At 48.4% G+C, this 72,089-nt stretch overlaps 1 long non-coding RNA gene across 1 annotated transcript; it reads right to left on the bottom strand.

Annotated features, from left to right (window-relative positions):
* Positions 1 to 20,369: 20,369 nt before the first annotated feature.
* Positions 20,370 to 59,881, bottom strand: LOC144172524 (uncharacterized). Its single transcript, XR_013323031.1, has 4 exons — positions 59,627 to 59,881; positions 56,825 to 57,027; positions 30,698 to 30,783; positions 20,370 to 20,466 (listed from the first exon to the last, which is right to left on the bottom strand). It is a non-coding gene; the product is annotated as an uncharacterized LOC144172524 (long non-coding RNA).
* Positions 59,882 to 72,089: the final 12,208 nt, after the last annotated feature.

The following is a 72,089-nucleotide window of genomic DNA, read 5'->3' as shown; positions in this document are numbered from 1 at the left end:
AACAGACGAGAGTAAGGCATCTTCAGTTTGAAAATCAAGCGCAGCCAATGAGGGAGTCGCATTCTCCTGTTCTGCTTGCGGTACGAAATCTGATGGCAGTGATGTTGCTGTCAAGACAGTTTCTTCATCCGAAGTTTCGAGATCACGTGGGTCGTAGCATTCCTCTGTAGACGTAAAAAACTCTCCGAAACTTTTAGATGAATTCAATTTCTCGAGGATCTTGCAATGTCCTGTGGTGTCGTAGTTTTGGGTTTTCAATCGATAGTATATGCGGATCATACCGTGAGTAACATCGTCATCGTACTCTGCGTTGGTTGCGAATTCCTCATCCAAGTGGTCGATGTCAATAAGCGGTTCAATGTCCTCATTCAACCGTCTAAGTTCAACTTCAATTTTCCGAAGCTGGCGCAGAAAGCTCGTCAACAGCTCGCAAACATCGCTCGTCATTAGAGTCAGCCCTAATGCGGCTTCTGCGTTTCTGCGTAGTTCAAGGGCAATTGACCGCGTTTTTTCTCTGGTCATCTTCAGTTCGTGCGGGTGCATCTTATATTGAGGAACACCCTGTTCGTGCATCAGAGGTACTAGTCTGTTTTTCATTGCGCGATTAGCTGCGGCACTCCCCTCACCTTTTGCGGAATCGCTTTCTAGACCCACCGAAGAAAATCCTCGGAGGGGAGGATGCCTCGTCGTCTTGCCTGCCCATCGCGTCGGTCAGCCATGGGTAGCACCATCGTCGATATGTCCATCAAATGGTCCGTCGTCGGCGTCGAGGGGTCCTCCTTCTCGTAGGCCAAAGTTCGGATGACTCCGAATCGCGCTGGGCCTTCTTCCCGGGTTTATCGGCACCAAAATGTGGAATAAGAGGACCAAGGTCCGAGACGTCCCGGTGATTCGATGGTGCTTCTATTTACAAGATGGCAGACTGATGAAGACGAAGCAGCTCGAGCGAGAGCTGCTCACGCGACTATGGGCACCGATGATGGTGATCACATCGGTGCAGCAATGAAGACACCTATAAAGTTTCTACAAAGTACCCTATATACTGGGTTTCATTTCGCAATAGGCGACATTCAAGTTCACTTCTGCTGATCATCTATGCCTTCCTAGAGTTTTAGGACACTGGCGATTATCTTCTGCTCCTGATTTTGTTGCTCGACCCAAGGCTTGTTTTACCATTAGTTACGATCGTAGAGCTGCTTTGGTGTGATCGCGTCAGTTTCAGGGACTGCTTGCGACAGTCTGCCCAGTCGTCTACCATAAGGAGAGCCCAGAATGAACTTCCCTTCGTGGGTGCTGCGCCTGTTGAATTCCCGTGTTATTTTTTTGTATTAGACATGCTGTCGGTGTTCTTCTCTCTGCATTTCAGTTGCTGCGCGTATAGCCAACTCAGGTGAGCCTTTGCATCTGCCTGCTACAGTCGGCGCTGCCGGTTGCGGCGATGACGCATTTTCGCCAAAGCTCAATGAGCGCGGGTGATACCGGACGTTTATTAGCCACGGGAAGTCGAGAACTGGACACCAATAACGGTTCCGCGTTAAAACTTAGTGAGCTAGGGCAATCAAACCAATGGTTAGTTTAGAGCAGTCATATTGATAAAAACATTTCACCATATTCCCACAGGGGAACCCTGAGTAGTGTGCGAAGCAGCCATGGGATCGACTCAAGTTTCCGTTAGTTTTCAGTTCAATCGTGGCGTTGCGGAAGGAGAGTGAGGGAAGCGGAGCGCGCGCGCGCGCGTGATTTATGCCGCGGAGCTACAGTGGCACCCCCAGCGAAATATGCAGCGGCTACCGTCGCGTTTCTAACCCTAAGCTGATTCCCATTATCGCGCGCGGAGCCGCAGGTGTTGCATTTGTTGCGCAATCCCGGAGAGGAGAGGGCCGTCGGAGAGGAGAGGAGGAATGCCTCGCATACCACTCAGGGTTCCCCTACGGGAAGATGACGACCGTGGTTGAACGCGAAGCTATCTGGTGATGGATTCTTTGGTTGGCCAATCCCTAGGGGCATCCTGCCAAATTCATCATCAGTGGGGCCTGGCCAGGCATGCGCAGTGGGGGTGTGGACGCCGCACAACGGCGCCCACTCAGCGGCGGAGAGATAAGGCTCGACCATAAGCTGCTTCGCATCTAAAAGGCAAGCGAGCGTATCAGGGCAGTATACGGACGGGACGGATAGTGGGCTTGTTATAATACCCCTCCAGCCCAAATAAAATTTTAACTACGACACCGCGTGTTCCAATATCTTCAACGGCTCGTCTCTGAAAGCCAAGGGATTGATAGAGATTAATTTTGCGTTTTAAAGTTGCAAACCTTGCAAATCCTTGAATAAATTGCATTGTATTACAAATTCGTAGATGTTAATACGCAAGTGCTAAAAAGTAGATGGATGGGAAGGATTCTCTGTTACAGGGACAGTTTGGGTGAAGAACGATGTCCTCACGAATGGCCTCTTTAGCTTCAGTTTCCACGGAAGGATGACCTCTTCCCTGCTAGCTTCGTGAAGTATCGACTAACGTGCTTTTGTGCATGTCTACATTCCTGAGTGAGCTTACTTTCCAGCTTGATCCTCAGTTTGCTCTCAGTGAATAACAGCAGCGCCAGAGGTTTTGTAGAACATAGCGTCATGCACTTAACGCGTTTTCCTACATTTTCAAATTGGTTGGCAAGTGTTGCAACGTTGGGTGTAAAATACTCACTAAGCAGAAAATAACTGTCCTCAGAGACAGCAGAAACTGCATAACTGTAGATGACACACGCATTGCATAAAATGCCCCAGTTCTACCCTACTCTCCTGGGATATGTCGTAATATTTTCGTCTCCCAGCATATACCACCACGGCAGCAAGTCAGCTGCCCCCCAAAATTTTTTAGGCCGCATCCCATCCCTCAATTCTAAGTTGTTTCATTCAGTTGCGTTTTGTGCCTCTCCGCTATACTAATTTTTCGTTCGAAATCAGGGACCGCCTCCGCAGAGTTCATTCTGGTATTCCGGCCAATGCACAAGTCATTGCGATTTGTGCTCATTGATCTTACGCCGTACGTGCAGTCCCTTTCAAATTTTTTAAATCGCTGTGCAGAGAGAAAACTTTATTTTTCAGACCACCCTAGTTCAAGCGGTCGTAACGCAGTCTCTTCATTAGGAGGCGGTCGGTCTGTAGCTTTCCCAGAGTCCGTCACTGACCCCGTAGGCAGTGGGAACCCAGAAGATCTCGCGTTGACTTTACGTCCACCCCATTAGCCGGGTCGAGCCAGTGTTCCCGGAAGCGACGCGGGAGCTCCGGTGGGGGCGGTAAATGTGAACTTGCGTGCGCGGGGAGTCTTATCATGAACAAAGCCACAAAAAATGTTTTGCGTTTCTACTCCCGAACCCAAAGCGTATCCTTTCCTAAAACTTCCCTTAATCTGTTAAATCTGAATCTACGTCGTAATTTATTCCATCTTGTTTATTTCCATTCACTATATAAGAGCACTCGCAATTTGCCTCGGGACGTATTTTTACAGGGCACGACATTTTCTTACAGACTCACTATGCGTACAACGTTTCACCAGTTCGTTCTTGCTGGTGGAGAAAACTTTTAGTCATCTCCCCTTCTTCTACCAATAAATGATTGGAACTAACTACCAGCCGGCATAGTATCTTAAGTGATCTATCTTTATTTAAGGCCGCTTTACTGAGTTACGTTCACCCGCAAAGTGTTGATACTTTCTGCTTCTTTTGAGCTAGTTATTTGGGGTAAATATGGTCGGACTGTATTGTTCGTCTCGTTCGCTACTTTTGTACTCTGACTTTATTATGTCTGTATCTATGTATCTTGTAACTTGTATCTATGCGTTCAAATGTAGTTTTTTCTCCGTTTTCACTTTGCAATTGTCTTGTATAACAAATTGTGTTGTTTAAAACCGTTATGTGATGCCGTGACGGGCCCTTAGCGAACTAACATAAATAAATAAAAAAAAATTCCCGCGCCTTCCCGCGAGGGGAACACGAGTAAATGCAGAGCATTGGGGCCTCAGTACTGGTTGAAGGCACTGTTGCTTCCATCGCTTGTTCCGTGATGCTGGAGTAGCAGACACGAGTAAACGTGGGAGCGAGCGTCAACCAAGGAAGGAAGGAGCAACGCAGTGACTGAAGCACGAGCGACCGCTAGCGGCTTTATATTTGCAGCGCGCGCAGTAGAGGGAGAGTGGTACGGGGGGGAGATCGCGCATGCGCATGCAGCGTGCGCTCTTCTACGCCCGACCGCGCTGCTATCACGCACCTGTTACGCCGAGACAAGGCCGGACTGGAGGAGCGGCGAGCACGCACTTTCATATGAAAGTGCGCGCCCGCCGCTCCTTCAGCCCGGCCGTGGCCGAGACCGCGACGGAGCGTTCCGGGGGGGACGAGCGAACGGGCTGACTACGACGCATGCGCGCACCTGCTGCGGACGCGGAGCTGTGGACGCCGTCCGACGCAGGAAGAGGCGAGGCTAAGAAATGCTCTGCATTTAATAAAAATGCCGCTTTGAATTTACGTTCACAATCACCCAACGAGAACACTCCCCTGACGTTTCGTCACAGTTGCACGCTTTCGCACCTCCTGTCCGACCCGTTGCCCACCTAAACTCTCCGCTGGCACGTCCGAACTCGCGCAGAAAGATTGCAGGGGTGCAGTTATCAAAAGGGTTTAGCCACAATAAAACCGCAGGGCCAGCCAATAATAGCCCCTCAGCAGCAGTTTGTGATAGTCATGACGACATCTTGGGACTCACTAGCGGTGGTCGCGAGGCTGATCAACTGTACTCGGCTACTCTAGCGCATGCGGAAAACCTCCGCGCACTGCCGCAAGCTGCCACTCTGTGCTTAGGCTGGCACCTTGTTCTTTGTATCTAACGATTTCGTCTGTAAAAACGGGTGCTCATTCTGTCAACGGCCTGAGTGCTCACAATGACTCACAAAGAGTGCTCACAATAACAACGACTGGAGGCTCTGCATCCACCCCCTTGGTTCGTGTGCTATTGTGCTACACCCGTCATGGTTCGTGCTATTCCTAAATAAAGTCTAGGACCACACAAGCGGTGGTAGTCACTACCCGTGTGGCAGCCACTATTTGTGGCTTTTCACCCATTGAGAACGACGTGTGTACTCGCCACATTCCGCCCTCAACTTTTCTGGACCTCCTATTGCTGCAAGAATAAGCACCCTCGCGCGTTAGCAAGTTTATTTGGCAAACCTTGGATGGTCATCAACCTGGGTGGGACTCTACTATGAGGTGTAAACATTACACAGAGCGGATCCGCAGATGTTCGAATCATTTGCTCTCCGCCTTTGTCGACAAACAAATTTAAACCGAACACTAAGAAAGCTGGCTGGAATGAGCTACCCTGGCCCCTATGTGTGTGTCATGCGCTCAAAAACCATGGGCGAGTACTGCAGAGGATATTTATAGAACAAAGTGCAGATCATCGGCTCTTTGGTTTTGGGTCCTAGCGAGCTTCTGCCCTTCTAGTAATAGGCCTGAACCAGAAAAAAAAACTGCGTAGAATTCGCTCCTCCAAGGGGGAGAGACAAGTGACATTGGGGCACATTAATGATAACCACCTGCCTGACAAAACGCAGGTACCAAGCATGCACAAAGGAAACAACTATATAATTCTTTCTTTTAAGAAAAGTACATTTATTTGAGAAATTTGTATATAGCATTTTCTTTCAAGCTGTAACATCGCAGGTCATCAACTTTGATCTTTAATGGGTGACATTGCTCTTCATACACCTTTATACAGCATGGGATTGCTACTGGCTCTTGATGTAGTATAGTTGCGTTAGTTGTCACATTTATAAGGTGTGCAGCGTACTGTTCAACTTCCCATAATTGGCAGTGGTACTTTCCTTCGTTGTATGGGGAATTCGATAATTCTGCAGTGTTTAGGTGCAGAAAATGGAGATAGTGTCATGAAATAAAAATCCTGACGACGGTATAACAAATATTGAAAAACGCAAGTACCGACTTTGACTTAAGGCAATATCGTTTGAAGTAAGGGTAGCGCAAATACATTAGCCCATAGGCTGTATTCGGCTTCCTCTCAGAGACTATTAGGAATGATCCTGCAATCGTGACACTGCGTATTAAAAATTCAGCCTTATAACAAAACCATAGAATGACATTGACCCATTAATACAGTTGAAACAAGCAACACCGTTATTAGACCAACATATTACGACAGAAATGCTAAAGATAATAAATCATACTGTAAGATAACATTTGCTCCGCTTCACTGCGTACGTATTAACTTTCTGTAGTCGAAATCCTATAGAGTTATAAAAGCTGCACTTGGTTTGCCCGGTCCACCCTGCTGTGGAAGCCGATATAAATAGGCGTAGAATTACCTGATGTGTGGTGATTTACAAAAACTACAACATTATGAGACGCCGTAACATTACCGCAAGATATCTCATGAAAGGAAAACTTCAGCCCCTTTTATTTCGTAGGGAACCCTTAAGAAAAGTGAACTTAATGTGAAAATCGAGATAGCTACAGCACAGGCAAACAACTCGTGAAGCACTGGTACCACGGCTTGGAGTTTGGCTTTGCATTACATGAAGATGCCGCAGTGGTGTATTGATTATTTGGCTGTTACGCTTGGCCCTTACGAAACAGACATTTTAGCACTGCCTGAGGTAAAGCGTAAAGTCGAAGGGGTTGGCTCTAATATCAGGCGAAGATTTTAAAGCAAAACTTTCGCTGGCTCTTCAGAGAGAGAGAATAAACACATTTATTTTTTCCTAGTAAAGTCTTTATGGTGGCCTCGTCATTCCAGGAGTCCATTGGCACGGGCCGCACCTTCTGCTCTCTCCACCAACTTGCGCTGGACGTCGAGGGAAGAGCTGGCCAAGGCGCTCTCCCAAAGCTCATAAGTGTGGAAGGGATTTCGTGGGTCAAGTGGGCTTTGTGTACAGCCGCCGACCATATAAAAAGTGTTCCGAAATCCCCACTGAAGCGGCACAAACGGGGATACAAGATGAGGGCTATGTGGTGGTATCTGCTCGGATAGGGTTAAAGAATTAGTTTGCAAGGCCTGAAGTATTTTGTCATGGCCCTTCGGTAGTTGTTTGTGCGGCGGGGCGTACGTTTGTCGCTGTAGCCGATAGTGCGTGGTAATCGCATGATACGAGACTAGAGGCAGCGGACGCAGATCTTCGTCTTCAGGTGCTCGGGCGGTCAATTCTCGAGCTGTGAAATGGGCAATCTCATTCCTTGAGCGGCTCTCTGGTCCACTTGGTGGCAAGTGTCGCAGTATGCAGAGGGCTGCTGCAACTGCCCAATATCGTACATCGCTGTATTTTACCTTTCAGCCAACAAGGCAACAAGCCCTACATTTATTCCGCCCGCTGGGCCTCGTGAGCGACTCGTGGAGAGGGGGCCTGCGGAAATGATCGTTCGGTATAATGAGGCAAAGATATTACAGGAACGCTTTCTTGGGCTCTTCTGCCAGGTTTGGAGAGGGCTGCTACTGCGGCATAGAATCGTGTGCCGCTGCATTTTATCTTACACCCGACAACTCTAGCTAGTCTGAGCTTATTGTGTGTACGGGGCCTCGTGCGACTACCAAAAACGCTTGGGAAAATCCAAGTTAGTGAGTGCACCATGTGGTGGCGTCTTCACCCATAGATCGAAACTCTGGACGTTTCTCCTGTCATCTAGAATTCGTCAGTAAAACGACCCCGCCTCATGATTATAAATAAACAGCAATTTGCCAAGCACACACTAGTACACAAAAATGTCACTCGCAATTCATTGAGCGTTACATTGATTAGCACATTTGTGTGGTATCCACCATTTTGACGCGGAGTAATCACCGAAAGGAATCTTCTATAGTTGAGTCTAGAAACCTCAAGTATAGCATACTACTCAACGAAGGCATCGCCTAATTAAATCAGGCTCACTTTTTTTTATTCGAATGTTTGCCGTGCGGCATAACGGTTTACGATTCACAGGTAGACGAACAAGTTTGCTTGTCGTATATAAAGTCCAGAAGGTGCCGATGAAAAGGTTCTAGAACCCACCGCTGCAGGTCTGGAGGGCGGCCAGGGTGGAGGCCGGTTGCACGAAGGTGCCGTAATAGGAATTGATGCAGTCCGAGACAGGTTCACAGCAGATGCTGCACATTCACATTCTGAACGGCGGAGTCTCAGAATGGGCAGGTAGATTCGTAGGGGCCGCGGTACTGCGATGGCCAAGAGGCAGTCGCAGACGGCGTAACGGCCATCCCAACGCGTATTCTCCTCAGCGCAACCTCCTCTCGGCGAGTTAAGTCACCAGGGAGGTTTGAACAACACGGGGATATGAGGGCTCGCGTAGTGCGCCGGAGAATTTCCTTCTATTGTGCCAGGTTTCCACTTGGATGTTTTGGGGAAAAGTGCTAGTGGTCGCATCAAGGTATGCGGGCGACTAGCCGTGTGTGCCTCCCTACTTCCGGGTACAGCTGAACGGGGTACCCATTATATGCGGATCTGCAGTAGAGTGCTTCGTGCTAAGTGGTGAATGGCATCTGCGAACGCTGTAGCTTGTGTTACGCGGCGGATGTCGTGGATGGCTTTCGTAGAGTCTGTGCGTATTATTAGTCGACAGTATGGCCCTGTCTGGACAATAGGCAGTATTGCGGACATCCCATCGTGTATCGCTGCTAGTTCAGCAAGATACGCTGGTGGCATCGGGTAAGCCTCATAAGAGCAACATTGTTCCACCTCTGGTAGCTGGGGGCAGATGAGCGCAGTGTGCACCATGCCGTTTTTGACGTTGGCGCCTACATATGCAATTGCTGTCTCCGCGTCTGGGCTTTGTAGGCGAGAGACTTGAGCCGTGGCCTGGCAAGGTACCGGGTGACGGAGGCGACCGATTTGTTTGTTGTCTGTTAACTGTACTCGCTGCCACGGAGGAAGGTTTCAACCTTTTACAGTAGTATCTGGTACAACGTACACAATGTACCGGGCTAGCGCAGCAGCGGCACCGGTCATCGAGATTTTACACTCCCGGGCAGAGCGGCGTTGGTGCACCAGCTCACCAATCGTATTAAGTTGTGCCTCCCCCTGCAGAGCTGGTATCGGGGTCATTCGGAGTAGTCCAGTAATGGCCCGCATGGCATCCCGGTTGATGGCTTCGAGGCGATCCCAGTCCCTCATCGTGAGATGGTGGAATTGATACTGGTACGCGAGTCTGGGTTGCAACACTGACCGCACAAGGAGGCGAGCAATGCTGGTGCGCGACCCGCCAGCCTTCGTCGCCATTCGACGTATCAAGTGTATTGTCCGTGTGGCACGATCCTTCGCACTCTTCACCCATGGAGCCGCGGACCCAGACGAGGCAACATCAAGGCCCAGCACACGAATAGCTGGGACCTTCTGTAGAGGTTGTTGATGAATAAACAACCGGACAGGCCGTTTCTCAAGTCGGCGTCGCCAATATTTGTTAGTCACTGACATGTATGATATTTTTTCTTCTGATAGTTCAAGTCCTACTTGGGCACACCAGGAATCAGTCATGTTTAACACCGTTTGTAGCGCGTTTTCTTGGACACAGATGTCAGGACGCACGGACCGCACAGTAATGTCGTCCACATACATGATGTAATACGCGTCAGGTATCTCTGCCAACCGCCAAGCTAGGGGAAGCAAGACGATATTGAACAATACCGGCACCAACACAGAGCCCTATGGAACACCATGGTGCGATGTGAAGTGTCGTGTAGCCTTCGCGGCCAAGCAAAGGGTAAAGGTGAAGTCCCGAAGAAAGGCGTTCACAAATGTGCAGCCACGGCTGGGCAGTTTAATCCACTCAAGGATCCGAACAATGGCTTCGCGGCTGACATTGTTGTAGGCCTTCTTAATATCCATTGCAAGGACGGTTCGAATCCGGCGAGAGCATGCTCCGATTAGGATCATATCAGAAAAGTGCTGCAGTCCGTCTTTGACGCCCAACTTTGGTCGAAATCCAATAAGGGTGGGATGGTACCAGGAATAATGCTCAAGCCACCAAGTAAATCCTGTAGCTAGCATGCGCTCCATCAGCTTACAAATCGCTGATGTCAGAGCTATTGGCCGAAGGTGACATATCCGGTCTGGCGTTTTGCCGGGCTTCGGGATAGCAACAATTTCCGCGTGACGCCAGGAATCAGGAATCGTGGCTGAAGTCCACACTGCATTTATGGCTTCAAGTATGACGTCAAGTGTAGTGCCTTCCATGTTCTTAAATATCTCGTAAGGGATGCCATCAGGTCCCGGTGCAGTGCGCGGCCTGGCATGGTCGATGGCTGCCGAATATTCCGCCATTGTAAAGGGGGCCTGAATCCCTTCAATGTCGTTGCAGGTGGGCAATGAACCGGCGAGAGCCGGTAGGCAGTTTGGAATCGTAAAGACAGCTGGTGGAGTGTCAAAGGCGGGAAAGAAGGTACTTGCAGCGAGAGAGGGAACAGCGGATGGTATCTGGAAAGATGCTAGAAGGGCCCTAGCTGCTGGATCTGAAGGGCGGTGACCACGTTCCATTGCTTGGAATGTTCGCCAAAGCGAGGCACTAGTCCACGAAGGACCACGCGAGGCACACCAGTCTTGCCAGCGGCCCCTTGACAGTCATCGTTCATGTCGGCGGGCTGCTTCTGTGAGGCGGTTAAGGTTCAGACGTGCATCGATTGATGCGGGATTTCGCATTGACATCAGTTCAGCTTGACGGCGCGCAGCCCACAGACGACAAAGTTGTAGGTCAGGGGCAGGCCGCGGTTTCTCGACCCACGCCGTACGAGTCGCTGCTTCCAAAGCCGAGCGGAGGCTCTGGCACGGGTCAGGTAAGGTGCTGGAGATGATCGTAGCTACTGTCGATGGATACAGGTCCCAATCTACCACCCGACACTGTCTGCGAAGAAGATTCGCCCGGCCGGGAGAAAGATTGAGATAAATCGGGTGGTGGTCACTCCCCCAGCAGTCTGGCTCAAACATCCAGGACAGTGAAGCACTTGCTAACCACCAAGATAAGTCAGGTGAGCTTGGAGAAGCACGTGGATGTTCACAGCGTCGTGTAGACACTGACACGTCATTTAAGAGAACAAACTGAGCGTCCGTATACGTGTCGTACACACACACACCACGCGCACTGGAAGTGACGTAGCCCACGTAGTGTGTGGAGCGTTTAAATCCCCCGCCATCACAATTGGACAGCCGGGATGCCGTCGACGTAGATGGGAAAGCACATGAGGCATAGTTTAGCTGTACGGCCGCTGTAGGGGCGAGCTTAGTATGACACTATGATGACATCCGTACGGGGCACAGCGATGACTTCCTGCCACAGTGTGCACCATCGCGCCAAGTCTATGCGGGTTTGAGAAAAAATTGACCGGGCATATTGGTTACATTTCCTAGGGGGATATCAGGCATTGTGGTTCGACGATCTAGAATGGACGGAGATGAATAGGCCACATATCCAGGAAGGGAAGGGAGGCCGTTTGTTTCCTGAAGTAGTAGCGCCCATACATGTCGCTTCCCGTACAGAATGCGTTGTCTAAGTTCTCCAACCTTGCCCGATATACCACAAGCAGTTTCCATTGCAGAACGCCTTGCGACGAACCCACAGATACAGGTACCATCACAAGTGGAGATTAGCCAACAATATCGAGGTGAGAGTCTGGAGTTGTTTTGCGACGAAACACAGCAGTTCTTGAGGCGACATGGTTGTCGACGTGGAACCCTGGATGACTGGAGGCACAGGCAGGGTCGCGAATTGGGTTTCAGTGGAGCGGTTGTTTACGCGCTGGCGCTGAATAATTGCACGGCATTGCTTAAGACGCTGAATTTCCTTTTGTAACGTAGCCAATGTGTTATCAACTTTCCATTCTTCCTCCATATCATAAGCAGATGATTCTTGTACGGGTGATGAGCGTCGACGGCCAGCACGGGGCTTGTCAACCGCTGCACTATACGTTATCGTCTCTGTTGCTGGAGGTTCAGCTGCTGCCGCATCTTCCTCTAAGGGAGCCAAAACAGCGCATCGATTAGAGGTCGGCACCTGATCTGGCAGAGGAGATTCACGGCGAATTTCGTTTTGCTTTGAACGGCGCTCACGAACTTTCTTGTTTGCCTTCAACTTCGTAGGGCACTTCCGGGATGTAATCTCATGGTCATCTGACTTATAGAGGCCGCCTCGGAAAGCCTGTGGAGCCGTGGCTTCCATAGGGTCTTCCTTCGGCGGGTAAGGACAGGAGGATTACATGTGCCCTTGTCGGTAACATGCGTAACAGTACAGAACTGATGGCTTAAGCAGCCGAGGGCGCAAGATGCAACCGTAGTAGATGGCACGGTCCGGAGGAGTAGCCGGGCACCGCAGGGTCACGAGACAGATGCGGCCTTTGCCCATGTATCGGGCCACGACCACTTCGTGAGTACAGGAGTAGAGCTCCAGGCGAAGCTGTTCAGGTGCCTCACCGGGGTCTACGCCATATACCACATAGCGTCTTAAGTCCGTTCCAGCTGCCAGGTATGCTTGAACCTGTATGTGGTTAGACTGCGAGACCTGTATGCTGTTTAACGACTGGAGCACAGGGGCTTGAACCAAAGAGGGCATCCATACTGATATGGTATTGGTAGCTTTGTGCACGGCAAAACTACGAAAGCCATGGATGTTGATTCAGGTGGCCTCTGCCGCTTGAATCAGCCGATTGGGTACTGTGGACATGTCGAAGCTGGTTCGGAGTTTGATGGCAACCTTATACGAGGAAGCCTCAGGTGCCAGCGAAGCTGTTGTTGAAATAGCCGATGAATGGGATCGTTTTGACTCGTCCTGCGTTGCATTTCGTTCCGGGCCTGTAGACTCGGGCGGCCTCTTAACCGCGCTTGACGGCGGTATCGGAGTACTCTCTTGTGGTTGAGATGTGTCCATTTTCACGTCGTTGCCATGGCAGGGCTCGCGACGCGCTCGTAAAGGGACGCTCGGTGCGATGACGGAGCTGCTTTGTCTGCTCCGCTCGCTCCACGTGCGGGTTAGCAGTGAAGCCGCAACGCACTGCCGCCGCCATTCAGGCCAGTGGCCTAGGCCTACTTGCTGGACCGAAGAAGACGATCGCCTGGGCGACGAGGCAGGAGGATGCAGGGGACGACGAACCTTGAGTCGGCGCCAGGGGTGGTTCTTGACTGTTTGCAACAGCGCATAACAGGCAGGCGGTTCAGTAGGGCCTTCTTTAAGTTTTTTTTTGGTATCCTGTTAAAGATTCCAACAAAGTTTTGGTACCTGCCGTTTACTCAGACAGTGCTAAGTGAAAATTTTAACACCCTAGTTTGTGTCAACGAACGGGTGCGGTGGCCCTATGCTTCACCAACCACATACGCGTTGGCCAGTTGACCCACTGCAGTGGGGTAATCGGCCACCGCGTATGTCGTCCATGAAGCATAGGGCCACCACGGCCGTCGGTTGAGAAATCGTACTTATGAAATGTCGCTTTCAGGGTGAAGTTTCTTGAAAATTTTCGTCTACGCTGTAAAGACGTACGCAACTCGAGCAAGAATGTGCTGCACTGAAAAAGAAGGAAAGCGTTTAAACAATCTACACACTGCGAAAAGGTAACGAAATGAATCACCGATCTCAAACCTGTGTCTTCTAACAAAATCTTCACCTCTCGACCCCACGCCTTCATCGGGGTTTTGCCTTCACACTGGTGGATTTGATAACGGCTGAAGCGACGACTATTGGGGGAAAAACTGCTGGAAGCATGAGAACTAAACATGAACTCCTGAATGAAATTGCGTCTGAGGAATGTCACACTAGGAACAAGTTTCAGCCCTTGCATTGGATACTCGTGGGAAAAGAATGTTGAGCACAGAAGACGCCGCCGGCTAAATGTCACCACCATTTTCTAGCTCAAACGTTTGGCGAAAAGACTCCATGTGGCGGTGTGCCGTTGCCTGTCCTGGCGAATAGTTTTCCAAGTTCTTCTGAAAACGCTTTCTCTCGCCAAACCTCCACATTAAAGGGACTAGCGGAAGCTCGTTTTAACAGAGAAGCTGTTTGGGGGCAAACAGGTCAACACATATCGTTGAACCCCCCATACTATAGGCCTTGGTAACAAAAGCCAAGATTGACACTCAAGCCAAACGTCTGTCTGATAAGGCCGCAACGTCAATCATACGTGCGCCGTCGCTACAAAACTTCATTTTAGAGTTGAGAAAAGTTATGGACGCTGCCTTCGCCTACCACGATGACGACGAGGATGCAGTTGGCTAGTTTACGGACAGTTGGAAGGACGCATGGGTGGAAGGCTGGGCTTGGGTGGGTAAGTAGGCGGGTGGGTAGGTACGTATGGATGGATGGATGGAGACATGGATAGATGGATGGTAAAATGAATGAATGGGTGTAGGGGTGGATGTATAAATGGAAGGGTGGATGGGCGGATGGATGGATGGGTGGATCAATCCAGAGAGAATCTAAGAAGGGAAGCTTACTCTAACGGGTAGATTTGAACGCAACAAAACTCTACGCAACCTTGACGACCGTCACGGCGGTTTAAGTCCACGTTTGCAGCCTATTTGCTTCTTCATTGCTGCAACGACTTTTGCTTCATCTTTGTTGGAAGATGTTTAGCTTCCTTCATTTTTTAAGTTATATGTAAGTGTCATTAAACGTTGTTTGTGCCTTAGCACGTTTAATCACTCACTGTTGAACCGAGCGTCGGCTCCCGTTACCCACGGACGTTCGCGGTTCTGACGAGCCGTATGGGCTGGACGTTGCGGGTACCGCTCACGCACCTTCGCCGTGTTGCAATGAACGTTTTCTGTGTGTTGGACCCACCGACCTCTCTTGGCAGCATTCTCTGTGGTCCTGTGGTGCATGTTGGCTCTATGGACTTGTTTCCGTTCTCCATTCCCAGCGCGACGAACTTGGAGGCGAGCAGCCTTGGAGGTGAGCGGCTTAGAGCGGCTTGGCAGCGAGTGTGCAGACGGCCCTGGGCGATCCATCCCTACGCCTGAGTCCTCGCACCTCTAAGACGCATGCGAATGACGAACGCAAAGCCCTATATTGTGAGCAGAGCCATCGAGTGACTCGAGCAATGTGATTGCGATAGCAAAGGTGTTATAACGATCACGCTGGATTTTTTTTCCCGAATTTTGGCGAATATCTCTTGGCATGATAAAGGTGCGCCGGAGCTGTAACTAGCAACTGACATGAGCAGCGTAATTGCGATAGTGAATGTGTCGCCACAATTGCGATGGAGTGTTTTCTGTGGACAATTTTGGCCAATTTTTCTGAGCGGATATGTTTGGCGCCACAACATGCGCCAGGATTTCAAGTGCTGGAAGCTCACCGCGAGGCCAGCGCTCAAGAGCGCGTGTTCGGCAATTTTTTGGTATTTTGAACCGCTGACACAAACAATTCCGATTTTCTAAGCAGCGTCGCTCTTAAAACCTTTATTGCCCTTGGTATAAGGGGTCGCCATCAGGGCTACGCTAGTCGCTAGCCCTGTCCCCGAGGGAGAGTTATGTCTCCAGGTGAGAGTTAAGCAGCGCCCCCTGCCACATCTCGTCAGAGAAAATTAGTGGAAAGGGTCATTAGGCCATACCCACATAGAGTGGCGTGAAGTTGAGCGCGTGACATGGGCAGTAGAATTCGCAGATTGGTAAAGGTAGGGGTGTATGTGGTGAAGTACCGTTCGGAAAGGGGGAGTGTGAGTATGGAAGAGTGGCCATGTACTTTGCAACGCATGGGTGATTTGAGAACGGGAGACGCGGTAATGATTGACAATGCCATGGTGAGTTATGAGTCTGTTCCTGGCAGGTCTCACCCCATGGTAGAGAAGTAGGCTGGGGCCCCCTCGGATTGCATGTCCTCGAGCGTCAACGTGGGCTGCATCATTTTCTCCGAAGCCAGCATGGGCCTAATTACCACTACCGGGGAGGTTGGGAAATTTCAAGCCAGAATTTTGACGTTGAGTGGCGAGCTAAGTCAACGCGCAGAAGTTTTAACGGCCGTTTTAGGATCTGACATGATCATCGAGGGGGTCGGCCTGTGTGACAGCATAGCTCTGTTGGTGCTCCTCCGCCTCTTTAGGATGAGGGGTGTTCATCAAGAGAGAGTTGATGGATGGCGTTTCAGGTCTGTTGATCACGGCCATACCATGTGCGTCATGGCGGTAGTATTCACCAGCGTCCACGTAGGGGTATGAATGTATAAGTGGATGGATGAATTGATTATGAGTGGAAAAATAAAAATAACCACGGTATTTAGAACACCGTTAAGCGCAGCAAGGAAGACGAAGGACGTCGAAGGCAAGTACCGGGGCTACGTAAGACCTAAAGTTTAAAAACAACAAAGGGAAATATAAATAGAAAAAGAAAGCACGCTGACATTACCATAGAAGTTCATCACACCTCTGTGCAGTCCACCGTGCAGCATGTAATTCCGGTATGTGTCGAAGACGTCCATCCAAGAACGCAAACACCTTCGAGGTAAAAGATAGGCACGTTGTGCTTACGCAGCCACTAACCCTTCTGCATTTCCTCGGCTTCAACAATCTCTCTTGTGCGCTGATAAGCCTCTCGAAATATCATTGTACCCGTGTAGTACAGAGGCTTGCCGTGGTCGAGGATCTTGCATGGACGTCCAGTGGCGTGATTAACTTTTATTTTCATGTGAGCGTGTTCGTTTTCTATTTATACGTCTCTCTGCTATTATTGAAATTCAGTTATGAGTAGCGCCAGTACTTGTCTTCTACGTCCTTCATCTTCTTTGCTGCGCATACCTGTGTTCTAAATGGAGTACCAACTAGCTCATACCCGTACGTTAAAGCTAGTCATGCTTTATATGAAACAGTCGCCTCGGTACCAACAGCCGCTGAGGACCCTTGCCATGTGCACCGCCAGTTTTAGTAGTTACACGAGGCTTGCAGGGTCCACCAGCCACTGACTGGTGTAATTGTGTGGCTCAAGTTTGCTATTGAACGCATCGTCTCCACTTGAGTAGATGAACTACCGCTGTCGTAGAACAGATGAAAAAAGTAGTGATGAACCTAACGAAGCAAATAACCAGCACGAAGTGACACATCGACGACAAAGTGACAGTCTATGTCGTGTAAATTAGCGTAATTATCAAGGAAACCCGATACGCACCCTTGCCACGCCACTATTTAAACGTGCGTTTTGAACCGGGGTTCACTAATTGTCGTCGTGTCGCCCCTCCCAACCCCCCAAAAAACGGCAAAGCTTCGTAAAAATTGTCATAAATCCTTTTAGGGAGATTTGTGCGAATACAACTTATTGAGGCTATTTTCGAAACTGATGACCTATAAACGAGCAGTATTGCTATCTCCAAGTTAAAATATATTGTACTGTTTCAAAAACGAAAGCTTGAAAACTGGAACCGATCGAATTGATGAAAAGGCAATTTGATGACAGGACGTGTCTCGGCAGGGATGTCTCGGAGAAAGATTATTTTGGGCGTAGTACAGGTTTTAAGCGACCCTGTGGTGCTTCACAAGATATACAATTTCGTGCGTGCTCATATCCTTCAATCTAAATCCGGGGTCACACTAGTCTTTTTTGCCTAGACGCCCCTTCGAAGTCTTTTTTCAGCCTTTAACACGTGGCAATGGCGCCATACACCACTGCACCTTTGATGCTTAAGCATGGGCTTCACCTATAGATTTACCTCTTTCAAAGAGAATCGGGCCCTCCCCGTCCACTAACGTCTTTCACAACGGAACTAAAAAAAGGTGATAAAACCATGATCTAATGGACACCGAGAACCAGGAGTTCTGACTCCTGGATCGTATACCGGGTAATAAACGTTTACAGAACGGCTTTGAATACTGGAACGGTGCCCTTGAACAGAATATAATTGCTTTTTACTTCAAAGCAGTATACCTCTTCAGCCAAGGACAGTTGGGTGTCGGCGTGCGCAGAAAACGTTAAGGCTGACAGACAGACAGACAATGAACTTTATTGAATGTCCTGAGGAGCACTGCTGCCGTTCAGGGCGGCAGCGCTGCGGGCCGCTCCCACGTGGGTACGGGGAGGCCGAGCCTCACCGCCGCGTCGTGGGCCCTCTGGACGGCCCTACGTTAAGGCTGAATAAAAAAATTACTGGTACCGCCAGGAATCGAACCTCGACCCGAATACAGAAGCGCAGTGAGAGCCCGCTGGTTTGCCGACTACACTACGCCCACACGTGATTGATTGATTGATTGTAGGGTTTAACGCGCCGACGCAACGCAGGCGATGAGGCGCGCCGTAGTGGAGTGCTCCGGATTAATTTTGACCACCTGGGGATCTTTAACGTGCGCCGAAATCTCGAACACACGGGCGTTTTTGCTTTCCGCCTCCATCAGAAAAGCGGCCGCTGCGGCCGGGAATCGAACCCGCGATCTCGTGCTCAGCAGCGCAACGCCTTAGCCACTGAGCCACCGCGGCGGGTACGCCCACACGTGGAGACGGGGAGACATACGGTGTACTCAACGAGCACAGAGGCGGGTTTACTACCTGCACGTATTATAAGCTATCGTGTGAGGTGCAAACCGCATAATGCATGATAACAGCGTTCCCGTAGTATGAATTCGAGGCGAACGGAACAGCGTATAAGGAAGGTGTAAGGTCCTTAGCGGCCACATACGAAACAAGAGTGAGGGGAAGGCAGTGAGAGAGCTATAGCCGCAGTTACCGCCTTCCCCCCCTCTTCAGACTTCGCAAGATGCACATCTCCGTTTTCTTTCTGCCGTCGCTGCTGCGTTCGGACCCCGCCACCGCCAAAGCCAGGTAGCGGCAGTCTCTGGTTTCGCTCTTTGTACAGCCACGGGTGTGAATTCAAGTAAGGTTGCATAGATAATCGTTCTGGGTGTCTCAGTCCAACAACCTTCACAGCATAAATTGAAATGATTTTTTTTTGCTTTTTCTACCCTAGTCATACGGCTGTTCCTGCTTGCAAAATGTCTTGGCAATGAGAATATTACGAAAACGGCATGTAGGGCAAAGAAAGATGTCGATAAATCCCCTAAATAGACACAAGACGAAGCGCAAATAAAAATGTTATTGGTCCATCCAAAGTGCAGAGTTTTCTTTCTGAAGATAATTTAGTTGGTTAAGGGACCAGTACAAGACGAATAAACCATATTCCTTGTTCCAACTCAGCTAATCTTTTGCTCTTTGATTAGGAATCCCTCTGGATAGTCGATTCTCCTTGTTCCAATGTCATGCTTATTGTCGCCCCAAGGATCCAACCGACGTGAGAGAGCGGGAAAAGAAGCCATAAATCCCGTTCCCTCTCCCCTGCCTGAACAATCAGAATCAGGGAATAAAACATACCGTTAAGACAAATTCTGGTTGATTGATTGAGGGTTTAACGCGCCTACGCTACATGGGAAGGCTCCGGATTCATTTAGACCAACTAGGGATTTTTAACGTGCGCCGAAAGCTCGAACACACGGGCATTTTGCTTTTCGCCTCCATAAGAGAAGCGGCCGACCCGGCCCAAGACAAGTTCTGGTAAAGACCTTGCGACATTTTTAGTTGTGTGTTTAGGTTTAGACGCTTCGCCCCCTCACGTAAAAGGAAGCGAAGTTCACCACGGAAGTAGCGAGCATGGGAAAAAGTTTAGCAATAACCTAAGGGCGCTTGCATTCTGTGGTTGTTAAAATAGCGTGATAAAGCAAGCCTAATGTAGCGACGTGGAGGTTGTTTTAATTGCTGTTAACTGGCGTGGGAGCATCCGTAAACCAGGGCTACGGGAAAATGTCCCCGGGAATGGCCATAGGGCATATCAGACCGGTGTGATGTACCCTTCAGCAGCCGAAATTTGTGCCGTGTTTTAGGCTACATCGAACAGCGGCATGTGCGGGTAACGTGCCGATTTATATCTTCTTTATTGCTGAGCTTTTTTTCTGGGAGAAAACTACCGTATTCGTTATCTTCTCAGACAACTAAAACAAAGCTGTTCAATTCAAGCGAAACAACAGTCTTTTGATCTACCGTGATTTTCTTAATCACTTATCACAATATTTCTCGTATATTTTTTTTTCACTCAAGTCTCACTTGGTGTCGTGAAAAGCAATTCAACAGCGTTTTCAAATTTAACAATACGGATATTTTATTCCCTGAATTGATGTTCCGACTCAATTGTATCGGATGGATGTTTTCTAACAAATAATACAAGCATACACAAAACAGTTCATATCTGCTAGTATTTCGTAGGAGTATTGCTCGTATATACGTTGTGTTTATTTCTTTTCTTATGGCTGACGTGCTATTTCCAAGTGTGAGGGATCTCCGCGGAGCCCTTAGGAGCTCGAAAAAGCGACTTCAAAGCATCGAAGTTTTAAAACTAGCCAATGTTGCCAGGTATGCTTGCCGTATAAATATATAGTACTTACCATGTGTACTTGGTATCCCAGAAATAATTTTTACAACGGTGCAGTTCTCTTCTGTGTATATGTGCTCCCACTTGTGGGGCAGAAGAGAGTAAGTTACATCAGCTGCAACATTTTTACAAAGTATATTTGAGGAATCATTCATATCCCCTTTTCACAAATGACCATGCGCACAACATACCATCAGCGTCAGTTTCGAGCTTGCTGCGTTGAGGGGCAATGTTTTGTTTGAATAAATACTTGGGTGTAGAAATATAATTTCAGCGCCTCAAAATTAGCAGTATTTTTGTTGCGTGTTCACTTCCCTAAGAGTATTAGCGAAAAAGACTATTAAAAATTTGATTTTTTTCTCGGCCAACTCATCCTACAAATTTCTGATAATTAAAATACGACGTCAATAATTTCAACATTTGATAACAAATGAAACCAAAATTGAAGTAGTTTGCAGACGCTCTATTGACGTGCAAACTGCATTGGTCGGACCCTTTCAAGAGGACACTGACAAATGCGCACGGTAACTGCATGTAATCATATTTCCGCGCATACCTACAAAGTGCTTTAGCGCGGCATTTGCTATTTTTTGCGGTGCTCCAGACAGGCTTTCCACTGAAATTATGTTTCTGTTTCCACTAAAATTATCGAACTAAAATTGTTAAATTTACACTGAAATTATGTGTTAACTGAAAGTGACGCGTGGTTTTTTTCGCAAAATCCTATCAGTCAGATCAGCGCATAGCAGGACGTATTTGCTACCCCTCAAAAATGCTAACATGCAGCTGTTGTGTACTTTACGTACATCTCATTGTCAGCGGCCAAACATCAACAGGTAACATCGAAGGCAGAAGTCGTGCTCTATATTTTCTGAATATTATCAACCGTAGGAAACATCACATCTTCCATCTCTTACGAAAGAGTGCATCAGTACGATGATCTGCCATGTCTGGGTATTTAGACAAAGCGGCCATTGCGGGCTTTAAATGAGCAATAATATCTGGGTCCCCTATTTCGGAAATGGCGTGTAACTCGAAAATTTTCCAGGTTAATTTAGAGGAGCGCACGTTGCAGGCTTGTTCTCTTAGGCGGTTACTGCGGCGTAAGGCTGTGTGGACAGTTTATGAGCGCCCACAAAAAAATGCGTGGATAATCAACATCATTATTATCTGGCAGTAAGAAAAATGCACTGGGCGTGTGTCTCCACAGAAAAAAAAGATTTCAATAAAAACACGCATGTTTTCCCTCCAAAGTGTGAAAGTGTCCTCTAAAGCTCCTTTTCACGCAATGGACACAGTCTTGAACATAAGCCAACACGACCATTTCCTTGCATTCTTGTCATTGTTTTGTTTTTTCTGCCCTCGCTTATAGATATAAAAGTATCAGTGTGGTAACATTACAATGATTCACAGTTTGTTGACTGTGAGCTGGGTAAGAGAATATGTAGTGATGTCTTCCGAAATCAAGGACAAACCCTAAACCAAGGAGAAACAAGTATTTGAGGAGGAAAATCTGCCGGGCTAGGGCAGCGCGGTCGGGTGGTGCGTTAATGTCACTGCCTAGCGAGGAAGAAATGTAGCTTTCGGAGCACCACAACAGATGACGCCTCACGCGCGTTGCCATTAGCCCTTTAATGCCTGAATTATGAAATAGGCCACAAAAACATTTTTTTTGTGTGTTTCGGCTTTAATCAGGGACCGTGATCACATTCCACATTTGTTTTATCTGGGGTGCAACTATATCGCCGACTTTTAGGTTTGTCGCGAATTCGCGACAACAGGCACTTAAGCCCATATCTCGAATAGAACTTCATCACCTGCTTTTAGGTTTGTCCTGAATTCGCGACAACTGGCACTTGGATCAATATGAGGAAGTTTTGCCGCAAGAATAAAGGGGATGTCTGCAGGCCTGCGAAACAATGGCTTCTATGAAAAACATTTATTTCACAGATTCCAAGCCCAAGAAATCAACTGTCTTGAAAATAAAATCCTCGGCTCAAAAATTGATGACAGCATGTCATTTACGGCTGGTGAAAATTGTGGAAGCAGTTCGCATTCTTGTTGAGGCACAGGTGAACGTTGCACTTCGCGCATTTGAAAACCGTTTGTCCTTTGCACCCAGGCCGTTTGCACCGCTGGCGTGTGTTTTCCACAGCCGGCCAGTGACCTGTACTGTCCGTACGGATGCTAGCGACTGGCACGGGTCTCATTGGCCCTCTTTTTTTCTTGCATTCAAGCTTGGCTTCCACAGATGAAGATGACGGTCTTCCCCTTTTCTTCACTGTAATGTCTTTGCCCTGCTTCAACAGACATGTGGCAATGTAAAATTTGAATTTGAGGAGGTCCATCCTCTGCTTGACAGGAACACCCACTGAAGCACAGTCACGTCTATAAAGCAGCCAGCTGACAACGACGACCATGTCCACAAAGTGAAAGAAAATCTTGAGATAAAACTTTCTTGACCTAATGTGGATTCTGTAAAATGCAATGAGGGCATCAAGTTGGTCGACGCCTCCCATCGACTTGTTGTAGATGCTAACAGCACTTGGACAGTCAACCTGCACGGTCTTCTTTTGCGTGCGTTCCCACCTGTCTACGGAAGTCACCGGCTGTGCACCTGCAAACGTGCTCAATGTTGTCACCGCTCGGTTGTCGTACCACTTGAGTACAATTATTTTTGAGTCATCAATCACCGTCTCGAACTCTTCAAAGGATCCTCGGCCCTTCTTTTTCAAACTGGCATCGGTAGGCAGAGGGCAACCCTGAAGGCGATTAGCGCGTGCTGTTCCAAGACAGTGTACATCTTTCTTTGCCAAGGCAGTAAAAAGCTTCACTGCTGAAAACCAATTATCACAGAAAAGAAGATGGTTCAATCCTGGCTCGATCACTTGGCACAGCTTGAGGACTATATTTCCACTGGCACCAATGTCCGGCTCTCCAGTAACAGCCTCTATCTTCCCTGTGTATATTTCAAATGAATGTACCATTCCCTGAGAGTCGCACAGAAGAAATATCTTGTAACCCCACTTATGAGGTTTGCTGGGAATGTACTGCTTCAGGTTACTGCGACCCTTGAATGGAACCATTTGCTCGTCAACACAAAGGGCTTGCGTTTTCGGAATAGACTGAAATTTTGGAAGCAGGGAGTCAATAATTGGTCTCACCTTGAAAAGCCGATCCTTCTGTGGATCGTCGGGCGAGGGCATGTCTTCATTGTTATTGAAATGCAAGCTCGCCTTGATTGCCTCCCAACGATCACGTGACATAGTATCAGCCACCGTGGGGACCCTGCACTCTGCCATCCAGTATAGCCGACTTCTTGGGAGCCTACAGAGCGACATGAATGTGATCGTGCCAAGAAACTGTTCCAGCTCCTCACGAGTCAGTGCCAGCCCTTTGTTTGGGTTTTTTTGCGTTGCAAACAGATTTGTCTGCTGGACGATTTGATCCAGTAAGCAGTCATCAAAAAAGTCTCTGAAATATTCAATAGGTTCTCGCAAAGTGTCATTTTCAGGAAGAGTGGTATTCCAGGACGGTATTTCCCGCTGTTCTCGACAGTCTGTTTTTTTCCACTTCACGGTCTGTTTTGCACAGGCAGTTGGCAAAGCCACCACGTCACCGTTTTCATCTTCACTGCTAGACGAAGACTCTCCCAAGGGCGCAGCCCGTGCTTGTGCATACGGATCGTAGTCAACATCGTCGTCATCACTGTCACTAAGACAGCTATCGTCACTCTTATCTTCAGGTGGCAGTCGTGTGCGAAGCCCTTTTCTTCCATAGAACGATCCAACGTCCATCCTCTGCCAAAAAATAAAAAAAAAACGTCATACCTGCAGTCACCGCGAAGTGCCAAAATGGCCGAGTGTCACGAATTCGCGACATACCACGAAAGGAAGAAGCATGCAACAAAAAACACAGTTTTAGAGAATGTAGCAGCTTATGGGCAGTCTCTTGAATGCGTGCCAATAGGGTAAAAGATTTGGGGAGCTTGTACTCACTTTGGTTAGGCAGAAACCGACGAAGAAGTGAGAGCTGTCTCACGTGGCTCGCGCTTCCCGCCAACCGATAGCACAGAACTGGCAGGATGCCGATAGATCTACTGGGTTCTAATTTTCAACATCTTGTACTAGATGGCGATACATGCCTGGAGCGCAACCACCCCCTCTTTGAATGAAACACATGACAGCCGCCGCTGAAGTGCCTAAATGGCCGAGTGTCGCGAATTCGCGACATACCAGAAAAGCATGAAGCCTGCAACAAAAAACGTATTTTGATTCAATGTAACACCTTATGGACAGCCTCTGGAATTCGTGCAAATAGAAAAAAAAATTCGGAGAGCTTGTGCTCACTTTGGTTAGGCAGAAAACGACGAAGAAGTGGAAGCTGTCACACGTGGCTCGCCCTGTCCGCCAACCGACAGACATTCTGGGTTCTTATTTTCAACAACTTATACCAGATGGCGCTACATGTCTGGAACGCAACCACCACATCTGCTGCAAACACATGACAGCCGCCGCTGATGGCAGCAAAGGTTGCGCGAGTTGCCTGGCCAGCTTATTCAGTATGTCGCGAATTCGCGACAACCGGCATTAAAGGGTTAGGGCCCCTAAAATTTCTAAGGTAGCTCGCCCTCACCCGCGAGCTTCCCTCCTCCGTGTTTTGCTATTTTCTTTTTCTCCGGCCAGAGCTCGCCATTGGCCAACAGAGAAGTCAGGTGGTAGCTGCCATTTTTTTTCTGCCTCGGCGGCCGCGTCGGCTTGCCGGCTGGGGCATTGCGCAACGCCACCGGGGTGGCGCCATGTTTGGCTGCACAGCTTCAGCAGCTTCAGTGCCGGCTTTATCGTAGGCGACAGCGAATAGCAAAATATTAGCTGCTCGTTACGAACAAATGTCGCATCCGTGTCACTTTATGTTGCTTAGCGGTGCCGATGTGTTGTGCCTTAGGCAGCGCGCATAGGGTCAGGGATGGCAAAAGCCTTCGTTATGCCTTCCGGGAAACGCGACGCAGAAAGGAGAAAAGTTTGGTTGCATATATTTCAAAGGGCACACTTCAAGCCGACGTTCTCAATGCTTGTTCTCGCTTTTTGAAATTCGGCGCAAGCTTCAGTGGTCACTTACGAAGAAATGCGTATTCCCTCCAAGACAGTCGTCCACCCTTTGTTCTGAGTAGGCGTTACGTGGAGCGGCGAGTTCGCCACGTCGTAATCTTTCCTTTGGATAAGAGGCCGTGTATTGGTCATGTGCGCACTTAACTCCCAGCATAAATATCAGCAGCGTAGCATCTTCAGTCGGTTGTCGCAAGGTTTTCCTGACGCAAGAATTGTTCACCTGAATTCGTGCTTGTTTTGGCCGACGGCAGCTTGCGTCTGACCATGTAGCGTGTGCGCTCCGAATGCGTGTGAGCTCTTTATGGAGTAAAGTTATGTTTGTGTGTAAGCGACCCCGGAAGTATTATAATCCCGTTGTTATGACATTGGAGCGATATGCTGCGTAATATGTGCTCGTTCAGTGCGGCGCAAATTGAGGCTGTCAAGCGAAAAAAAATTGCGGTTAGGTAAAACAATTTAAGGCCAGCTAATCTAGTGACCACGCCGTTGACGTACGTTTGATACGCAACTTCTGTTATGGCTTTGTTAAACTCCCGTACGTTTGAATTGGCACTTGAAATGCATATTCGCACCGCAACGGCTGTTTGCCCTTTCTTCCGTGTATGCACAGGGCACAGAGGACCGTTAATTACATCCTAACGTTTGCTTTACATGTGAGGCCGTACATTTGCAGTGTGCGCGCTTGCTTCATCTTAATAGTCAACGGCGCAGCGTATCCATTCATTGCGATGCGAACCAAAACACAAGGGCGACTATATTATTCTCAGCAGACCTATTTTTGTCTAGCAAAGCGCTTGTTAAACGCATTTAGTGTAAGCGAGTTGAGCGTGGACGCGGCACTAAGCAGACGCGCGAACACGAATTTGACCATTCTACGGTAGAACGTCACTAACTGCACTGCATTGTTGCCTATATTTGTGGAGTGTTTGGGGAACATCTCAAACTCTGTGGTGACATTTTTTTCTTGTCAATAGGAATATTTCACGGATCAATTTGAGCAACGGCTATTGGAGAAGCTTGGCGTAAAAAACTAAACCCAAATGCCACTACCAGCATTTTTTCTCACAGGAAGCCACTTCAGCACGACAAGCAACCTGCACGACATCATTACGGACGTTTGTTCCGAAAAATATTCATTTGGTGACACCAATTCATTTTTTTGATATGCCGTTTTTGTTTTCTCTTGATAATCAGCCTGTTATTGGTTCTCTTTCGGGTGTATCCATGTGTTAGTGTCATGTACAAATATGCCAGAATATATCCCAGCACCAAACAATTCTGTCCAGGCTCCTCCATTGATAACGGCTGTAAACGACCGCGACAGGTAAAAAAACGTATAGCATGACTAATTAACTGTAGTAATTTGTTACATAATTTGTACCTAGGGGGACTCGATCTCTGGTTCGTATGAGAAATAACAGGCCAAAGACTGTAATTTCAGTTTACCCGATCGATTGATCGCAGTCTTCTCTGGCACCTATTCCCAGAATTACAAGCCTACGTTTTTCACTCGGTTCGCAAGTAAACGTTCGGCCGCAAGGGCAGTTTAGCGTAATGGCTGCGAAGTCAGGGAAGCAGAGACGTCGCTTTACGTGCACACTCTCTCAACAGCATGTGCGTATTTTTTATTCTATTCACAGCAGCCGATAACGACATGAAGGTGAAAGAAACATTTCTACACACACGGCAAGGCACGCTAAACTGCGCGGAATTAAGGTAGGATGCATGTCCGTAGTAAAAGAGCAGGGAGATTGAACGACGCCAATGATTCACAACCATCGTAAAAAAGGCGAATGGAAGGACGCTAGCGCAGCTCTCGAACGACGGCGTTTGCGAATGAAGCGCTCTGTATACTGCCCCGAACCGAACGCAAGCCTTCTGTGCAGTGATTGTACGACCACACTCACATGAAGGCAAGGAAGGAATTACCGTGAATGGGCAGTTCGAAATCTTTATGTCCGATCCTTTTGGGTTCACGAACTATCTTGAGATGTTACAAGCATGCCGCTGACACTAACAAACACCGGGCCGTGCGTATGCGTGAGCGGCATCCACCCCGCACAAATATCCCCTTGTAGACAAAAATATAAAACAAAACAACCTTACTTATTGCGCGTTCGTGAAATGAGACTATAAATCCTATAAAAGCCACCAAACATCAATTTAGCGCAAAAACCAGAGCACACTGCAAAAAAAAAAAAATCTCCAGCGAGCGACCCGTATCGTTGCGAAGGCGTCTGCTCTGAAGCAGCCAACAAAAATGGCGGAACCGCCGCCGAGTTCAAGGGCGTGCGGCATCGCGGGTGAGGGCAAAAAAAAAAAGGAGAACGGCGGAGCTGGAGGGAGCGGTTGGCGCTACCTTAATAATTTTAGGGGCCCTAGTTTCCATAGTTTACATGTTTATCCACGGACGCGACGCACAAAAATCGTGATATCATGGAATATATTGAAACAATTGCAAGATTTCTTTCTGCAAAATCAATATATTGAACTGATGGACGTCGTAGCAGCAGTTATTAATGAATTGTACCCCAGTTACAAGCCGTACCGCGCTTGAAACGAAGCACTAGAAGGAATTGCCGACGCCGCCTTTTCGCCACTAGTCCCTCCCTCCGCTTTCACCTCTCGCGGGTCTCGCGGGCTGCTCAGTGTTGCGCGCGCTTTTCATGTTGCACAGGCAGGGCGGAGAAGTTAGGACAGTCAAAATATGAACGAATGGCATAGAGGATAAGAACCATTATTCACTGGAACTAATCCTGTTTAGATTCTCAACGCGCTTTTTTTATTACAGGTTTCGCGTCTAAAAACTTCCCTTCGTCTTACAACAACGAAGGCCTTCCTCTTACGACAACGATGTTTGAAACACGAAGATTTTTCCCGCCGCAAACCGACTGCAACTGAAGTGCAGTCGCACTAGGGATTCGTCGGCGTCGTCTGCCCGCAACGGCAGCCTGTTATGCACTGACTGACCTTGAACCACGGACCTCTCTGAATAAACCAGCGAGCCTTTTCGGAAAGCGCGGCGCGCGTGTTTTCCCTATGTCATATCGCCACAGAGAGCGCTTCGGTTCTGTGCCCGACGCCGTGGCTTTATCATAACTTTATCGCGCCACCCGAACAAACCCTTTTCCGCCTCCTCAATAATGCTCGCTCCGTGCCCTGAACTCTTCCCGCGAAGAGCCTGGTGCCCCTGCGTTGTTTCACGACCATTGTGACTGTCCGCGGGCATTTTCAAAATGCCAAAAGCATAAATTGAGCCATGACAAATTCCGAAAAGCCTAAACAACGACACCTAATAAGTAGCGAAAATTCTTGAAGAAATAGGTCGCTGCGTTTCATCCAAATACCGCTGCGTTCCGTTTCATTCCTAATCAATCGAAAACTGACGTTCGCTGAAGTGTACCCTCGAATGTATAAAATAATGCGTATCCCGTTTCGCACACAATTCGAACAGAAGGTTGTATAGTTACGAATTTTCACTGAGGTCAAGATAAGCAGAGCAGCCTTACCACGCAGTGGTTGCATTCACCTGGATAAACAAGTCTGAAAGAATTTTAATCTGGGAGACAAATCAAGCAGTTTTCCCCTCATTTGTATCGGTAGTATAACGCGGTAATCTTTTTGCCTTCGTTCGCTAAACTACGTGTCCAGATGGCGTACGCAGAATGCGCTGCCTAAAGCTGTAACCGAAAATCACGTGGCCTGCCCCATGGGGACCGATTACACCCTGGCCTCTTCCCGCAGGAACCCTTAAAGTGTGCGCGGTCCTCCGTCCCTGCGAAACCTTTTACAGCGCCGACATCAGAAATAACCCGTAATGAGAAGCAATGCGGCCGTACGTTTTCAGATGTTCCATAGCATGTAGTTTACAAAACACAAGTGGCTAAGGCCTTCGCATCTGCAAAGGCGCCTCTCGGTCACATACGTTCAAGCTTTTTCTTCGCAGTTACGCATCAGCAAGGATATCCTTTCCTCCATAAGGGGCGGCAGTAAATAAAACAGCGACGTTGGTTGAAAGTTTCGCGTCAACCCCCCACAAAACTCCTCACTAACCCCAGCTATCGGAAAGGCTTGGGCCTACTCATGCGATTAAATTCTTGCCGTCAACATATATGTTTTTAATGTTTTCTTACCAGCGCCTGGCGACAGGCTTCCTTATAAGTTTCGAGCTGAGTGCTTTTGTTCTTTTTAGCGTGTACCCTGCCGGGCTAGCCTGTTTGATAGGCGGACTGTGTCGCGCTTTTATCAGTTGACATGAATGCGCTTCTGTGATCTCCAGTGTCGCCAATCTATTTTCATTCTTCTGAAAAAATAATGCTGAGACACAAACGCTGGCAGGGCAAACACCACAGCATTTTTTTCCCGCACGCTCAACTGCGCCTAGCTTTTTGTTGACCACTTCTTCGCTGCTTGGGTTTACTTCATGTTTGTTACAGAGCACAAGTTCGTTCCTATAAATCTTGTTTGCTTACACACCCTTGCGTCGTTCCTTGCTACGTGGGGCGCATTTATACAGAAATAAAGAGGCTACGGCATCAGTTACAGGGAACAGCATAAATTATTGGTAATTCTCCGGACAAGTATGACGGTATTGTGCGCATTCAATCGTCACAAGGTGCTTTATTGCGTTCGAAGATACTTTTGAACTTACCAAAATAAACGCACATTCTTAGGGCCATAAACACTCCTGTGATTCTTGATCAGTTCGACTGCTCCATACTGCACTCCGACCCGGCCTACAGTTCTTAGCCAGATTTCTCAAAACCAGTATGCACACAACCGCCTAATAATGAGAGTTAGTACTTCACGTGCTGTTTTCCAGCCGTGGCTTCGTTCATAGATGACTATTTATTTGTCGCGCACATTGCTGGAATAACATTTATCACCACATGAACCATATTGTGACACTAGGAACTGAGGAAGTGCGACAGCGTGATAGTGCTCACCAAATCGGCAGTGTAATTTTTAAGCTCGGTAATAGTGGATGCTTACGTGTTTCCACTTACGTGTTACGTGTTTTCCAAAACTTGATTCCGCCAGTTATTCTCTATTAGACAAATAACATACAATAAACGGACCATCGAACTAATGTTGACATTAATGTGCATTACGAATTCAGTTACGCACTATAGTCGGATTCTGTTGAGCCGTTACTCTCGTTTCGGTACTATGGTGGTGTTGTGTGGTTGCGCTTTAGTTATTCAGTATAAACATGAGTATGGTACACAAAGTACTCACCGCTCAATTTTAATGACGTCATGATGTCGTAAGGACCAGAAAGGGGCCTGTTTGAATTGTACTGCATTAAAAACTTGGCGGCGGGTCTGTAGGAAGAGGTAATGTACGTCAAATTTTGCATGACCCTCAAAACGCGCGTAGTACTGTTCACTACTGCGCTTGAAACAGCAGCCTATTTTGCACCTTGAGAGGTGTGTTAGGTTTCCTTAGCCAATCTTATGTTAATTTCGGGATTTTACATTTTTGCATTAAGAACTGCGCAATGATTTACTCAGTACTTTCAAAATCAACATTGCAGTTGCGTGAAAACCTAAAGCAAAGTGTACGAAATGCTCGGACATTAACAACAGAGACATTCATCCCATCTTCCCGTGCTGAAAGACCCCGTCATCAATTGTTCGCAGCTGATGAAACGAGGTATCGCATTTCCTTCCCGGGCGTTGCCATCACAACTTTGCTATGCGAGCTTGTCGGCTTGTCGATGGAAAATGGACATGTACACTGTTTTTCTCAAACTTGATTTACATTTTATACGCCTTGCACCACAAACAAACTTGTTTAGCGACTCGTCCAACAAAACTTGATCCTTCTAGAATTTATTTTCAGTATAAGTCACGCAATCTTTCGTATAAAGCCCTATATTTACAGGGATATTATCACCTATGTCGTTAATGAACAAAATAAGTAGAAAGGAACCCCGAACCGACCCTTGGGGACGCCAGAGTCAAAGGAAGCCTTATGATAAGAATGTCTTTACAAAATAACAAATTGTTCCTTGTTTTTCAAGTAGGCTGATATCCATTTTATAATTTGATCATTCCCGAGAATTTTTCCTAATTAGTATATAATTTATTTTACGAAAATTTGTCAAAGGCTATTGAAAAGTCTGTAAAAATAGCGTCTGCTTGTTTGCTATTATTTATACGTATAAAAGTCGTACACTGTTGATACTAATTGGGTCGTTCTAGAGTATCCTTTCCCGAATCCATCCTGATGAAGTTGGTTTAAGATGTAACGTTCGTCAAGAAAATTTGAAATAATACTGTGGATAATGTGTTCGAGAAGCTTACAAACGGTTGAAGGTAGGGAGACACTCAGCCTATTTCCTGGTTTATAGATGGGCTTGACGCTGGCTTTTCACCAGTCGTCCGGAACCTGGCCCTTGGGAAGCAATTTTTTAAAAAGAACATGAAGGTACTTCGACATTCATTATATCTCTATAAGAATGCGTTAGGGTTACTGTCCAGTCCAGAATAATTTCTGATATCGAGGTTCGCAGGCATGTTCAATATCCCATGCTCACTAACAATAACATCAGATATTCGGGGCGAAATAGTTTCGAAGACCGGTAATACAGAGTTGTCACAGGAGAAAAACTGATTTGGAATGATCATTGAAGGGATTTGCAATTTGAACACTGTCGTGCGTGAGGATACCGCCAACATTAAAGACATCACACTCTTCCGATATGGGCGAAATGCTGCTCCAGAATTTCTCGGGTCACGATGTCATGTAATCCGGCAAGGATTCGCCAAAATAGCGCTGCTTACCTGTTTGGATTTGGTTTTTCAAGTTTAGTGAAAGGTCGGTGATATGCCCTGAATACGTTACGTTCAGCTTTCGTTTTGAGACGCTTGTCGGTGTGTTAGTTGCCACAGCTGCGAATGATTCAATGCAGTCATTGACAATGTCTTTAAACAAGTTCCATAAATTATGCCTATCAGTGTCACTATCCGCAAAGTCGTCAAAGTTGAGTTAAAGTACATCTATAACCGCAGTACCATCTGCACGATCAAAATTAAGGAACGATAAAAAGGGTAATTGCTTGTCAAAAGCTGTGTCACTTAGGGTAGTACCACAGCATGGTGTTTGGAAATTGGATTTAGAAAAAGCGTAAGACACTGCTTCGCCTTATGGTATCATGCACTACCCGAAGTTATGCGGTGTATCAGGAAACATGCAACACATTAGAAAGCTACCTTCTGAGCGTATTTTTTGAGTTTCACAAATACAGACAAAACAAAACGGTGTTCCGCAGAACGGGGTACTAAGTTGTACACTATGTATCATTAAGACGAACACTCTTAGAAAGGCACTGCAGCCGACAATTGTTTACCCTGCATACGTAGACGATATACAAAACAGTTTGAAACCCGTGTACCTTTCCATATGTGAGCAGCAGGTCCACTAGGGTGTGAACAGGCTTGCCAAGTGGGCGGATGAGAATGGCTCTAACATGAATCCCGAAAAGGGTACCTGTGTTTTGTTCTGGATGTGGCGTCGTATACAGCCTACACCTATTATTATTCTGAATGGTGCGGCCATTTCGGTCAATAAAGGACATACTAAATTCCTTGGTGTTGTGATAGGAAAGCTTTCGTTTATTCCGCACATTAAACAATTATAGAATACATGCATCAGGGCAATGAACATACTGACCCACTCATGAACATACTGACTCAGGACCCACCAGTCCTATGGAGCAGATAAAATGTGCCTTATACGTCTATTCAAAAGGCTGGTGAGGTCGCGACTGTACAATGGCAGTATCATATATTAAACTGCCATTAAAACAGCCGTAAAAATGTTGCATCCAGTCATCCACCCAGAGCTCCGCCTTGTGTACAGTGCATTTTGGACAGGCCCCATCCAAAGCCTATACGTTAAGTGCAACAAGTTGTGCTTCGTGAATCAGCACACATATACAGCAGTAATGTATGCCCCCAATAAAGCATCGTTGAAAAATCATCAATGAAATTCTATCATCAGTGAAAAATCGATCAGCAATGTCTTTTTTACTGGTCCATCTATCACCATGCCATTCCCCTTCAGAACGGGAATGCGAGCACGGAAACTCGGGGTCTCATTTAATGACTTATACAAGACTGCTGTCATTGACCTCATTGCTCCTTATGATCTGCGTCCAGTGTCTTGTGATGAATCTTTTACACCATTTTCTACACTTACAACACGCGTACCCCTACACTACGTTTTACACAGTCGCCTCGAAGTCCGCTTCTGCTGTCTCATGCGCTGCTCATGGCCCCAACTGTACTTTTACAAAGACACTGGATCCAAACTGCAGTATTTTTACAGCAGAAGCTACTGCAATTTGAAATATAGTGGAGCACATCGCAGAAGCGAATACAAAACACTCCGCTGTCTCCACAGGCCTTCTCAGTGTTGTAATGGCATTACACTTCAGGGAAAAAAACGTGTAATAAACCAGCTTACTAGGACGATAATGTCGGCTTATGCTTCAAATATGACGATAGTAGTGTGCTGTGCGCCAAGGCACAGCAGCATATGGGGGAACAAAATCGCCGACCGGTATACTCCTGCAGCTGCTTGTTGCACTGGAGTGGATGAACCTCTGGTTCCGTATCTGGACAAGAAACCAGCTATACGACGGCGACTTCGTAAAATGTAGGAGCAGCGATGGAAGAAACAATGAAACAAATTACATACAATCAAACTAATAAATAAGGAGATACCTCACTCTGAAATAAGATAGATTCACGAAAGTATCTATTTGAAGACTGCTTATAGGCCGCATTCGCGCCACACGAGCATATCTTTGAAATTACTCACTCACTCCCACCAGTTTGTGACAAGTGTGGGGCACGGCTCTCCGTTCATCACGTGTTGTCTGAGTGTATATCCTTCCATGAAGCTAGAAAATGACACTTCCCTAAAACCTACACCTACAACATTCCACTACAGCCTTAACTATTCTTAGGAGCTGAACCAATGTTCACTTACAAATGTCTGTTATTTTACAGATGGCGATTCCTTAACACTCCATTTATACAGGGCGTTACCTCAGACATCAGACCCCCTCACATTTGCGGGAGGTTCTGATGAATCTTGTGCGTTCAGGGAACCTGACTGTGCAGCGCGCTCGCAGGCTTCAGGTGCCGTCATGTATTAACCAAAACCGCTTTTATCCGCCATTATAAGCAATTTTCTGTTGTAGTCTACGGGCCCTCAACACCAATGCATAGTTTTAGGCAGACTCATACCTATGCTTATCTTACACATTTAAAGCACACACCTGACATTGACGGACCACCTAACAGAGTCTTACCACTTTTTGGTTGCAGATACCCTCCTCCATGGAACTCAAACATATTATTATAAAACCGTCAGCAAAATGTCCGAATTGACCCGCAGCGGTGGCTCAGTGGCTAAGGCGTTGTGCTGCTAAGCACGAGGTCGCGGGCTCGATTGCCAGGCTGCGGCGGCGGCTTTTCTGTCGGAGGCAAAAAGTAAAAGCCCCGTGTGTACGAGATTTCGGCGCACGTTGAAGATCCCCAGGTGGTCAAAATTAATCCGGAGCCCTGCACTCCTGCGCGCCTCATCGCCAGCGGTGCGTCGGCGCGTTAAACCCTACAATAAATCAAAATGTCCGAGTTTCGCCTGCTGAGCGCGTATTAATGCACTAGTAAAGTGAAAGAAGGCTTCGGTAAAATAAACGCCGGAGGTCGATCTGACCATTGGCAACGCCTGTTGTCCTGGTAGCAAAAAAAAAAGAATTCTATAAGAGTCTAACAGACTGAGCTCAACACCATAATATTGAAGGACGTCTATGCCCTCGCGCAGATTGCTGATGCTGTCGAAGAAGAAGAAGAAGAAGAAGACACTGAATTCAAAGCCGGCGGCTTTTCTTGAGCAGTCACTTTCCCTTATCTTTATTAAGCTTTGCACCAAATACCAACCTCCAGTGAAATTCAATTATACACTTTGTATGTTTTGTATGTGGGCTATAGATTTTAGGCTCCATATTTAAAAACAGGCAATACAAAACATGTAACCATACAGTGAACTCCAGTCAGTAACGCAAGTCGCATTACAACCACATTTTGAGCTTGTGTTCACTACACACCAGTAGAGGACCATAAGTAGGGTGTTCTGGACTTGGTATGTAAAGCCGTTTACTGTCTGTATGTTTTATTCTGGTGCCTTGCTTTTATTTGCCGCTATGTGGAAAACGACAGCCATCGTAGGCCGGCGCTGCCGTTGTCTGGGCAGCCCAAATCGCAGTTGTTACACGGAGCGCATTATCACTAACCGGAAGAACTCACGTCACCCGCCAGGAAAGTCGGACAGTGCGCCCCATCGTTCATTCGTAGTGGCGTCGGTGGCCAACGCTACCATCCGTCGAAGCACCAGTCACACACATCTGCGGGCGATGCGCAAAAAGAGAGGTTGGCAGGAGCACAATAGAAGCCATGGAAAAGTTCGGAGGCATGGATTATGCGCGCTTTAGTGCCCGTGCGTTGTCTAGGCAGCCGGCCTGACCGTAGGCCGCGCTCTCTTGTGAGGTGCTGAGTTCCTGCGAACGCTGGTATGATCGAAATATTTGAAGAAGAAGAAGAGGAAGAAGAAGAAGAAGAAGAAGAAGAAGAACAATAAGAAGAAGAAGAAGAGCAAGGTGAAAAAAGAAAAAGGAAAATAAAAAGAGAAAGAAGAAGAAGAAGAAGAAGTTACAGTGTTTGCTGACGGGGCTGGAGCTAAAGGCATTGAGTGCCTGACGAGGGCTCCTGACCCACGGGAGTTCCCAACAGGGGAGTTCACAAGAGAGGACGCGACTCTACTATGTCGACTCTCCTTTCTGGGTCATTAGCCCTCTTAGTCGACCTGTGGTCTCAATATTGGCGGACACAATTGCGCCCCATGGACACGTGTCAGTGTCAGTGTCAATTCGTGCCATTTGAATCATTTACAGCGTCAGCTACGATCGAGTGCTTCAGGGATGCTATAATGCATGACATAAAATTGGGTATTCCCATGTGTTATTTAAACGACGCGAGTATGTCCTACTTGACGTCCCAAGAGCACCACAAACGCCTCGTCATAGTGCGTAACCGCATAAAAGAAGCTAGTTATCTCAAAATAAAAATGCCATTTTTGGCCCACCAAACACACGTGCTAGGCTTTCTTGTGAGAAAAACCAGAATCAGTCTGTACCCGAAGGTCCACCAATTCAAGAAAACGCGAAAGAACGTGAAGGGATCGGCGGAGCTTTCTAGGCCTGTGCTTTACTTTTGACGATCTATTCCCGCCTTGCACAGCTCCCATATCTTCTAACTTCCTTGCTCCATAGAGAGGCACAATTTTAGTGAACTCCTGGCTATTACCATGCAATTGAGCAGCTGTACTTTTTATTGACTTCTGGCCCCGTTCAACATCCCTTTATTATCAAGGCACCGACGCAAGTTCTCTCTTAACCGGCATTGAAATCGGTGCTGTTTATATTCATATATACAATTGAGTCGAGCACCTTGTTTCCTACGCAAGTCGTATTATCACGAAAACGGACAGTAATAACACAGGTACAGAGGTTGAATCGCCTTGTGATCGTGTTCGCCATCAGCAAATTGCCCCCTTACTGTATGGCCGTGTTTCAAGACACTAACCAACTATCATACACTTTGCTGGTTGGTCGGAATACGCGAATATCTGGTAGGCTTGTGCGTGTCTTGTTGCGCCTTGAAGAATACGACTTCAAATTGTATTACAAAAGCGGTGGCTACCACACCGATGCTGACGGTCTCACTTCCCGCAACCATACACAACAATTGAATATGAAGGCGAGAAAAACTACCTAGCCCCAAACTTGACATCCTTTTCCGACGCCCGAGTATTAGGCAAGAGCAACAAAAAGTTGCATAGTTAAAGCCTCTACTTCGGCATTTTTAGTATTGCTCACGGTCGACCTCTTTCCTTCATGAAATATGACGATCATTGGATGTTTATGGCGCAAGGCCAACTAGAGAATAAAGCGGTAAGAAAGAGTGGTTAAAAACAGATCAAAAGGTAAGCGCTATAGCCAGTAAGAAAGAATAACAACAAAATTAAAGACGAAGACGATCGCTGGTGTAAACGGCCAGATTTTGGTTATGCATGGTGTGATATTAGCTCTAAAAATGGAATATTCGTCACGTACCAGAAAACCCTAATAAAATATGTCATAGCATCGCCAGATACAAAAAACGAACAGTGTAGCGGGATGTGTTGTCTGTACACTTCAGGGAAATGTTTCTGCCCAGTGGTGTCGATAACCCTGCGTATAATTAAGATGTGAATTAAGGATAGGGCCTCCATGCACCTGCTACACAAGGGTCTTGAAGATCCCGTGAGCAGGTACAAGTGCGTTGCCTGTGTGAGCCCTGTCCGTAGCCTAGCCAAGGTGTCTTCTGTGTATCTGTTGCGTGTGTCAGTGGTGTATGGCCCCTTGTGTGGTTTAATTATGTGTACATTTTCTCTCTGTTCACTCCAGTGTCTTTGCCAGGTTCTACGAAGGTATTGTTTAGGGTGTGGCTTGAGACCAGTGTAGGGTACAGTTGTAATGGCTACCGTGCTTCTGAGTTCAGTAACAGTGGCCCTTTCATTCACCACCTCATCTCCGGCGATCCCAGCGTGTCCCGGCACCCAAGCAGGATCAATGTATGTTTTTGTGCATACACAGACAAAATGGCGTTAAAACATTGGATGAACTGCATGGTTTTTGCTGGGCTTGTAAGATGACCGTGCAAGAACAACACATAATCAGTCTGTATAGGTGATAAACATGGAATCTGTTTTTTTAAGAATGTGTTGCGGTGTGAGTAAAACTCCATATGCTTCTCCTTAGACAATGGTGGTGTATACTCTCATGGTTCTGTGCGCATTAGAGTTGGAACTATGAGCAGCCCAAGCCGCCATAGAGGAGGTTTAAGAAGCAACACTAAAATTGTGCACATGGGTATTTATACTGCAAAGACAGGAAGTGGTGCAGTATTGCAGTTCGTCGTAACTTGTTTTTATCAAGTTTTACTAAAGATATATCACAGAATGCTGCACGAACTAGCCAAGGCGGTAAAATGTCAGAAAAAGATGTGTACACGTCTAAAAGCGCAATGGTGACATCCAAAGCTAACCCTCTCACTCTAACGGAGAAGGGAAGAGCAATGGACGGACGATTTACAAACGGTAGGGACATAGATGTATTGTTAAGGACAAGTTTAAACGGATGGTTCTTTACCGATGAAATTTTAAACGCATAGAGGAAGTCCACGTCCATTCGTTTGTCCTCAAAGTACCACTTGTTAGACTCAACACATAGACATACTTTGGACTAGGCTGTGCGGAAAGCACCAGACGTAAGACGAAGACCCAAGTGTTCCACTTGGTCGAGCATTCACAATCCTGTTTTTATCACCGACCCATACAGGACACTGCCATAGTCTAAATGAGAATTCATCATGGTGGTATACATCCGCACATGGGTGTAAAGACGTCTAACTAATCATCAGATGTCCGGGTGTGTCCGGCGGACCGAGCCCCCTGGATTTGTCAGCCGTTCGGGTGCCCTTTGTTTGACCTGCTACAGCCGCTGGCGCCGGGAGCGCCATGGTTAGCATAAGCGCTGCGGCGAAGGTGGGAACCTCTGTGTGTCGTTCCAGCTCCATCTGCTCGGCGCCCTCAGGTGTACGAGGGGGGGGCGGTGAAGCGGAGACGGAAAGAGCAACATTGCTCCTCACGGTATCAGCAGGCACCGCAACCACTGCGGGCTTTCCCTGCAGTTTTCTTCCTTCGCGGAGCCTGATGGTCTGGTTTAAAAAACTACTCATCAGATCGCGCCCACGTACTCCTTTTTGTCCCATAGAGCGTCTAGCAGAACTTCTTGCACGCCATGTAGGACGACGTCATGTCTAGCCAACACGCTTTTCTGGCGTTTGTATTTCCCAAAAGAGTAGGAAAAGGACCAGAAATCCTGCTGGTCGTTTTATTCTTCGTGATTTTCCACCATACGCAAGAGCAACTCCCTAAAAAATCAGGCGGAGTTGGTTTCATTATCGTTTCGCCGCCAACGTGCTTGCCTAACACTTTTTTATAAATTGCATCACCACGACCACCTTCGCGAGGGCTTGTTTCACTCACTCGCTGTTACATTTCCACGGCGCGATCATTCTTGCAAAATTAAGCGTATCATTTGCCATTCATTTTCGTTCGCACAGAAACTCATTCCACGCAATATAACAGAATAGAATACCCTACCACAGAACATTGCCGCTGAAGCTAACATTACTAAATTAAAAGTCTCGTGAAGTAATGAAGTGATCTAATTGTGTTTTCGCTTGCTTACATATGCATTTCTTTCTCTTTATTTGTTCTATTGTGTTTTGGAGTTATATGCTTGAGAAATTGTTATTGCTGGCATTTTTCTACATTTATATTTTGTGATTTTGCTAGCCCCCATTATTGTGTTGTTTGATTTGTGTATGCGAAAAGTCTTTAGGAATCGCGGAATAAATAAATATGTCAACAGCTGCCAGCAGTTACAGCGTCGTAAGCTTGCAACGCCTTTTTTGCCTGCCAATTTACAACAGGTGCCGATTCATGAAATCATCTGCTGTACCTATAAGTTTGTAAATGCTGTTATAGCACTCACTTTTATGTATATTTGAAGCCACATATAGAAGCACCGATGCAACGTCTTACCCCGGCTGGTGTCAAATGCTACCTAAACCCTACCTATAACACCATCTCAATAATATCGAGAAGACACTGAAGATCCAAGCCAAAGATTCTATACTGAAGAGCTTCGACTTCCAATTCAGCGCGAAGATAACGTCCGGGGTCCGTAGCCGAAAGACGGCTCCTTGCGGAGGCATTTCCTTACACAAATCGTACTATAGCACGTCGTGTTGCACATCCTGACATTAAAAACGCGTGATGTGATGGTCCTCGCAAAAAGATCACAGCTGAAGAGCATGGAAGAAGGAAAAATCACACTCGTCGCCAACTATACCAGCTCACTACCCTATAAAAAACCACCGACGCACTGCGTAGGAGGCAGATCAATACTGTTCGGAAGAGTTCAGGTGGACCGGAGTGCGAAATGTCTCACACGGCAAAATTACGTTGAGCTGTACGCATACCGCGTACAGCTCAACATTCATGCTTTGGCATTCGTAATCCCAGCAATGTGCATATCTTTCGTTATATTTATATTTTTACGTGATATCGTTATTTGGTTCATTTTTCGATTCCCGCGTGGCTCTTAGCCGTCCTCTATGAGCCGTGGTTATCAGGCGTCCACGGAAATACATCACCGCTGCCACCCGGAAGCTACGACTGAGGCAGCAAGATTTGAGGGCTCCGCTGAATCGTAATAACGTGAACGGTAACTCAAGTTTGGAAAGAACGACGATGATGCAACGGCGGATACGAAAGAAAGGACACATCTTTGCAGCTGCTCTATGCCCATTAAGTGGTACCATGCTAGGCAAACACAAACATCAGCTGTACCGGCAACTTAGGTAATCACATCAAAGCGTGTTTCCACCAGAAGATAAAAACATAAATTGCCGTAATTAACCCGCCGAAGCTGCCCGTGGCATACGAGGCGCGGTGTAAAAGTCTCCCGAATAATTTTACCACCTTAGGATCTTTAACGTGCGCTGTAATATCAACACAATGGTGTTTTGGGGAAAACAAGCGCCGCAGCTGGCAATCGAACCCGGGTCCTTGAGATAAGCAGCGCAACGCCTTAGCCACTGAGCCCCGCGGCGGGTTTTCCACCGGAACGTAAGGCGGCACCAACGTTAGGTGACCTAAATAAAACAGGGGAAAAATAATTAACCACAGTCTCTCAGACATCAAGGAAGACATGTATCATAAGCAGAAAAAAAATAAGATGCAGGATGCAGTTCTAATCACATAGGTTTTCGAAGTAGTTGAAAATATTGCCACGGTTCTGTCTCCGCTGCAAGCTGGGTTTGGTAACGACAAATGACGCCACGTGGCGGTGTTAAAAGTCACCCTAAAAGTAAGTACGGATGTCTTCCAAGACACTACTCACTTAAGAAGGCTCAACGTGGACCTGGAAAAAGCGGTGGCGCCAAAATCACCGCAGCTAAAAAATCTCTAAACAATCTTTAGCCCACAAACAAAACTCCCAACCAAAAATAAAGCAATAAAAAGAGAAGAACACCGATAAGACTCGTGCAGCCATGATCATGAGCCGAATATTGCAGCCGCTATGGTGCACGAATTTACCCGACCTAACGAAAGTGATAGTAACGCTATAATTAGTACAGCATATTGTCACAAAGACAAGGACGACGCAGTTGTCTTGAAGGAGACACAAGTTTATTGGAGCGAACTTGTGCTCCCCTAACAACTCAAAAGAATACAGAGGCGGCGAAGCAGCGGTCAACAAAGTGACTTGCGTCGGCGAACGTCGCAGAATCGAATGCCGCGGCGTCTGCTGTGCAGGCTTTTTATCTTTCGGCGCGAGTGTTTCTGGAACCGTCGATTCACATCCAGAACATTGTAGATCACAGAAGATTACTCTGGGCTAGCGGCGTTAGGGCGAAATACTTATCTGAATGGGATAGCCCATGCGGCATAAAAATAAAGAATGGAACACGCGCTTCGCATGGGACACAAATAACAGAGGCGGGCGCGGCCGGGCCTTAAAAACAAACAATAAATAAACAAACCCGTACATTGTTCGCGGCATTACCCCTCTAAGAGTGCATCGACCCGATTCTAAAATAAAACGACAGTCCGAAAAAACAGCCACAACAAAACAACAACAAAAAGAGCGTCATCTTGCGAAGTACGGTTTGAGGCGAACCACGTGGACGACTTCGGGTCGCGTGCGTCGTCGTGATGTGCCGGAATCACCACTGGGGATCACTTCGTAGGTTAATTGGCCAACACGTCGTAGAATCTGGTAGGGTCCGAAATACCGTCGCAGAAGCTTCTCACTGAGTCCGCGCCATCGAATGGGAGTCATAACCCACACACGATCCCCTGGTTGGTACTCGGCGTCTCGGCGTCGGAGGTTGTAGCGGCCGGCATCAACCAGCTGCTGGTCCATTATACGAACTCGAGCGAGCTGGCGGGTCTCCTCCGCACGTTGACGGTATCCTTGGACGTCGGCGTTGAGGTCGTCGTCTTCTACATGCGGAAGCATGGCGTCGAGCATCGTAGTCGGCCGTCTTCCATAGACAAGCTCGAACGGTGTCATCTGCGTAGTTTCCTGCGTCGCTGTGTTGTACGCAAACGTGACATACGGGAGGACTTCGTCCCAAGTCTTATGTTCAACGTCGACGTACATGAAAGGCATATCCGCAATCGTCTTGTTCAGACGTTCCGTTAGTCCGTTCGTTTCGGGGTGGTACGCCGTCGTTCTTCGGTGATCCGTGTTGCTGTAGCGTAAGATTCCTCGCATCAGCTCCGCGGTAAAGGCCGTTCCGCGGTTCGTGATTAGGACTTCAGAGGCTCCATGTCGCAGAGCAACCTGGTTTATAAAGAACTTGGCGACTTCTTGTGCTGTCCCCCTCGGAAGAGCGGCGGTCTCTGCATAGCGCGTCATGTAGTCTGTCGCTACGACAATCCACAAGGTCCATTCCAATCTGTTGAAAGGGCCTCGATGGGACGGCGATCGGTTGCAGAAGTCCGGTGGGTCTTGTCGGCGGCGTTTTTCGTCGCTGGCAGTCACGGCAACTCCGAATGTAGTGGGTAACGTCAGATGAAAGGCGGGGCCAGATGTACTTCGCCTTAATTTTTGCAATAGTGCGAGCTGTGCCGAGATGTCCGGAAGACGGGTCGTCGTGGGACGCTTCCAAAATTTCGTCACGAAGGTCGGTGGGGATGACAAGTAGATAATTCGTTCTCGTTCCGGGGCTGAAATTCTTCTTCACGAGGACGGAGTTTTTGATGCTGAATGCTGGTAAGTTCCGCTTGAACGCTCTAGGCACGGCGACGTTTCGTCCTTCGAGGTAGTCGATCATTACGCGCAAGTCGGGGTCGGCACGCTGCTGGGCGGCAAGGTCGCTCGCCGCAACAACTCCGAAGAACGCGCTGTCTTCGTCGGAGTCTTGTGGTGGTGGGTCGAGAGGGGCGCGGGACAAGCAGTTGGTGTCGGAGTGTTTCCTGCCGGATTTGTAGACGATTGCAACGTCGAACTCTTGCAGGCGCAAACTCCACCGCCCAAGACGGCCAGAGGCGTCCTTCAAATTGGCGAGCCAACACAGTGCATGGTGGTCTGTTACAACCTTGAATGGTCTACCATACACGTATGGGCGAAATTTTAAAATGGCCCATATGATTGCCAGGCACTCTTTTGCGGAGGCAGAGTAGTTTATCTCCTCCTTCGACAGACCACGGCTTGCATGGGCGATTACCTTTTCACACCCGCTTTGCTTTTGGACGAGGACGGCCCCCCAAACCTATATCGCTGGCGCCCGTGTGCATTTCTGTTTCGGCGTTTTCGTCGAAATGAGCGAGCACGGGCGGGTTTTGCAGGCGTTGTTTCAGCTCGCAGAATGCTTTTTAAGTGCACTTTATAAGCGACCCCGAACCATCCACCGCCGGCGTCGGCGGCGTTGGCGTCCGCAGTGCTCCTCTATATTTGAAAAAGAAACAGCATCCGGCGCCAGGTTTCGATCCGAGGACTTTGCGGCCGCAGCGCGACGCTCTACCGACGAAGCCACGGACGCGACGGTGGTATCAGTGTTAGACGCGCCTTATATCTTTAACGCATTCAAACTACGTCGTCAGCGGCGTGCGTTGGCGACTCAGCGGCGTTATAGCGGCTTGATAACTGCGTGGTGTACACGTGATACTACAAACCCGATGGAAGAGATGGAAGAGAAGGCGGCGAGGCGGTGGGCTGCGGGGGCCGAGCGCAAGCGCCGCAAGCGGGCCGACAACCGTGCATTCGCACTTTCACATTCTCCCCCTCGGGGAAATGCGGGGGAATTTTCTTGTGCGTTTTCCCAGGCGAAAGGGGTACTATCTTTTGTCAGGCCCGTGAGTGGCTCTGCGATGCGGGCGAAGCTTGTGACGAAGTGCCGGTAGTATGCGCACCGTCCGAGAAATCTTCGCACGCTCTTTTTGTCTTTAGGTCTTGGGAAGTTCACTATGGCTGATGTTTTCGCCGGGTCAGGCAGGACTACCGCGGCGTTGACGACGTGTTCCAAAAACTTGAGTTCCTCGTAAGCGAAGCGGCACTTTTCGGGCTTCAGCATTAACCCCGACGTACGGATGGCCTCGAGTACAGATTCCAACCTTGCAAGGTGTTCGTCGAAAGTCCGGGCGAATACCACAACGTCGTCGAGGTATACGAGGCAGATGTGCCACTTAAGGCCAGCTAGCACAGTGTCCATGACTCTTTGAAACGTCGCTGGTGCTGTGCACAGCCCAAACGGCATCACCTTGAACTCGTATAGGCTGTCTGGGGTTATAAATGCCGTCTTCTCTCGGTCTCTCTCGTCCACTTCAATTTGCCAGTAGCCGGTCTTCAGGTCCATCGATGAGAAGTACTTCGCGTGGCAGAGGTGGTCGAGGGCGTCGTCGATTCGTGACAGGGGGTATACGTCCTTTTTGGTGACTTTGTTCAGTCGTCGGTAATCAACGCAAAACCTTAATGTGCCGTCTTTTTTCTTCACCAGTACAACCGGCGCATCCCAGGGGCTTTTCGATGGCTGTATAATGTCGTCGCTGAGCACGTCGTCGACTTGAGTCCGGATGGCTTCCCTCTCGTGGGAAGAGACGCGGTACGGTGAATGTCGGGTAGGTCGGGCTCCATCTTTGGTTATTATTCGGTGCTTCGCTAGGGGTGTCTGACGTAGTTGAGTTCGACGAAAAACACTCCCTATAGCGACGCAGCAAAGCCAATAATTTGTTTCGTTCTGCTTGCGGTAACGTCGGATTCACGTCGAAGGGATTCAACAGCTTGAAGGTATCTTCTTGTGCGCGTTCAAATTCGGCAACCGCGATCACGTCACTTGCTTGTTGCGTTTCTTCGAGGTACACAATTGAAGCGCCCTTGCTTAAATGCTGGTACTCCTCAGTGAAATTGGTGACCAAAACGTGGGATTTCCGCTGCTTAAACCGCGCAATGCCTCTTGCGACAGACACACCGTGGTCGAGAAGCAACCTTTGGTCACTCTACACGATAGCGTCAACGTCAGGAGCAGCACCTTCACAGTAGAAGGTGATCATCAAACTTGCGTGGGGTGGCAGGGTGACATGATCATCGGCGATCCTTACAGCTGCATGGTGTTCGGGGTTCGGTTCCGGCGTCATGGAGTGATCGGAGGAAAAAGTTATCGACTTGGTCTGCAGATCAATTATTGCGCCGTTGTCCGTCTAAAAGTTCATTCCGAGAATTACGTCGCGGGAGCAGTTAGGCAAGATGACGAACGCGGCAGGCTACGTCGTGCCGTCTATGGTGACGCGGGATGTGCACGTTCCACTTGGCGTCACGAGGTGTCCTCCTGCTGTGCGTATGTGCGGACCGTCCCATCTGGTCATAACTTTCTTCAGCTTAGACGCAAATGGTCCGCTCATTACTGAGTAGTCGGCTCCCTTGTCTATGAGGGCGACTACGTCAAAGCCGTCGACGGACACCTTGACGTCGGATGCCACCTTCCTCGAGTTCCGGGTTCGTCGGGGCGTCGTATCTCAGCTTGTGTGTGTTGACGGTCGGGAACTGTGCGTCGTCGTTCTCGTCGTCTTCTCAGCGGACGTCTCGGTCAGGTCGGGTTCGCGTCGCGCCGTGTAGGTGTCGTTGTGTTCGGGAGTCTCGTAAGGGTTAGGTCGGGTCGTGGGGATGTTGGCATGTCGTGAATCACTGTCTTCAGCGCGTCCTTGCGTTGTTGGAGGGTTTCCAGTTTTTCCCCGTAGAGCAACTTCACCTCCAGAAGTTGCTGCTTTTAGTTTCCCCCGCATGGGCTGGGGGACCTTCCACGTGCGAAATCAGCACTGCTACGGCGGTTGGGCGACTGGTATGGGTAGGGCGACGGCGATCGGTTGAAGCGGGCTGGGCCTCGATTAGTGCTGGACGGGTATTCGTCGATCTCCGTAGGGCGCTGGCCGGGTCGGGGGCGTGGGGCGTCGACGGAGAAACCACGCAGCCCGAGTCTCCTGTACGGGCAGCGACGGTGGGTGTGATCGGCCTCTCCGCAGTGGTAGCACAGCGAACGATTATCGGCGGTTCGCCATACGTCCGTCTTCCTCGGAGCCTGGTTTTGGCGTGCAGGGGGTCGGGCGGGCGACAGTGCACGGCGGTACGGCGGAACTTCTTGAAGACGGGTTGGAGCAGGGCGGGGTCGTCGAGCAGCCGCGGAGTAGGTCATAGCTTGATGCTCAAGTGGTACTTCGAAAGGCGTAGAAGTCCCCAAAGCGAGTTGAATTTCTTCCCGAATCACGTCGCTCATAGAGGTGACTTGGGGTTGCGGCGTTGTTGGGAAGAGTTTCCGCAGTTCTTCCCTGACGATAGCGCGGATTGTATCACGTAGTGTGTCAGAGCTAAGAGCCCCGGCATTGATCGGGTCCACAACTAGCGCATTGATGGGACGGTCGTACTGCCTCGTGCGCATTTCCAACGTCTTCTCCATGGAGGCCGCCTCGGATGCGAATTCGGCAACCGATTTGGGGGGTTGCGTACAAGGCAAGCAAAAAGGTCTTGCTTTACTCCTCGCACCAGAAACCTCAGTTTCTTTTCTTCCGTCATATCCGGGTCCGCGCGACGAAATAGTCGCTTCATTTCCTCAACGAAGATTCCGACTCCTTCGTTCGGGTGTTGCGTTCGAGTTTCCAGTAAAAGCACAGCTCGTTCTTTTCTCACCGCGGTCGTGAAGGTCCTAAGGAACTCGCTTTTGAATTGCGTCCAGTCGATCAAGGCGCTCTCATGGTTCTCGAACCAAGTTCGAGCTGCATCCTCCAAGTAAAAGAAAACATGCCGGAAGGTTTCTTCATCGTCCCACCTGCTGAAGGTCCGCACGCGCTCCAGCTTCTCCAACCATTCCTCGGGGTCTTCAGCGGGGGCTCATCGGAACGATGGCGGTTCCCGGGGCTGCTGCAGGACGATTGGCGACGTTGTTTCTTGCACCATGGCGTTGGTTGCAGCGTTTCTTCTCTTGGGCCCGTCTGGCATAAGACCGAACTCGGGTAGCAATAATTGCAGTCGGCGGCTTTCTCTGGTTGGACTGGCTTGGCGGCTTCCAGATGTCGTAGGGAGCATAAAGGGTGAGTACCCCGCACCTCCACCAGATGTCACGAATACAAAAACGAAAGGACGACGCAGTTGTCTTGAAGGAGAGACAAGTTTATTGGAGCGAACTTGTGCTCCCCTAACAACTCAAAAGAATACAGAGGCGGCGAAGCAGTGGTCAACAAAGTGACTTGCGTCTGCGAGAGTCGCAGAATCGAATGCCGCGGCGTCTGCTGTGCAGGCTTTTATCGTTCGGCGCGAGAGTTTCTGGAACAGTCGATTCACATCCAGAACATTGTAGATCACAGAACTTTATTCTGGGATAGCGGCGTTAGGGCGAAACACTCTGCTTATCTGAATGAGATAGCCCGTTCGGCATACAAATAAAGAATGGAACACGCGCTTTGCATGGGACACAGATAACAGAGCCGGGCGCGACCAGGCCTTAAAAACAAACAATAAATAAACAAACCCGTTCATGGTCCGCGGCAATATGAGGCAGTCCTCAACCTCTCAATTTTGAACGTAAGACAAACTAACAACGTCTGGAACGCAGGGGTAACAGAATGCACATGCATAGACGGGTGTACTGAAGGGAAACGCCATTTACTCGATGGAGGGATAAATTTAAGATATTCGGAGCAAAGAATGTATTCGAGAATCGCAGTACAGGAGCGGGTGAAGGTCACTAGAGGAGGCCTTCAGCCTGCAGTCGTACTAAGTAGGATTTAGAGACGAGTTAGAATGTTAGAACAAGTTGAGGACCATGAATATGTCCTGAACTTGTTTTCCTAATGCATTTCAAGAAAGCCGAGAAAACACTCTCCGAGCACCAGGCGAGCGGATGGAAAAACGAACTTCGGGGGAAGTACATCGTATTGAAGACAGGCACCCATCCTGCGTTTGAAAAGAAACTACTGCACGCCATGATAGAGCACTTACCGTTCCAGCAACTACGCGTAAAATATCTCCTGCACCGAAACTACGGATACAGTCGTAAACAGGAAAAGGCAATATGGCAGAATCAAGTTCATTCGGGGAAAGTTCCGAAATAATAAGACCACCGCATGCACTGACTTTGGGAAGTACAAAAGCATGACGCTGCAGATTTTGCTTTAGACTATTCTGGAATTCTTTGTGACGCCATTGCCCTCCAACACACAGGAAGAAAGAAGTGGAAGTTGGAGCCATTCTCTCGGGAATCCGAATAACAGAAGTATCAAATGCAAGCGTAAGGTCGTTACAGACTCTGCAAGCAGAATACCTATGCGCTTCGGTAAGGTATTCCCATCTACAATGCAAAACGTTAACACCCCACTTGGGCACCCAGAAACAATGGTCTTTAAGAGAATGACGCACTGATCAAGATGCACAAAACTTAGATACCGTGCTCCTTGTGACCACGGGGTGTGGAGCCGACCCTAGGCACGGCCACCTGTAATATCTGTCCGTTACCCAATACCCTATACAGTCAAGTATGGGAGTATTGGCAAACCCCAGGTCTACCTCAACTCTTCCCTCTCCTACGAACAATGTGTGGCCTGCCTGAAAGTCCGTACCATGAGATCCAGCGTATACTGGGGGAGAGGGCGTGGAATGCAAGCCAAGGCCAGGACATCCCTGACCAGAGAAGCCCCCCACCGGGAATGTGCCTTAACAGCAGCACCAGCGCTCGGAAAATAAACATTTATTCTTCTGCCTTTTATTCATGGGAACACGATCTTTTCCCTGGCTACAACGAGATCTAATTGCTGAAGAATCACAAACTGTGTGCATGAAAAACCAACACAAGTATCTGCAAATCTTTGTGCGTTAAGGTGTTGGGTGGAAACTTCATACATTACTTGAAACTCGGCTAAAATTGGAGGGATGGCCGCTAGGGTGCCATGGAGTGCGGACGCACCTCACGCCGGCTCCGTGTTTAATCAGCCGCTAGCGAAAATTATCGGACTGCATCAGGCGAAAGACCCCACTGGATTTTTCCCAACGTCGCCCGATACCTCTAGAGGTATTTTTTGTTCCTTGAGTTACGCTCACTTCGCCCGCAGCGAGTGATGCGGTGCGGCGTCAACTAGGCCTACTTCAGAGACGGACCGCCACCGACGGAGCCCGGCGCGGCGGCCTGCCCAGCCGCCACGTCCTCTCTCGCCGCGGCACCCCAATGGTCTCTACAGCATCTCTCCGTGATCGAGTATGCACGCCGTGGAAGTGGAAGGGGAGTCAATCTCACCGGAAGAGTTTTCTCAAGATGCTGGATGGATGGAAAGCCACCGCCGGAAGGGCGCCCAAGCCCTCGCCAGCTAGGCCTCACCACTGAAAAGGGCACACCGCCGCACATCGGCGGAGGTTCAGGTTGCGCCGCCGCGGCAACGAGGGGATGTGAAAATAATTCTGCGGCCGCGAGACGGCCTGTACTTAAAGCGCTGCAGCCAGGCGCTCATAAAAGACTGCGTACTCCGCGCCGCACATCTCAAGTCGGAAGAAGTCGAAGACGACACGCTTCGAGTCAATACCTTATGTAACCTGTTGGTGGTCAGCACACCAAGCCTGCAGCCCGGCGCGGCGGCCTGCCCAGCCGCCACGTCCTCTCTCGCCGCGGCACCCCAATGGTCTCTACAGCATCTCTCCGTGATCGAGTATGCACGCCGTGGAAGTGGAAGGGGAGTCAATCTCACCGGAAGAGTTTTCTCAAGATGCTGGATGGATGGAAAGCCACCGCCGGAAGGGCGCCCAAGCCCTCGCCAGCTAGGCCTCACCACTGAAAAGGGCACACCGCCGCACATCGGCGGAGGTTCAGGTTGCGCCGCCGCGGCAACGAGGGGATGTGAAAATAATTCTGCGGCCGCGAGACGGCCTGTACTTAAAGCGCTGCAGCCAGGCGCTCATAAAAGACTGCGTACTCCGCGCCGCACATCTCAAGTCGGAAGAAGTCGAAGACGACACGCTTCGAGTCAATACCTTATGTAACCTGTTGGTGGTCAGCACACCAAGCCTGCAGAGAGCTGCCTGCTGCAGCAAGGTGGAATCACTAACGCTCGGCAACAAATCCCACGGGATAAGCGCATACGCCACGCCACCCGAAGACAGCCCAAAGGGAGTCATACACAACATCCCGGACACAGACAGCGCGGACGATATCACCAGAAGCCTCGTTAACCGAAGAAACCCTACTATCCTCCAAGCGAGAAGACTGGGCTCATCCACCACTGCCATCATAGTGTCCGAAGGAGTCGTAGTCCCGCATTATGTCTACTACCGCGGCGCGGAATACCGTTGTTTTCTCCACCGGAAGGAACACGTGGTGTGTGATCGCTACGGACGCTTCGGACATAGAACCGACGTGTGCCCAACATCGCCCACTACACCCCGAAGATATGCTCCACGTGCGGAACCCGGGATCCGCAGGGCAATCACCCATGTGAACCTCAGTGCACAGTGTGCGGCAAGGAACACAAAACGGGCGACAAACGCAACAACGTTACCGCGTTCCATACCTGCTAAAGAAGCGTCACTGGGACAGAGAGCGCAAGAAGCAGCTCAACACCACGAATGAAAGCAAAGATGGACAAGAGAAAGGAATCCTCAAAAACATTAGGGACAGATCCGAATCCTTCCCTTGACTGACGCTCCACTCGGATGGCGACCCCAGTGGCCACGCATCTCAGAGCCGGACGCCGAGTCGCTCGGCCTCGATTCGGGCGAACAAGGTCGGGGGTCGTGCTGCCTCCCGGTCTCCCAGCCACCACCACGGAAAACGTCGACCCTCGTGGTTAGCATCACGGCAGGCGCGCCATTGCAGCACAGCCACAAACGAGGGGCAAAGGAGAGGCACCAGCAGCAGCCGGGACCACAAGAGCAAGAAACAGCAACAGCACGAGGCCAAAGCGGAGACTTCTACGGGTTAAAAGGGTCGGCCCCAATCACGGTCGGCTTCACGTGGGAGCCAACATCGCTCGAGATCGCCTCCCCGGCTTACTGAGCATCGAACCTCCGGAGGCAGCAAACAAAACAACAAGGTACGCTGGGCTTACGTGGTCTCGCACTCTGCTCCACTCGCGTTTGAGAGGAAAGACTCTCCACCCCTTTCCAACCAGGAAGCCCATCAGGCAGAAATTACTAAAATAAAGCAAATGCTAGAAATAGTAATTGCGGAAAGGCTCTGAACGCAGCAATTACTAAGCTCAAAAGTCCACTCTTGGAACCGGCGACCTCACAGTAGCGCAGCTCCGAACAGGACACAGTCTTCCTGCAGACCATCCCTTTCCGCAGACCAGACATTACCAAGCATCAAACACTAGTGATAGCGGGCGGTTTCAAGGCCCACCACACTGCCTGGAGGTACAGGCGGCAAACGACCAAGGGGCGGAGTCTCTGGCTGGATGCTCAGCGGGAGGGTCTGTCCCTAGTCAACGACCCGACGTACCCCACTAGGACGGGCCACAGCGTAAGCGTGGATACCTCACCAGACCTAACTTTCACAAAGAACGCCCGACATGACACCAAATGGGTAAACACACAAGAAAATCTGGGAAGTGACCACTATATAGTCGCCACAAACCTTAAAGCAAGACCTCAAATACCCAAGAAAGGTGCGAAGATCAAGATCACAGACTGGGACAAGTTCAGGGAGCTTAGAGCAGCCGAAAGGGATTCGCACGAAGATAGAGTGGAGACGCACGAAATCGAGGACATTAAATCTTGGGTCGAACAGCTTCACACCTGTGTGGAGAAAGCCACAAAAACTATCCCAGAGGAAGTCGGAATGCAACAGGCAGACTCGAAACTCCTACACATGTGGGAAGCGAAGCGCGGCTTGGAGAAACGGCTCGAAAAACAAAACCTCAACCGTCCACTCCGTAGGCGGCTCGCTGTTCTCAATAAGCAAATCGAAGATTACACCACTCAGCTCTCGCGCCAAAACTGGCACAACACCTGCGATGGCATGGAACGACAGATAGGCCTGGCGAAAACTTAGAATAGCCTTCGATATCTCATTGACTCAACCAGCAGTGAGACTGAGCAAAGGCCAAACCTTAGCAAAATTTTCATACTTACAAAGGAACGGACGATGCCCTAACCAAAGAAATTCCGGGACCGATATATCGGCCCAAATCCTAAAGAAAATCTTACACCGTACGCGGGAACTGCAAACCCAACTCTGGACCGCCCCTTCATGACGGCGGAGGTGCGGGGGTCCATACACGATCTCCTTACCAGGTCCGCCTTGGGACCGGGCGGTGTTAAAAATAAAATGTTGAGAAACTTAGACGAGGACTCTATTGAGGCTCTCACCAAATATATAAATTTATGTTGGAGCGAAAGCGCGATCCCCAGACAATGGAAGACCACTAAGATCGTTATGATCCCGAAACCAGGGAAAAAAGTACAGCTAGAGAGCCTAAGACCAATCTCGCTTACCTCTTGCCTTGGGAAGTTAATGGAGTATTTAGTTCTGAACAGACTCAACAGGTAGATGGATGAGAAGAGGCTTTTCCCTCATACCATGACAGGATTGCGACCCAAGCTATTAACTCAAGACGTTATGTTGAGGCTTAAACATGAGATTATCGACGGGGATGGCTGCTCTCCTGTAGGCACCAGGGCAGTACCGGGGTTAGAATTGACCAAGAATTAGACAACGTTAGGCATGACGCGGTGCGAGAAAACTTGGCAAAACGGTGTGCCTCCGAACCTACGACTACGTGAAAGACTTTCTAATGGACCGGACAGCCACCCTAACGATCGGGAGCATGGAATCTAGCGAGTTGGAGTTGGTAAGCAGGAGCACACCGCAAGGTTCGGTCCTCACGCCATTACTCTTCAACGTCGCAATGATCGGCCTCCCAGATATGCTAGAAAAGATAGAGGGATTACAGCACATTATCACTACGGACTATGTAACCCTTTGGGCGGCCGGAAACAGCGACGGACAGATACATGACGTCCTGCAGAGGGCCATAGATGCAGTCGAAGCGTACGCTAAGCCGAGAGACTTGGATTGTTCCCCACAAAAGTCAGAGCTCCTGCTCTACTAACCAGCCCTGGGGGGACGCATATCGGCAACCACAACATCACCAATCCAACTCTATGCCAACGGGGGGCAGCTTATTATCGAAACTATAAGGGAACTCGAATCTAGCTTCTCTCAAACAAGCAGACTCGTCTCGCGAATTGCCAGCCGGCCCCACGGGATGAAGGAATGTTACCTCATTCGATTAGTTCAGGCATTCGTGGTAAGCCGCGTGGTCTACGTCGCCCCGTACCTGTAGCTCAGGATGGACGAAAAGAGCAAAACAGATTCCATGATCAGGAAGGCCTTCAAACAGGCACTAGGCATACTCGTCACTACCTCGAATAAACGGTTCGAAGCACTGGGCTTGCACAATACCTTAGACGAGCTGATCGAAGCTTAGAGGATCGCACAACTGTAAAGGCTCTCGAAGAGCCCGACTGGGCGACACATTTTAAGCTCCCTTCGCATCAACTATGAATCTCGAGCTGGAGCTAAATTGGACATCCCAACTGAGATCAGGGCCACCTTATACGTCCCGCCACTGCCCAAGAACATGAACCCCGTACACAACGCAGAACGCAGACTCGCAAGAGCACAGGCACTGCAAAAAAGATTTGAGAGGTCTGAGGACGTGGTTTACGTGGACGCCGCGACTATGACAATTGTGACGCCATGGCCGTAGCCATGGTAAATCGACAGGGCGATTTAGTCGCTTCTTGCACGATCGTCACGACGTCGTCTGAAGTCGGGGAGGAGACGGCCATTGACGGCATCCAGCAAATACAAATTTATAGTGATCGACTCCAAGTCGGCCATCCTTAATTTCTCGAGAGGGCGCGTGTCGTCGGAAGAGCTTAAAATCCTGCTGGCCGGTTTCTGCGGCGATCGGATGAGAGGGGTCCAAATAGTCTGGGCGCCGGCCCACTTCGGTCTCCCGGGGAACCAGAACGCGCACGCCGCGGCTCGAGGTCTAACGAACCGGACCGACGCCGATGATTCCACCGTCGACGCTCACTTGTTTCGCCGGTCGGGGCTGGACAGGCTGGTATCTTATCGGGATATACTAGATCATTACAGCCTTAAAAGAGCGAAATACCCTACACTACACAGAACTTTAAGTGGCAATCTGTGGCTTGGCGTTTGCTCCAGACCAACACGTTCCCTAACCCTTTAACCTACAGCCGCTGTTACCTGCGGCTGTACATAGCTGAATGCAAACTTTCTAAAGGCAGAGTGGACCTCAAGCCCATGGTTTGGTCGTGTCCCATAAAGAGTAAACAGGTACAGCAGAAAGGACGCCCTTTCTTAGACATTAGAACCGTGGAGCAGTGGAAACCGCGCTGCTCAGCTCCGATACCGCCGTGCAAGTCGAACTCGTCCGGATGGCTGAAGACGCCGTTGAGGTCCAAGGACTCCTGGCTGCCCCCTAAAAGAGGTAAAGGACCGGGGAGGATCTCCAAACTCTTCCTTTTGTTGCTCTCTCTCTCTCTCTCGGCTAAAATTGGGAAACCTCCACTATTTTACTCCCCTCGTAGCCATGTCGAATGGTATGGTCAAGGGAAAATAACCTATTCCACTCCGTCACGATATGGGAGTCAGTTTTGACCAACTCGTTACATCAATATCAGCGCGAGCTGATGTGGAGTGCAAGGGAGGGAGGTGCTGCATCTGTTGCCTTAGTATTCAGATTTTACCCTTGAGCTCCCTGTCATCTCTTCACAGCATTTTCGTAAACCACAACTATTTTTTCCTGAACAAACATCCTCGCTCTCTCTCTCTCTTTCTCTCTCTCTCTTCGTAAACAGGAAAAGTGTTCAGCCCGTCCTAGAGATCGCAGAATGAACAATTTGAAACACTAACACTGATGCTGCACCCTAACTTACCAAAACCTGGCATCCTCAACCTTTTACGCGCACATTTATTCAACAGAAGTGCAGAGAGCCTTAGTCTTTCCTGTGACATGGCGATTACAAACCCTCATGGCTAATCTTTCTCTCTGCGATAATCTCCAGTGCTCGTGAACCATTGATCAAAAATAAAGCAACTGCGTACGGAAACACTCCGTGGGAGTCGAAGTATCGCTATCGCGTTTTATATCTTAGGATAGAAACGTAGATGGCTCTGGAACTTTTTTTAGTACTTTCGTGCGGTAGAAGAGCCTGAAACATGGCAAATTCTTTATTATAATCGAGTAAATAGTTTTCCTTTCCGCTATGCTTGCAGGTGAGAAGAATATGAGGATTAAAAATACATTATAGGACAATCACGTACGCAAAAAAAAACGGGCCGATGTCCCCGCGAGGGGGACTCGAGTAAATGCGTCGCATAGGGGGTGGGTGTATTGCGTTAACGTTTAGTGTTTGGGAAGTTGGTGGTAGTGAATGCGTTGTATCAGCAGCTTCTTGACGTAGTTTGAGTCAAGGATATAAGGCGCGTTCGTAGCCTTTCATTCTGTGTCGGTTTTGTGGCGCAGTGGGAAGAGCACCATGTACCTCGCATTCCGCCCACAGGCAGTGAATGCGTTGTATCAGCAGTATCAGCAGCTACTTGACGTAGTTTGAATGAGTCAAGAATATAAGGCGCGTTTGTACCCTTTCATTCTGTGTCGGCTTTGTGGCGCAGTGGGTACAGCACCATGTACCTTGCGTTCCGCCCGCAGGGTCATGGGATCGAAACCAGGCGCTGGTAAGTATTATTTTTTATATAGTGTAGGGGGAGGGGTGCGGACCTGTTGTTGAGAGCGAGGAGGGTAGCGTGATGCGAGAGAGGAGGAGTGGGGGAGAGGGCGCACCTGGAACGGCTGTTGCGGACGCCGAGGCACGCCAACGCCGGGTGACATCGTGACTTAAAGAAATGCTCTGCATTTAAAAAGTATCTTTTTCGTCTTTACCCAGCCGTAACCACACGCGTTACGACACCTTCCCTTAGGTGCGCTGCCAAATACTGATTGCACTAGCACAAGGTTGTGCTTACATGGGGAGGTTGCCAGAAGCAATGTTTTACTTGGCACCTTCCGACCAATGTAATAATACGTGTATATTGAACATAATCCCTCACAAAGCGACAGGTGTGGAGTTTATGGGTACACTTAACAAATAAAAATCAACATACTCACTTATCAGGGATGCTAATGTTCAGATCTGTCGCGGTTACTTTTCGAAAACCATTCAGGTTGCTGTAGTAAAAGCGACGGTACACTCGACGAAAAGCAAAATTTACGTTGATAAACGTTGACTTCTCACATCTCGGTATTTCATGGCCTTTACCAGTTTCGTAAGTTCGTCTTATCATTCTCATGGTTAAATTCCGGCGAAAAAACTGAAATAAGAAACAGCCGTCACCGAACCTTCTGGTTTAATAATGTCCCATTTTCAATTTCGTGACCAGCCTATCTGGAACATTGAGATAACGCGTCACGGTTGTGCTTCTACAGGCACTAAAAATGCGTAAATGGCTATGACTCTCAAACGACACTGCAGTAAATGGTCAGAGAAAGTATAGTTCTGTCTTAGTGAGGATAGCTACGCGCAGCTGTTGTACTTGCTAAAACACAAAAAAGTAATGGCTATGCACGAAAATTAAAACGATAGCAGACAAATATCCACATCTGGAATGATTGTACTAATTATTAGAAGTTTCTGGTTAGCAGACGTTTCTGGAATTAGAAGTATTTGGTTAAAAGCAATATACAAAATTTGAACAATATGCTGGATAAAAATTAGGACCGCAATGCAGAGAACCCAAAGCATTCGTAGCCCGGACGGATGGGCTCGCTTGTCTGCGAGACCCATTTTGCAGCAAGCAGTGGTTGTGTTCATCTTACGAATTGCATCTGACCGTAATCGCCAAGGGCGTAATTCGTTACTAATGATTATTAGAAGGAATTGCAGTTAGGTGGAAAATCTGAAATTAGAACCAAGAAGGTCCTTAAAGGGACCCTGCAACACTTATCATCGACTACTCGGAATGTATTGTGGGGTAACGTGTATTGTCCCAGCAATCTCCTGCCGTAAGAATTATGAAAATCCCTTCACTATCACCGAAACTACGCGCGATGAAAAATCGCGCATAAATGTTCCCTCTCAACTCAACCGCGGACAACACGACGAAAGCTGCGCGCTCTCGCCCGGACAGGGGTGCGGCGCGCAGCGTTCTGTTCAGCGGCCTTCGATATGTCACAGGCCCGGGACTTTTGTCCTTTTCCCCGCAACCTGGACGGGTCTATTTCCGGTCTTGTGCCACAAAAAAGCAGGCATGGCGGCCTGCTCGCAAGCGAGCGCTCAGGCTGGTAGGGCGTTTTTGGAGCAATAAACGTTTGTTGTCGAGTGGGCTCATTGAAAGTGGAATATTTAGTTCGTCACTCAAACTTCGCGCGCACTCAAAACAAAAGAAACATCAAAAGCATGCCGACAGTATCAGACATAGAAGAGGTTCATACACAGCGCCGACGACGGCTGATCGTCACAGGAAATGACAGAATTTAGCCGCGAAGTTGAACAGCGACAGCTAATAGGACAGCCAGGACAGCCATGGCCCGATTGAAGTCGCAGAGGCCATGCCAGGGGTGCATAATGAGGAGACTTGAAGAGAGCGCGGTTGGTTTTTCCGCGTCTTTCTCGGCGATTTGCGCGCTTACCGCTTCACAAGCACGTGTAATATTTGGCTCAGGTGCTCCTGGCAGTGTAATCTAAACGTCGCGCAGGTTTACTTGCACTGCACGAAGAGTGTTGCAGGGTCCCTTTAAGGCCTGTACAGATGGTGCACCGCACATTAGAAAATATATGTAGATCATACATTTGTTTTTCATCCTCTTGGAGCACAAGCCCTTTGAATACTTCACAAAGCTGCCGTTCGATTGCAAGCTTTGTTATAAATACGGCCTCATTCACAACTATAGCTGGCCAAACAATTTTTTATTCGATTATATGCCTATCAACGGCGCGCAACATTTTGTCGGACTTTTGCACCGCCCTATGTTGTTTACACAGTTTCTTTAGTAGCCTAACTTTGTTCGAATGACAATTGTTCAGTGTTCTTTTTATCGTGTTGAGGATTGTTTGAACTACACTTTTCGTACAACAAAGTTGAGCAATATTGTTTTCATTGTCTTCAAGGTAGCAGAGTGGCAGTTTCGCGACTCCATACCTAAAATCTTTCATATTTAAAAATAGGCGGTCTACTCAACGCTTGATAGAAACACTAGTAGCATGAGATGCAGGCTTTCGTATAAGTTAGAGGAGCAGAGCGGGTTACTAACCCTTTCCTAATAATGAGGTCTTACATGCACTGCTGATAAACAGTTATATTCTCGTCAAAGGAACCCAGAAATGGGCGTGTGAAACTTGTCATTTTAAAAATATCTTCATTGGGCGTGAACACAAATTCACTGAAAAGGGACAGATCGTAGATCTGCACCGGGAGAGTTCGCCAGTCGCATAGAAAGCAACATTTTGAGGAACACATTTTACTTTTTGCCAGTGACTCTTCATACGCCCAAACAACGAAAATGGCCTCTCTTCTTCATTTCTTGCTTCTTCAAAAGTACACGTATTGCATTCGGACGGCGAATATAGCTGCGCCGATTTTTAAGCTACGTTTACAGAAAAGACCCATATAGCGGGATTCATTTCGTGAGCATCTGGATTTCCAACTGAAACTCTAGTATGAATTTAAAAAAAAGCCTGAGCCTCCACTTGATATATTTTCGTGTTAGCGGGGACCTACACGAAGTAAACGGATTTTTGCATGCCCCACAAACGATGTTGTATGCCTGAACTTAACAATCACGCAACCTGAGCCCGACTAAATTGTGCCGACATGGGAGATGCTGACAGGCCATTTTATTTAGAAGTGTGCCTGCAAGTTCCAACGTTCTCCTAATGTAGTTACCTTAGTTTGGAAATGTGAATTTACATACCGAAAAGCCATCCAAGCTGCTGTTTTTGCACACCAGCGAAGCTGTCGTTGGTGCAAATGTTGTGGTGGACAGGGTTTTTTCACTCTCTGTTGTGCTTTCTTGCTCCAGGCTTGCTGAGGTACCTGATGCTGATGTTCTTAGAGATGCTTCTTCTGTGCAATTGTCTGTAACTTGTTCCGCAGAAGACACCGCCAAACAGAAAATTAGAGCAGAGGCCACTGTCGCGCTCATTGTCGTTGTCGCTGTAAAATTATAGTAGTCTGCCATAAAGCAGTCGGGTGCGGCGCTTTATATGAAAACAAAATGATGACTCAAAGTGGGTATTTGTTCTCCCGTCGCTGCAAAACAAAAACTACCACTTTTTTCCAGAACAGATGTTGCAAAGTTCTGTTCCGGTGTGCCCGCCCCACCAATATTCCAAAAATTATTTGCGTAACAGAGAGGTTGTCAAATGCTTTATTGAAACAAAAAGAAAAACGCTACACCCTAGTAATATTATTTTTTTTCGCTCATACCAAAGCTCTAAAGATCCGCTACGCTAGGTTTTCGAAACCAATGCGCACACGAGAGCACCTTGAAATTTCTACGTCTTCTTCCAGAATATTTTCAGCTCTCAGTGATGATAAGGTTAGGCTATCAATTTAGTACTTGACATGATAGCACACTTAATATAATCGTAAGAATTCTATTACCCAAATCTCTGTCAGCGCATATGTATACAATCTGAATGTGTAAACTGTGAGAAGTGTGCTTCACTACTGTGTAGAAGTAAAAATGCGTCGACGTCTAACTTAGTTTGGATGTACAATAAGTTTCAATAACAAGGTGAAGATATGCAACACCTTTGATCTTTAAAATTTTGTTGGGGATTGCTACAGCTGCAAGATGATATTTAAAAGTTCTTGGATACATATTAATCCGACAGGCGTATTTAAATTTGGTGTTAGGAGACATACGTGTTGACAAACATGTTTCAATCACTGCCAAGTCTCTCAACCAAGTCTTGGAAAGACTCTTTCTGATAATGAAGTAGAAATAAAGGTTAAGAAAGCCACTTTCAAGCTCCAAGTCTTTTTTTTAAACTATAAGAACGAAAACGGTCCAGCTTATTTACCTTGGAAGCTGAAGCGTAAGAACTGTTTATCTGCTTACATTCACCTTCTGTATCAGTGCAGTCAGGGCTAGTCCCTCGTCAATATCGGTCTTTCATTAAAATCGCGGTTGCTATTGTCGCTGTGCCCGAATTTCCACGCTGCACCAAGTATTGCAAACAGCGCAGCTATCGTGCCTGGTTCCCACGTGAAACCCCGCCTCGCAATGTGCGGTTGCTTGCTATCAACTTCCTACCGCGCCCCTTCTTGTCAATATGCTGACCAAAATTATCAGGAAGTTTGTCACCGCTATCCACGTAAAGCTACAGGTCCTCCCCGAGCAAACGTGTGGATTCAATTGATTGATTGATTGTAGGGTATAACGCGCCGACGCAACGCAGGCGATGAGGCGCGCCGTAGTGGAGGGCTCCGGATTAATTTTGACCACCTGGGGATCTTTATCGTGCGCCGAAATCTCGTACACACGGGCGTTTTTGCTTTTCGCCTCCATCAAAAAAGCGGCCGCCGCGGCCGGGAATCTAACCCGCGACCTTGTGCTCAGCAGCGCAACGCCTTAGCCACTGACCCACCGCGGCGGGTACGTATGGATTCAAATTTATGTTTTAATAGTAATGGCTCTTACATATATGGCAATAAACTAAGTTTGGTCAGTTATAGCACCACTAAAAGGTTTGTTTGGTTCGAGGTCAGCGCCCCAGCCGGAATGAATTGTTCAGATGTATGCCCCTTGGAAAATCGTAGCCACATTTTAACCTAGAATTCATTCATAATCGCACTGACACTGGTGAGAATGTGCCTTACTTTTTAAAGCGATTCTTTTAGCTTCTCACTAATGTCGTCTGTTCTCCACCCAAAACGCGCTGCAGGAAAGCCCACATTCTCTTCCGGTGATGTTGGTGATAATTTTGGGTGAAGCGAAGAAAAGTTAAAGCAATTCCCGTAGCCGGAATCGAACCTGGATCCCTCGCGTTGTGAAGCAGATTTCTATCCAATTACGCCACCACAGCTTTTTTTGTTTTTTTATTGTCGGTTTCAGACATCACAAAAACGTGCTACAGATAAAAAACGCTAGCTTTGCCTAAGCCAGTGTATTACGTCTAAAAGCGGGGCATGGACAACACTTTCTCTACTTCCTGCAGCCACTCGGGCGTACAAGGTTGACCGTTCCACATTTCTACAATGCGATGGACGCTTTCACAACAATACTGCCTTGCGGGCCGTCCATCAGCGTCCGCGTAACGAGCTGCCAATCGAGACCTCCATATTAGGTGGAGGACCAGCAACATCAATAGGTCGTAAGGCACTCCATTATCGTTCTCAACTGCCAGAAACCGTATACCATGAGGATCCAAGGGTAGTTCCTTTTTCAAAGTCCTCTGAAGAACGTCCCACAAAAACACCGCATCCCAACAGTCCAAAAATACATGTTCGACAGCTTCCAGCTTCTTGCATAGCCAGCAGTCTGCACCCCAGGGCACGAACAAACCCTTCTCAAGCATCCACGTTTTGCCCGGGAGCACACCAACATGAAGCTTAAGGAAAAACGTTTTAACACCCGGCGGAACAACCATTGCTTTTACACGTTTCAAAACCTTTTTGTCCTGGGCCACTTCGAAACATGGATCTGTATAGTGGCACTGGAAAGCAGATTTCAACAAGGCCTCTTCGACACTTCATGGAAAAACGCGAACATACAAATTGTGTTGCCTGTACGACTACCTTTAAATATCCGTGAACTCCTCCGGTATAACACAAACATGACGTAATACCAAACTGAGGCAGAAGTCCACCTAACCTAACCTGAATTACAGTGCGAAGTAGGGGGTCCTTCACCTCACTCAAAAAATAAAATCTATTTTTATCATAGACATAGATCATAGACACAGGGTAGCAATGGTGATACCACCGTGCTAATCTTACAAAAAGGGGGTCCGCTCGCCATCTGGTTGGTTTGTTAGCTGTTAGAGTTAATTTTGGAAATCTGCCGCCACTTTTTGTTGTTTTTATTTTTGTTGTTTTCATCCCCCCCAGTTTTCATTCCGGTAAAGCTGATTTAATCGGCGTTGCTCCGAGCCTCCTTCTCCCCACCGGTAAACCTTATGTCACAACGGTTATCACAACGGTTATTGCCCTCGCCACCACCGATGCCTCTACAATCGCGTCACTAAGAAAGGCCGCTTACTTTGGGAAGCAATTCATACTCGACGTTTAACAGTGGAATCTAACCCCTCTATTCCTACCAGAATAGGCAACAGTGTACAGGCAGACACCTCTTCTGACCTCACACTTTCCTTGCGCGTTACGGACCTGAAATTGCAATGTACTCCCCACAACCTAGGAAGCGATCACTTCATTATTCAGTCCACTTTGCGACTGCATTCTGCATTTACTCCAAAACCGCGGCAGACTCACATCACAAATTGGCCAGCCTTTCGGCTCTCATGTCAAGAACAAGCACCCCCTACCGATGACACTCCGGTTCAGGATTGGCTTAAACACCTACTCGAGATTAAGAAGGCCCACGATTCATCCTTAGACCCCGACATTCCTTCGGAAACTGTTGACAATCACCTTCAGCATCTTTGGGCAGCGTATCAGGGCCTTCAGAAACGCTGGCGCCGTCAAAAGCACAATCGTCGTCTTCGACTGCGCATTGCTCATCTCCGCATCACTATTGACAACTATGCGGCTGAACTGGCACGTGCGCAATGGGGTCAGTTCTGCGACAGCATGCGTGGCAACCTTAGCATGCGGCGCACCTGGGCCATTCTTCGCCACATGATTGATCCTTCTCATTCGAAATCAACCAGCCGCAATCGTCTTACCACCCTATTAAATAAATTTCCCGGCACAAGCGATCAACTTCTCGCCAGTCTCAGGGACCTTTACCTTGCCCAGGGCCCGCAGGAGCCCCTTTCACCATACACCGGCCAGCCCAATGAGACAATGGGTCGTCCCATTTCCACAGCTGAAGTTCGCGCAGCCCTTCTTAAAATTCGCCCAAACTCAGCGCCAGGAGAGGATGGAACAACCAACAAGCTCCTTCGAAATCTAGACGATCAGTCCATAGAGGTCCTAACAAAATATTATAACAGTCACTGGGAGTCTGGGGAGCTCCCACCCGAATGGAAGCATGCTAAAGTCTCTTTCATTCCCAAGCCGGGTAAACCGCTCGCTCTTGAACAGCTTAGGCCCATTTCCCTCACATCGTGTGCGGGTAAGGTCCTCGAGATGATTGTACATGCCCGTTTGACCCAATATCTGGAGAGTAAGCAACAGTACCCGCACACAATGTTCGGATTTCGAGCCGGCCTTTCCACCCAAGACGTCTTATTGCAGCTCAAGCATGATCTTCTCCTTGCTCCCCCTACTGCCGACTCATCAGCCGTTCTAGAGCTAGACCTCCAAAAGGCCTTTGATCGGGTCTCCTACCACGCCATTCTGCGCCATTTGGCTGCTCTGTCTCCTGGAGCCCGCACCAACAACTACGTGAGGGCTTTTCTCGCTAATCGCACGGCCATCATTCAGATTAATGATCTACGCTCCGACGTCATTCCGCTCCCCTCCATAGGCACCCCACAAGGAGCAGTTCTCTCCCCACTGCTCTTCAACATCGCTATGATAGACCTCCCTCCTCTTCTTGCTAATGTGCCCTCGCTTCGCCACAGTTTGTATGCCGATGACGTCACGCTGTGGGTTCCAGGTGGCAGTGACGCACACATTGAAACCACCCTCCAGCAGGGGGCAGTTTGTGTTGCTGCCTATGCTCGTGATGTCGGTTTGACTTGTTCGCCCGAGAAGGCAGAGCTGCTGCTTCTCTTGCCCAAAAGTCCCAAACGCGCCCGCGCAGCTCCGAACATTACCATCCGGCTGGATGATCACCCCGTTGCCCGAGTGCCCTGCCTTAAAATCTTAGGCCTCAATATCCAACAGAACCGCGCCAATACCACATTCCTCGCCAACCTAACATCCCAAGTCAATCAGACTATCAACCTCCTCCGCCGCATCACCACCCGCCACGAAGGGCTCAAAGAGGCAGAGCGATTGCGGCTGATACAGGCTTTTGTAATAAGTCGCATCACTTACTCTCTTCCTTATCTAGCACCGTCCTCTACGGAACTCAAAAAGGTGGATTGCCTCATTCGAAAAGTTTACAACACGGCGCTCAGGATTCCGCAGAGCGCTGCCACCGCTCGTGTAGAATCGCTTGGTGTCTACAACACCGCATCTGAGCTCCTCGAAGCTCATCTTGTGAGCCAGTACGCCCGCCTTGCAACAACCTCAACAGGTCAATCTCTCCTCCGGCGACTTGCCATCAACTTCCCTTTCGCTACAGAATCCTCTCTTGCCATTCCTAGCACTATCCATGACCTATTCATCGTTCGGCCCATTCCCCGTAACATGCACCCGACGCACAATCGAGCCCGCAGGGAGCAGCGTGCGCGGGCCCTTACGAAGCGATACCCAGTGCATGCGGCAACTGTTTATGTTGACGCGGCTAGCTACAGGCACCATGACGCCTACGCGGTCGCGATCATCAACGCTCCCAACAGTCCCCCTCTTACCACCCTCACCCATCGCACTTCTTCCCCTGCGACTGCGGAAGAGGCGGCTATTGCTCTTGCATTAACACTGCGGCCTTCCCCTGCGATCATAATCTCCGATTCGAGACGGCCATTCGAAATTTCGCCCGGGGCCGCATTTCTGCCCTGGCACTCAAAATCCTTCTTCAAAATCCCCCTGACTCCCCCACCGAGCTGGTATGTACCCCAGCCAACACGGGCGTGGGAGGGAACGAGGCAGCACACAGAGCCGCTCGAGAGCTCACCTTCCGAGCGGGTCCTAGCCTTGAACCCTCCCATGGAGCCCTGTCAGCTCGAGATCGGCTCCTTTCCTTTCATGAGATTACGTCTCATTACCGCCTCTCCCGCCGTCTACTGCCCCTTGCACACCCGGCACTCTCTCACACCGAAGAACGCCTATGGCGCTTAGTGCAAACGTACAGCCTTCCTTGCCTGTCCCGCCTCCACAGCTTGTACCCAGGTCTATACCCTTCACCTCACTGTCCCGCTTGTGGGGTGGTCCAAACCATGGATCACCTCCTCTGGCAATGCCCCCACAACCCATTCCCCCCATATCGAGACGGTGAGCACTGGGCGAGGGTGTTGGGCAGCTCGGCTTCGGCGGTGCAAGATGCCATCGTCGCCCGTGCTGCCAAAGTCACCGGGGACCTTCCTCCCTCGGTCACCACCCCTCCCCAGAATTAGCCCTTGCGCCAATAAAAGTTTTCTCTCTCTCTCTCTCTCTCTCTCTCTCTCTCTCTCTCTCTCTCTCTCTTGCACAAATTGCGCAGTCGGCTGGCAGCGGCCGTAGCGGCGTTATCAGCTAATTGCAGAGAATGAGTAGCAGCGCGAATGGGTGTAAAAACGCCCCAAAGCCGCCAACCCTCCCCCGCCGGGAATGTAGCCGCGGCCGTTGCTGTTTCAAATTCCACCTCGCCCACTAGCTGCGGGTTCCCACCGGTTGAAAGCAGCTTGCCCCGCTGGAAAGCCAGCGTGAGCCCATCATTCTTCTTTTGCTTGAAAGCCATTCCGTGCGACATTGTCGCGTCGGCGGCCTTCCTTGACGGTCTGGTCATAGTACTTCTGGTGGAAGTATAATAGAAGATCTTAGTCTTGCCGCACATAAATTTTCTCTCTCCTTTATTTGTTGTATTTCACGACTACTATTTCGCCCATCCGCGGCTGCCGGTTTAGGCGTGAACGCACTTGGGGAGGATGAAGGGAGGAAATGGGAGGGAAGGACTTAATGCCGCTACCGACTAAACACCCGTTGTGGCGGTGAGAGATATGAACGTAGTAGTCTCAGAGCTAAATGCGCCCTGTCAACTTTTCTTTGCAATCGAGTGGTTCGGTTGTCGGTTGATTTGTTGCATAGAAAATAAAATGGCTATGGCTGGGAATCGAACGAGAGACCCAAGTCCGCTAGAATAAAGGTCGAGGCCTTCGAGGGGTTAACTTGCTATGGGACGATCGCATGTCGTTCGCTTCGAGGAAGACGGAATCTGTTGAAGTGTCAGTATGAACAGATGCGTGAATGGGCGCGAAAACATTGGAAAGCCACTGACGCCCCCATTGCCGCCTCAAGTTCCAGCTGGTCAAGTAGTTGCAGACCCCTCCCGGATAAACAGCAACTGGCCCGCTTGGAACTCCGGCTTTGGCCAATATCACTTGTAAAGTCTAAAAGCCCTTCAGCGCGACGTGTTCGACAGTGCCTTTGACTTCTAAGCAACCCTTCATGACCGGTTGCCGGTTTATGCGTGCACGGGTGGCGAGTGGACGGAGAGGGGGTGGGGTCCGCGCAGCCAAAGATTTCATGCCCTTACTGGTTGCATGTATGTTGTATTGCCGTGAGGCCTAAACGAGGCCGCCAAACAGCCCAATGCCACCGGTTCGGTGTCCTCAGTGGTAGAGTGGATTGGGCTGCCGTCTTACAGGAACAGTCAGATGCCTACGACGCCGCAGGGAAAGAGGCAGCTCTACGTTTATCCGCTCAGATAAAGCTCGGGTTCTTCCAAATTTAATTCAGCTAATTTCAAGGAAGTCTGCTCAGTCGTAAATTACCAAAAGAACACGTTTTGTTTCCTGCATTGCGTGGAGGTCAGCCGGCTTCGCAGGTCATCCGTTCTCACAGAGTGCAAGGGCACTATTTTTTTTCATCTGGCTCTATGTCCAACCCATTCAGCATTGGTGTGCAGCCCCCTCCGGAAGTAACCATCATTCCGGATACGTAACAGGGCACACTAGAAAGCTTCTGCCATGCTAGAAGGGTTCCTAGGGGGACACATAGCACTCCCTCACCAGAGAAGAATTTGGCTACGCCGGTGTAGTAGGCGGTCAGTACAGCGATACAGCACAGGCTGCTAAGACTTGTTTGGGTCTGGACAGGCCGCCATTGGAAATTGTCCCTGGCAACGTTCAACGCACGCACTGTGTCTAGAGAGGAAAGCAGAGCTGTGATGCTAGAGGAGCTCTGTGACGTTAAGTTGGATAATATAGGGTTATGCGAAGATCGCGGGACAGTACAAAGTTTCCTGGAGCTCACTAGCGGCCATATTATTTGCTACAGTGGACCCCAAGAGAAGAAAGAACAGGGAGTGGCATTTTTGTTCCACAGAGAAATAGCAGGAAACGTGGAATAGTTTTTGAGCATTAGCGAGAGAGTCCGGGCTGTTGTGATCAAGCTAAACAAGCGACACAGGTTAAAGATAGTTCCGGCCAATGCGCCCACAACCAGCTATGTTAATGAAGCCGTAGATAGCTTCTATGAGAACGTCGAATAAGCAATGAGGGCAACACCAATGTTTACGGTTTTGGTGCGAGATTTTAACGCAAAGGTCGGTAAGAAGCAAATAGGAGAACGTTCAGTGGGAAACTGTGGAATACACAATCGCAACAGCGAGAAGATGCACTGGGGCATTTGCAGAAAGGCGTAACCCGAAATTTATTGAAAGCATTCTTCTACAAACGAAAGAATAGGAAATGGTCGTAGAAAAATCCCGAAAATCCCGATAATAAAACAAAAAACGAAATTGACCTTTTTATAAGTGATTGCCCAGATAGCGTGCAAGACCTAGAGGTGCTAAGTAAAATGCGCAGGAGCGATCCCAGCATTGTTAGGTGCAATCGCACCCTGATTTAGAGAAGATAAAGAACGAAACTCGTAAAAACTAAGAAACCCCGAATGGAATCGGTCAGAGCCACACCACAGGAGTTTAAAATAGATCTTCAAAGCAATTTCTCGCTTTTAAACGAGCAAAAAAATGTCAGTGAAGACAGGATAAATATCAACTTACTTAACATCGGCACTCAGTGAATCAGTAGCAACTGTGGGAGAAGCAACATGTAGAGAAAAAACTGGGGAAAAAAACTAAGAAAACGAAGGAACTGATTGTCAAACGTAAGAACATCAAAGGGTCAAGTACGGTAGATCGACTTAAATTTGCCGACCTGTCAAAACTGATTACCAGAAATACAACATACATTCGTGCCTATAACAGTAGTGATCCAGGCAACGCTGTAAATGGGGGGACGCTGGAAAGCAACTAAGAGAAAGCTAACCATCGGCAAAGACAGGATGTACGTACTCAGAAATTATCAGGGAAACAATACGCACAACTAGGGTGAGATAAATAAGGTAGCAGAACAACTCTACATTAGGCTGTACGACAGCGACGTTTGACCAGGGAAAACTACTGAGAGTAGAAGCGCAACTTGAGATATCCCACTAGTAACTAAATAGGAACTTGGAAAGGCTCTCATAGGCATAAAAATAGAAAAAGCTGCACGTGACGACGGCATCACCGTGGATTTTTTGAAAGAGGCAGGAGATATTTTACTGCTCAACCTTGCTGTAATATTTCATAAGAAGGGAGATCCTAAGCCTACTCTGGGTTGTTTACAAGCTGTTTACCAAATTTGTAAAGTTAGGCGCATAGCTGACAGCCTGCATTCCCATTAACCCAGAGAGCAGACTGGGTTTAGCAAAAGTACGCCACCATGAATCACATCCAAATCGACAACCAGCGCATAGAAAAGTCCCCAGGGTACACTTAAGCCCGTTTACATGCATTTATATATTACGAGAAAGCGTTTCATTCCGTACTGTCTGCAGCCGCTTTGGAAGCACTAAAAGCCCACAGAATAGAGGAAACCTACATAAGACTTCTAGAAGACGTATACAAGGAATGCTGCATACGGTCAGGATACCCTTCCACAAGCAAACCTATAAACTTCCCATCTGAAAGGGGGAAAGACCGGGAGATAAGATCTCTCTAAAACTACTCACAGCATGTGTGCAGGCTGTATTTAGAAAGCTTCACTGAGAAAACACAGGAGTGAAGAGAAGCGAAGAATACTTGAGCCATTTCAGTTTTGCTGACCATTTAGTCTTGCTCAGTGAGACTGCAGGACACGTGAAAACAATGCTTTAGGAACTACAGTCCGAAAGCGTGGCTGTGGGGCTAACAAATATCAATAAATCGTAACTAAGGAGGAATAAGCGTGCCAAGAGTGTCTTTTTCAGCTTAGAAAATGGAATGCTATATGAAGTAGCAGAATATAACTACCTCGGACGGATGGTTAGTGCTGACCCCAACCGCGAGAGAAAAATCCGGCGCAGAATAGGTATGGGCAGGAGTGCACTACGCAAGCACTCTCATATTTAAAAAGTAGGATACCTCTGTCTCTAAAAAAAAACTACAACTAGTGCATACTGCGAGTGATGGCATACGGAGTTAAAACTTGCCAACTTTACTAAACAACTCGAAAGCAAACTTAGTCCTCCTGAACGGGTGATAGAACGAATACTGTTAGTAAGAACACTCAGGGACGAGAAATAAACTATCCGGATAAGTGAACAAGCTAGAGTTGACTTTATCGTAGGTAAAATAAAAAACAAATGAACTTGGGATGACGATGTAGTGAGATGAACGGACAACCGGCGGACAGTTTGGATAAGAGTGGATGCCAAGAGATATGTCCAGAAGAAAATAACACCATGGAGGGATGAAATACGGAAGTTCGGGTGCCAGCAGTGGCTTCGAGAGGCGTATGACAGGAGCTGTTGGAACTCAATAGGGGAGTCTCCCGTCCTGCAGTGAACCTGAGCAGGCTGATGATGATGATGATAATTATTCGCAATTACAAACTCAGGGAGTTCTACAAACATGTATGGAGTGTCTTTTTTTAACTAAGAAGCTGAAGTCCACTATTTAAACTATACACATATTTAAAAAAATCAGTTAAACTGCATTTTCAATTGCGTGGAGATTGCTTCTTATGGTGCCAACGTTAACTGCATGCCGCTCCACTTTCGTCCCTCAAAGTGCTTTGCGAAGTATTTCTCTTCGCCGGCCAACCATACGCGCAGTTCTTGCAAGGCGCCGAGGCGTTAGGCAGTTTCAGCTGAGCATACGGGAGAGTTGCGCAACCACGTATCGGCAGTGCAGCGTGTGCAGCAAAATTCATCTGAAGAACCAGCGTATAGTTGACCGCACGCAAAATTTGCTGCGTGGAGAAACCAGTAGCCCGATAATTTGCGCTTTGTGTGTAATGCAGCGCCAGTAAACACGGGGTTGGCGAGCGATGCATGCCTTTGTTGGCCATCTGGCCTAACCCTAGCCACTAGTAGCGGTAAATCAGTTTTGGCGCAGCCGCCACTTTCATTTCGCGGGCAAGAGAGATTAGGGAGAGCTGAGGTGGGCCTCAGGATCGACACGGAAAGCCCGCAAAACTCGTAACGCAGGAATCTCATACGTGTGGGCGCACGCAAACAGCCGTCGTGGGTTCTGCGCATGCTCTCTCACGCCCCCGCAAGTTCCATGCATACGCATAGTTGCGGCGAGCACTCAACTAAACTGTCTGTTGTTTGCTTTGGTGTGCGACTGGGGCGCGCTCGGTGGGGCTTCCATCTGTTGCACGAAACTACACGAGTCACCACTTGTGCTTGGCTAAGATTGAACGTTAGAGGGACGCTACCAGCTGCTTCCATGGTTCTTCCCTTGATTGAGAAGTAGCGCTTGAAAAGCACCTAGTTTTATTGATAAAGATACCTGGAAATCGCCAGTATTCTGCTTCTGATAAAACGGTTTAATTCCTACCCATCAGGAATTGCTACATTTTATAGGGCAGCAGTGTTAGCCGCACTAATAAGAAAGCACACTACTGTTTATTTTTCACGAAGTAGGCAGGGAGCCTGTTAATTCCAGCTGCCGAGGACGGCAGCCTGAAAGATATTCCTAAAATGGAAGCCGCGGGAGGTCATTGCTCAAAAATAATTCTGTATTTTCGACTTGCGTGATTCATATGTTTTCATAGTGCGAGTAAAAAATGTCGTTGGGCATGTTTAAGCGCCATTAATGGTATCATATACATTAGAATATCTGAATTTTTGTATATACTTTGGTATTTTCTTTTCGTCTTACACGTTCTTATTCAGCCTGTATGAGACAAAATATGTTCTTCTCAAGCATGGCGTGCTATGGTTGCAATGCAGTTTGGCGGGAAAAAGCGTCTTGTGATCTTTTGCGTTTTGTCTGATTGGGTACACATTCGCAGAACTGCCAATAAAATACTTAATTCTGTCATTTTGTGGTTGACAGCTTCCTTAAGCAGCTTGGATGGGCTAGTGAATAGCAACAGTGTCTTTTATATGGGCGTAACTTGGGCCATTTAGTTTGTTTTGTACATTCTTAAAAGGAACGTTACTCGTGATCGCAAGTTTTTAAAAGCTTTCAAACTGAACTAACGCGGATTCTGTAAAACATGTTCTGGCAGCTGTCCTGCCAGAAA

Source organism: Haemaphysalis longicornis, unplaced genomic scaffold (assembly GCF_048455015.1).
Source record: "Haemaphysalis longicornis isolate Haplotype H1 unplaced genomic scaffold, Haemaphysalis longicornis Haplotype H1 scaffold_23, whole genome shotgun sequence".
Lineage (NCBI taxonomy): Eukaryota > Metazoa > Arthropoda > Arachnida > Ixodida > Ixodidae > Haemaphysalis > Haemaphysalis longicornis.
The sequence above is the reverse complement of the archived record's forward strand: the minus strand, read 5'-3'. Positions and strand labels throughout refer to the sequence as shown.